Source organism: Pseudorasbora parva, chromosome 21, assembly GCF_024679245.1.
Source record: "Pseudorasbora parva isolate DD20220531a chromosome 21, ASM2467924v1, whole genome shotgun sequence".
NCBI classification, from domain to species: Eukaryota; Metazoa; Chordata; class Actinopteri; order Cypriniformes; family Gobionidae; genus Pseudorasbora; species Pseudorasbora parva.
In genome coordinates, this window is record NC_090192.1 from 38,935,828 (window position 1) to 39,007,916 (window position 72,089).

Consider the following 72,089-nt stretch of genomic DNA (forward strand, 5'->3'; position numbering starts at 1 on the left):
AATTCTTGCAAGAATGAGCTCACAGTCTACACAAACAAGTATGCCTGCACAGAGTATGAACTGAGGAAACGAAAGAAAGCCCAAGCTCTTATACCTTTCAATGTCCCCGTACCTTTCATACAGGGTGAAGGTAAGACAAATGTCTCCCCCACCCCTCTATAACTAGTTTGCAATAGAAAGCAAGGGACACAATGGTCCCCCTCCCTCTTCCCCCATCAGTGATTGTGTTAAGACCTCAAGTGTGATGGGGAGGTTTTGCGACCGTGCATGAGAATGTGAGGTGTGGTTGGCATACATTTTATGATGTAAATGTAGTAGAGAATTTGTATGTGTGAAGATCTAATCAATGTGGCTGTGGCTGTGATTTAATTAACGACACCTAAGGCCCGGTGTCTCCAAACTAGCTGTCCTGTGACTCCGTACTGAGGTGTTTCTGTATGGCAGAGACAGATGTTGACTTCTGTGTAAATTCAAACATAAATGATTAAATTTTTCTTTAACAGCCTGTTCAGTCTGCGCCATTGGTAAGACCTCTAATCGCCCTCCCGATGGGTTACTCCAACCGCTGTCGGTTCCTTCGAAACCCTGGTCCCACATCGCACTAGATTTAATCACCGCCCTCACAGGGCAAGACGGTTGTTTTAACCGTCGTGGACCGGTTCTTGAAAATGGTTCATTTTATCCCTTTAGCCAAGTTACCTTCGGCTAAGGAGACAGCGGTAGCTGTCGTTGACCACGTCTTTCGTTTACATGGCCTTCCGATGGACGTGCTTTCCGACAGGGGGCCCCAATTTATTTCTAAATTTTGGCGCGAATTCTGCAAATTACTGGGGGCGACGGTTAGTCTGTCTTCAGGGTTTCACCCCCAGAGTAATGGTCAGACTGAGCGGGCCAACCAAGATCTTGAGAGAGGGTTGCGATGTTTAGCCTCCAAGAATCCTTCGTCCTGGAGCCAGCAAATCTCTTGGATTGAGTACGCCCATAATTCGTTACCAGTGTCGGGTACGGGCCTCTCGCCATTTGAGTGTAGCTTAGGGTACCAGCCACCACTCTTTCCCAGTCTGGAGTCCGAAGTCGCGGTCCCCTCCGCCCACGCGTTCGTCCAGAGGTGTCGCCACACATGGAGTAGAGCCCGCGAGACTTTGCTCCAGGTGCGTGCGCGCACCAAGGCCCAAGCCGATCGCCACCGGTCTAAGCCTCCCGTCTACGTTGTGGGTCAAAAAGTGTGGCTTTCATCCAGAAACATTCCTCTCCACTCTGTGAGTAATAAACTGGCCCCCAAATTTATTGGCCCGTTTCCTGTCACCAAAATTCTTAGTCCGGTGACAGTACGCCTCAAACTACCTCCTGCGTACGGGAGGATACACCCCGTGTTTCATGTTTCCAAATTAAAGCCCGTGTTTTACTCCCACATTAATCCGCCAGCCCCGGTTCCTCCCCGCCGCGTCTCGTAGATGGGGAACCAACCTATACGGTAAATCGTATCCTGGACTCGAGACGGAGGGGACGCGGATTCCAGTACTTGGTGGACTGGGAAGGTTACGGTCCGGAGGAGAGGAGTTGGGTTCCTGCTAGGGACATACTGGATCACTCCCTTATTGATGATTACAATCGACAGGTAGGTCCTCCGGGGAGCTCCAGGAGGCGCTCCTAGGGGGAGGGGTACTGTCACGGTTCATCAATCCGTCGTCTCACTCACTGTGTGTTGTGTGGTGGTGTTGGGGGCGTGGTTTCTGATTATTGCCTGAGCACTATCACCTGCTGCACTCATCACCGCTGCCTTTATATACGTGGCACTGACTGCACACATTGTCAGATCGTTGCAGGCTTCTGTGGTCCCTGGTGTGTGCTGTTCTTCTCCCGGGAGATCGCCTCTGTTCCGGATTCCAGGATTCCCGCGGTACATCTGCCCACTGCTTCCCCTGCGTCATGAGCCCCTGACCAGCTCACCGCCTTCACCGTTTCCTGGACCTGCCTGACTGTCCTGTATCCTGCCTGCCCGTTCTGAGTTTCAGTGGTCTTCGGACTTTATGTACTTCGTGCAGTTCTGTCAATAAATGAGTTATCGCATTTGGATCTTTCAGTCTCTTTCTAGACCCTGACACATTATGTTCTATGATGTTCAACACACATATATCTGTTAAAATCTCAAAAAAATTAGCTGTAGGGTTTCATGACCCTTTAAAGCTGTATGCACTTGGTGGATACAGCTTGGTGGAAGGGCTTGGTGAAAGCTCTTTTTGACCAGGTAAAATAAGTGTTTTCTTACAATACTATTGACATTTTTTTATTAAAGTATATTACAAAGTTTTCATTTAGACACTAAAGAATCATATTAACTTGTGTAAAAATTGCATTATATGACCCCTTTAACGTAGTTTGGGAGGAACATATAAAAATAAGGCTACAATTAATCAACATATCTACACTGTTAAACCTTGCTGTAGACTTCTGGGTGAAAAACTGTAAAATCGCCAGTATTTAGCTTTAACATCATTGGAAGGTATTTTACTGTAATATGAGGTGAGGTTTTGCTGCACTATAATAAACTACAGTACATTACTTTCAGCGCCCATGAAGGGAAATAACTGTAACATTTACTGGTAAATTACTGGTCTACATTCCCATGATGCATTACGTCATCGTTTATTTCAAACTGTTTACATCTTCAGTCAGAAAACAAGGATTAATGCATTAACACACACATACGCATGTGAGCACACAAATACGTACACAAGGGCTGGATGTCTGAGCCTAAACGAGCAGGTGTGACCCGTTTGGAGTTTGTTTGCTACTGCTACGTGCTGTGTTGAGAACTCCAATAGTAGATTTATGTTTTGATTTATGAATCGCACAGCAATAGCTTCCTGATAAGCAAGTTTTTTTAGCCTCTCCTCACAACTCCTCACTAAGTAATGTCCCTTTGTGTAAAAAAAAAAAAATCCTGGAGTAACTGCATTTATCAGCAATTGAACTCTTGCTGATAAACAACTTGTTTTATCATTGCTTTCGTTTTTCTTAGTCAGTCAGGATTTGCCACAATGTACAGATGCAAACTTTGCAATTTGCCTTTTCACCAACTAACTTTTTTATACAAAACAACTCCAACATACCTGAATGTCAGAAAATGATCTACATTTACCAGTCACACCGAGGCTCATCATGCTTGGTAAGTATGAAATATATGGTAAATAATTAATGTGTTTTGGTAGTTTTTATGGTGAGAACAAATTTCACGAGATAGCCTTCTAAATTCATCTAAGTGGATGAAAGTGACACTCATTGCATTGATGAGCAGTTCGATTTCTCAGTGGCACTGCATGTGTTTTTCAGTGTCTTCTATGTATTTAACATTGAATACCAAGAGTCAGCCAGTGCCACATTAGAACTCATTGAAAGGTACATCTGCAATCATGTAACATGAGTTTGCCACAGTTGTGCATTTTATTTATATTTATATTGTTTCGTAGTATGTTTTTTCTGAACTGTTTGATTTGTTACTCCATTTCTGAAATAGCTGTTGTCTGATTCACTTATAGACCGTAAAAAAATATGGACGACTCGACATCATCCATTTCCGCTTGCCATATTTGAAGCTTTCAGGCAGGGGTGCACAGCGCTGACATCTTGGGACCGAGTCTGCGCAGTAGCGATTTCGGGACCGGAGTTGCGCAGTAGAGCGCAGGAAGTACAGCTGCGATATCAAAAGCCTGCCCACACTCTCGCAGATAGAGAACAATTAATTATGTTGGTTGTGAAATAAACCGTTATGGAAATGTAGAAATTAAAGATAAAGCACCAATCTGCTCCCAAAAATTCCGAAAAAAGTCCATTAGTGCCTCAGTGACAACTTCACTCAGAGAAGCCGTCAGTCTCAGCTGTCAATCATGATGTCACACCCCCCGTTTTTAAAGCGTCAGATAACTAACTAAAACTAAACTTATTTTAAAAACGAACACTTGAAATGAAATCATCGTGATGATAACTGCCTTCAATGACATAAACTAACTTTGGGGAAAAAATATTTGAAGTGTAATTTTATTGTTTAGTTTGTCTCGCGTCCATTAGAAAACGCAGAGGGGCGGCTATACTGGGACCGGTCACCGGGGGGCGATCGAGGCGCGAAAGCTTCAGTAAATGAGAGGGAGACTGCAGGCTTGGATTCACTCAACAAGATTTTAGTGACGATTAATCCTGAGGGGACAAAGTGTGCTTCTGGAACTAGCCCTAAAACTGTCATCTGTTAAGAAAGAGTCAAAACATAAATCCACATGTACATACATTATAGTAGTGGCTCACTGAATTTGAGCGAAAACATACAACTAACTGAAAGCATTTTGTGAATGTTTTCCTTGTACGGATAAAAGAAGGTCATTTAATTTGTGTTAGCATAAATAACCTGAGGGTCATTAGTGGCTGAGATGTAGATTTGGGTGTTGCATCCAAGTTAATGTTTATTTGGTTAGAGGCAGGATTTTACATGTCTTGAAAATATTTGTGTGTTTTCATATTGTTTGTTGATGTTATTGTTATGAAGGAGCAAATTAATATTATTTTAATTTGTTTTTTTTGTAATTCTGTTATGTTGGGCAATAGATAAACATCTAAAGCTGCGTTTCCACCGCACCTTTACCCAGAAATCAGGAACTTTGGGTGGTACTCGGTGTGCTTTGACCACAGGAACCAGGGTCTAAATGAAGTTCCGGGTAAATATTTCCCCCTCCAAATGGCCCTGCTCGCGAGGTAGTACTTTTTTAAAGTTCAGGAACTTTCGAGGGTGGGACTTGGGCGCTGAACATGCTGATTGGTTTAGCATTTTATTTCAACCGGCATTTTTAAAAGTCTTTTGCGAGGTTCGGTCTACGTTCAGTAAATATCAGTCTTGCTCTCTGTCTGATGGCGTGCGCCGCGTTCGTCTCAGCCATCTCACGTTCAATGTCCGTAATAGCTGATAATAATATACATTGTCATTTTAAATCTAGCTTTACAAGCTTTCTGAATATGCTGCTCTTTTCTGTCGTTGTTAATTACCTCTTTAGTAAACCTATACATAACCAGCAAAAGCAGCACAGCTTGAATATCTTCCATACTCGTTATTAATTTTTTTACAGTCTATTTTTCATCATGTAAATGACCTGACCCGATTACTTTTAAGTGTGCGTCCTTACATGACGTGACAGCACGCGGCGCGCTCATGTTGACAAGAGAGGAAAGCTTTTTTCTGAGGGGTAAACTTTTAATTTCGTAAGTTATGAAGATAATGTTGAAATAATGACACAGCGTATATATAAAGTTTAGTTTAGTTTAGTTAACGTCTCATTTAAACAGTCCACTAAATCTTTCAATCGGTACAAAAAATGTCATCTGATTACTGTTGACATCTGATGACATGATTACTGTCCGTCACTGACTTGGAGGAGCAGTCGCACACAGTCCTACATCACCGGACTAATCTGCCTAATCTTCTCGGAACTTTAGATTCTGGTGGAAACGCAGACAGCTGCAGGTCTGGGGGGAGAAAAGTTCCTGTAAAAAAAGTTCCTGGTACAAATTGTTCCGGGTAATTTTTGTGGAAACGGGGCTTAAGTAATAAAGTTAATTTGTGTAAAGATTTAAATGTTCTTTATATTTTTTATTGAAGTAACATGACATAATGATTCATAAGTTTAAGAGTACCACAATGAGTGCTGAATTATAAATTATTTAAATGTATATGCAGTACAGTAATTAACTGAAACCACTGCTGCCAGTTATCAACTGTAATAACTGATTTACGGTATAAAACTGGCAACACTGATGCCAGCTAGTCACTGTAACAGATTCTTTACAGTAACTGGCAAAAGTGTTGCCAGTATTTTACTGATAAAAAACCTGGTAAGGTTTAACAGTGTACGAATGCAATTTATCATTGCGAACTGACGCTTTATACAAGCAACATCCTCAAAGCCTCTGATCTACAACGCTTGATCATAGAGCAATCAGTCACCAATAAGTAAGTTTATTGTGAACACTATACAACAACTGAAAGCCAAAAAATGGACAGTATTCAGTCAAGTTTATCATCGATCCATGTCTGTCTTACAACTTTAGGTGAGCATGTAGCGGAGCTTGAACACAGGGTCACTGGTAAGGTTTAACAGTGTACTCTATCAGCAAGGCAAGCTATATATAATCACAGCCAAACTCATAAGGATTCTCAGATTCTGAAGACTGTATACAGTCTTCAGAATCGCTCCATCACCCCGCCTCCTCTCAATCACCAGGTGACTTTCTATACCTAAAGAGGGGATACTCTACGTTCGAGCAAAATTACCCAGCTCAGAGTCCTCTCCTCAGACAGCACGCCAAATACATTTACCAACTTAATCTATCTGACTTGATTGAAAGTGTGAACTTGTGAAATAGGCAGTAGCGTATCGTGCGGTTTTAGTCAGGGCCTTCTCTTCACTAAAGATCAACACATCCCACACTGCTGCCATAACAACACCACACACACCAATACATCCAGAATACAATCATGCACATGAACTGCACTACTGCTACGAATCCCACTTTCAAAGTGTCTGTTGGGAAGGGCAAGCAACATAAAAGGACACGCGAGACAAAAACTAGTTATTGATATACTGCACTGACGTTTTACCGTTAAGGCAACAAGTAAAATTAATCAAAATCAAGTAATTTTGGAACAAATACTCTTAAACAAACAAAAACACAGACCAACAATAATATCAAAAGAAATATAGTAAAAAAATATAGCTTGTTAGCTAACGTTACCGGCTTGACATCATGATACACACAGTTTCAAGCAGTTTCATCTCAGACCCGCCCTGAGTGAGCTTTGTCACAGTCCTCCATTTTGAATAGGCTGGAGCAGAATGGCGTTTAAGCAATTGTAGTGTTCTGATCTTGGTTGTAATAATGAACACAGCAGTCATTCTGATGAGTTTTGTTTTCGTCAATGTTTTTATGTCTGCGCGAACCATGAAGCATTTGTCACCAGTGAGTAGTTTGAAACGTGTACACGTTTCACGATGAATGCGGCTAAAGTGGGTAAGTTACATTATGGCATGCTTTCTATGTATGACGTTCTCAATATAATTCATAATCACACGTTTGTAATGAACAACGCGTTATGGTTATTACAAACTGTGTACGCCGGTTTTAAAGTTAACGTGGATGTGGTAACTAACATAAGCTTAATTATGTAGATGGTTTATAAATTACTGTCAAAAAATAAATAAATCGTGTTGTAACAGTTATTACACTGCATTGATAATGTTTAGCATCACTGACAAGCCGACATTTACAGAAAAAAAGTTTTTATTGGCATTAGCTGTAACATCAATCTGTCAATGAACTAATGTAAACATCAGTAAACACATAGCATTCATCGCTAACGTTACCCTGCCTGTTCATAAAGACAGATCAGTGCCATTACGTTAACCACCCATTCAGAAACGTCCTGTTTAGCCTTAATTGTCGCATTTCGTTGAAGCTGTTGGTGTGTGTGTGTGTGTGTGTGTGTGTGAGAGAGAGAGAGAGAGAGAGAGAGAGAGAGAGAGAGAGAGAGAGAGAGAGAGAGAGAGAGAGAGAGAGAGAGTGAAAGCGCCCCACAAAACAGAGGGGCGGGGTAAGCAAAGCTCATTAGCATTTAAAGCCGTATGCACGAGAGCGGCTTGCTGAAAACAGAGCTGTTTTTTATCAGGTAAAATTTGTGTTTTCTTACAATACTAATGAGAATTTTTTATTAATGTATATTACAAAGTTTTCATTTAGACACTAAATAATCATATTAACTTGTAAAAAAAAAATGCCATTATATGACCCCTTTAACGGGGCAAATATGCTTGTATCGGGGGTTCGTAGATGGGAAGGAAGGAGGCGGGAACCGGCGAACGTTCAACAACTTTATAATAAATAATAAACAAAACGAAAGTAACACACACATAATAAAACATAAACAAACCATTACATAAAGTCCAGGCCTGGCCCTCTCTCGTCTTCCACGCTCCTCCATTTTTACTCAATCACCAGACTGATCTCATGAAATGGCGGATGTATGACCCGCCAATTCGTATGCCATTTTGGCGTGCTATAAAGACGCATAATCACTTTTTAGCGTGTTTATCAACGTTGTTTCTTTCTACCCCCCCTACTCTGCCCCTACCCCTAAACCTACCCATCACACACACACAGCCCCTAAACCTACCCATCACACACACAAGCCACTAAACCTACCCATCACACACACACACTGCTCCTAAATTAAATTACACTTAATTATCTCAGAATTATGAGATAATTTTTCATGAATACATTTTTTTTGTTCTGTTTTTCTGAATTAATGACTTAATTATCTCAGAATTATGAGATAATTTTTCATAAATAAATTTTTTTTTGCTCTGTTTTTCTGAATTAATGAGATCCCTCAAAATCCAGCCAAGAGCTCTATTTTAGCTGGATTGCATGGAAGTAAACATGTCCCGTAAACATGTATAGATCTCTTCAAAATATTCAATAAACATTATTAAACTAAAATATAGAACACATTATAGTGCCAAATATATATAATATACAGTCTTGTTCAAAATAATAGCAGTACAATGTGACTAACCAGAATAATCAAGGTTTTTAGTATATTTTTTATTGCTACGTGGCAAACAAGTTACCAGTAGGTTCAGTAGATTCTCAGAAAACAAATGAGACCCAGCATTCATGATATGCACGCTCTTAAGGCTGTGCAATTGGGCAATTAGTTGAAAGGGGTGTGTTCAAAAAAATAGCAGTGTCTACCTTTGACTGTACAAACTCAAAACTATTTTGTACAAACATTTTTTTTTTCTGGGATTTAGCAATCCTGTGAATCACTAAACTAATATTTAGTTGTATGACCACAGTTTTTTAAAACTGCTTGACATCTGTGTGGCATGGAGTCAACCAACTTGTGGCACCTCTCAGCTGTTATTCCACTCCATGATTCTTTAACAACATTCCACAATTCATTCACATTTCTTGGTTTTGCTTCAGAAACAGCATTTTTGATATCACCCCACAAGTTCTCAATTGGATTAAGGTCTGGAGATTGGGCTGGCCACTCCATAACATTAATTTTGTTGGTTTGGAACCAAGACTTTGCCCGTTTACTAGTGTGTTTTGGGTCATTGTCTTGTTGAAACAACCGTTTCAAGGGCATGTCCTCTTCAGCATAGGGCAACATGACCTCTTCAAGTATTTTAACATATGCAAACTGATCCATGATCCCTGGTATGCGATAAATAGGCCCAACACCATAGTAGGAGAAACATGCCCATATCATGATGCTTGCACCTCCATGCTTCACTGTCTTCACTGTGTACTGTGGCTTGAATTCAGAGTTTGGGGGTCGTCTCACAAACTGCCTGTGGCCCTTGGACCCAAAAAGAACAATTTTACTCTCATCAGTCCACAAAATGTTCCTCCATTTCTCTTTAGGCCAGTTGATGTGTTCTTTGGCAAATTGTAACCTCTTCTGCACATGCCTTTTTTTTAACAGAGGGACTTTGCGGGGGATTCTTGAAAATAGATTAGCTTCACACAGACGTCTTCTAACTGTCACAGTACTTACAGGTAACTCCAGACTGTCTTTGATCATCCTGGAGGTGATCATTGGCTGAGCCTTTGCCATTCTGGTTATTCTTCTATCCATTTTGATGGTTGTCTTCCGTTTTCTTCCATGTCTCTCTGGTTTTGCTCTCCATTTTAAGGCATTGGAGATCATTTTAGCTGAACAGCCTATCATTTTTTGCACCTCTTTATAGGTTTTCCCCTCTCTAATCAACTTTTTAATCAAAGTACGCTGTTCTTCTGAACAATGTCTTGAACGACCCATTTTCCTCAGCTTTCAAATGCATGTTCAACAAGTGTTGGCTTCATCCTTAAATAGGGGCCACCTGATTCACACCTGTTTCTTCACAAAATTGATGACCTCAGTGATTGAATGCCACACTGCTATTTTTTTGAACACACCCCTTTCAACTAATTCAACTAATTGCCCAATTGCACAGCCTTAAGAGCGTGCATATCATGAATGCTGGGTCTCATTTGTTTTCTGAGAATCTACTGAACCTACTGGTAACTTGTTTGCCACGTAGCAATAAAAAAATATACGAAAAACCTTGATTATTCTGGTTAATCACATTGTACTGCTATTATTTTGAACAAGACTGTATATAATATAATGTCATTATAGTTGCTTTATCGCTTTTTAATAAATATACATGTATCTAATCTAGTTGCTCAAAAACAGTCTTCCATTTGAATAAATATTTAGATATTATCAAACACTAGGTTTCCTTATTATGTACAGTAAGCTATATACTACATATGAATTTATACTAAATTAAGTTTGATAAGTTCTTTTTTATGAACTTATGCCTCAGTGCCCCCTAAAAAAATATGTGATTAACCTTTAAAACATATGAAACTGGCCCGAGGCTTCGGCTTTGGCTACAGCTTCATCCCGTCTTTTAGTCTTTGTGTCAGTGTGTTCTTCAAACCACAGCGGCGCCGAGTGACATGGTTTTCAAGCTATTGTTAGATATGAATCTTGCCTAGGGTGCCAGAAAGGCTAGAAACGGCCCTGCATGGAGGTGTTTACCGTGCGGGAGGTGGTATGATGGTGGTGTGATGACAATCATTCCACAAAATACACGTAACGGCAGTACACATAAAAACCCAAAGGTGTCGGTTTCAGATTTATCCACTCTGGGATCCGGTTTCAGGCTCCAAAACCCCGGATAGTTCTGGATGAAACACTGATATGATACAAAGTTTTTTATGTATACAGCAAAACGCGTCTAAACGGGGCCTTGGTGAACTTTCAGTGACTGAAAGAAGATGCATATCTCTACTTTAAAATCTTCTATCCAGATAATTGCATTTTATTGCAGTGTGTTTTATCTCACGCTGTCTTTTTTATACGTCCACCTATTTTTATGCACATTTTGGGATATCTCACCAAAATGCACATCAACTCTAAAACTGTGCATAAAGAAACATATGCATTCAATAGCATTTGATTTAAAAAAAATTATAATAACTATACATATAATTATACATATGTATATATAGCAAGATACATAACTGAACTTGATTGCACTTTTTTGCATGGCGTGAGGAAGAACTAATTATATACAAAATTACTAAGTACAGTGACTTCTCCTACATTAATTAGGTGTGACAAATGTTCTTGTTTTTTAAAGGGAAAGACAGACCAACAACCCAAACTAATAAATCATAATTTCCCTTACCCTAATGTCGTGCCAAACCTCTTTACATTCTTTCTTTGGAACAGAATGTTTTTGTCATAAGCCCCGTTTCCACCAAAATTACCCGGAACAATTTGTACCAGGAACTTTTTTACAGGAACTTTTCTCCCCCCAGACCTGCAGCTGTCTGCGTTTCCACCGCGATAAAGTTACGAGAAGATTAGGCAAATTAAGCCCCGTTTCCACCACAGGAACTTTACCCAGGAACCAGGAACTTTGGGTGGTACTTCGTGTGTTTAGACCGCAGGAACTTTTGGGTGGTACTCGGTGTGTTTAGACCGCAGGAACTTTGGGTGGTACTCGGTGTGTTTAGACCGCAGGAACTTTGGGTGGTACTCGGTGTGTTTAGACCGCAGGAACTTTGGGGTGGTACTCGGTGTGTTTAGACCGCAGGAACTTTGGGTGGTACTCGGTGTGTTTAGACCGCAGGAACTTTGGGGTGGTACTCGGTGTGTTTAGACCGAAGGAACTTTTGGGTGGTACTCGGTGTGTTTAGACCGCAGGAACTTTTGGGTGGTACTCGGTGTGTTTAGACCGCAGGAACTTTGGGTGGTACTCGGTGTGTTTAGACCGCAGGAACTTTGGGTGGTACTCGGTGTGTTTAGACCGCAGGAACTATGGGTGGTACTCGGTGTGTTTAGACCGCAGGAACTTTGGGGTGGTACTCGGTGTTTTTAGACCGCAGGAACTTTGGGTGGTACTCGGTGTGTTTAGACCGCAGGAACTTTGGGTGGTACTCGGTGTGTTTAGACCGCAGGAACTTTGGGTGGTACTCGGTGTGTTTAGACCACAGGAACTTTGGGTGGTATTCGGTGTGTTTAGACCGCAGGAATTTTGGGTGGTACTCGGTGAGTTTAGACCGCAGGAACTTTGGGTGGTACTCGGTGTGTTTAGACTGCAGGAACTTTGGGGTGGTACTCGGTGTGTTTAGACCGCAGGAACTTTGGGTGGTACTCGGTGTGTTTAGACCGCAGGAACTTTGGGTGGTACTCGGTGTGTTTAGACCACAGGAACTTTGGGTGGTACTTCGTGTGTTTAGACCGCAGGAACTTTTGGGTGGTACTCGGTTTGTTTAGACCGCAGGAACTTTGGGTGGTACTCGGTGTGTTTAGACCGCAGGAACTTTGGGGTGGTACTCGGTGTGTTTAGACCGCAGGAACTTTGGGTGGTACTCGGTGTGTTTAGACCGCAGGAACTTTGGGTGGTACTCGGTGTGTTTAGACCGCAGCAACTTTGGGTGGTACTCGGTGTGTTTAGACCGCAGGAACTTAGGGTGGTACTCGGTGTGTTTAGACCGCAGGAACTTTGGGTGGTACTCTGTGTGTTTAGACCGCAGGAACTTTGGGGTGGTACTCGGTGTGTTTAGACCGCAGGAACTTAGGGTGGTACTCGGTGTGTTTAGACCGCAGGAACTTTGGGTGGTACTCGGTGTGTTTAGACCGCAGGAACTTTGGGTGGTACTCTGTGTGTTTAGACCGCAGGAACTTTGGGGTGGTACTCGGTGTGTTTAGACCGCAGGAACTTTGGGTGGTACTCGGTGTGTTTAGACCGCAGGAACTTTGGGTGGTACTCAGTGTGTTTAGACCGCAGGAACTTTGGGTGGTACTCGGTGAGTTTAGACCGCAGGAACTTTGGGTGGTACTCGGTGTGTTTAGACCGCAGGAACTTTGGGGTGGTACTCGGTGTGTTTAGACCGCAGGAACTTTGGGTGGTACTCGGTGTGTTTAGACCGCAGGAACTTTGGGTGGTACTCGGTGTGTTTAGACCGCAGGAGATTTGGGTGGTACTCGGTGTGTTTAGACCGCAGGAACTTTGGGGTGGTACTCGGTGTGTTTAGACCGCAGGAACTTTGGGTGGTACTCGGTGTGTTTAGACCGCAGGAACTTTGGGTGGTACTCGGTGTGTTTAGACCGCAGGAACTTTGGGTGGTACTTCGTGTGTTTAGACCGCAGGAACTTTTGGGTGGTACTCGGTGTGTTTAGACCGCAGGAACTTTGGGTGGTACTCGGTGTGTTTAGACCGCAGGAACTTAGGGTGGTACTCGGTGTGTTTAGACCGCAGGAACTTTGGGTGGTACTCGGTGTGTTTAGACCGCAGGAACTTAGGGTGGTACTCGGTGTGTTTAGACCGCAGGAACTTTGGGTGGTACTCTGTGTGTTTAGACCGCAGGAACTTTGGGGTGGTACTCGGTGTGTTTAGACCGCAGGAACTTTGGGTGGTACCCTGTGTGTTTAGACCGCAGGAACTTTGGGTGGTACTCGGTGTGTTTAGACCGCAGGAACTTTGGGTGGTACTCGGTGAGTTTAGACTGCAGGAACTTTGGGTGGTACTCGGTGAGTTTAGACCGCAGGAACTTTGGGTGATACTCGGTGTGTTTAGACCACAGGAACTTTGGGGTGGTACTCGGTGTGTTTAGACCGCAGGAACTTTGGGTGGTACTCGGTGTGTTTAGACCGCAGGAACTTTGGGTGGTACTTTGTGTGTTTAGACCGCAGGAACTTTTGGGTGGTACTCAGTGTGTTTAGACCGCAGGAGATTTGGGTGGTACTCGGTGTGTTTAGACCGCAGGAACTTTGGGGTGGTACTCGGTGTGTTTAGACCGCAGGAACTTTGGGTGGTACTCGGTGTGTTTAGACCGCAGGAACTTTGGGTGGTACTCGGTGTGTTTAGACTGCAGGAACTTTGGGTGGTACTCGGCGTGTTTAGACCGCAGGAACTTTGGGATGGTACTCGGTGTGTTTAGACCGCAGGAACTTTGGGTGGTACTCGGTGTGTTTAGACCGCAGGAACTTTGGGTGGTACTCGGTGTGTTTAGACCGCAGGAACTTTGGGTGGTACTTCGTGTGTTTAGACCGCAGGAACTTTTGGGTGGTACTCGGTGTGTTTAGACCGCAGGAACTTTGGGGTGGTACTCGGTGTGTTTAGACCGCAGGAACTTTGGGGTGGTACTCGGTGTGTTTAGACCGCAGGAACCAGGGTCTAAATGAAGTTCCGGGTAAATATTTCCCCCTCCAAACGGCCCTGCTCGCGAGTTAGTACTTTTTCAAAGTTCAGGAACTTTCGAGGGCGGGACTTGGGCGCTGAGCATGCTGATTGGTTTAGCTCACGCAGTATTTAAAAGTCTTTTGCGAAATTGCGAGGTTCGGTCTACGTTCAGTAAATATCAGTCTTGCTCTCTGTCTGATGGCGCGCGCCGCGTTCGTCTCAGCCATCTCACGTGCAATGTCCGTAATAGCTGATAATAGTATACATTGTCATTTTAAATCTAGCTTTACAAGCTTTCTGAATATGCTGCTCTTTTCTGTCGTTGTTAATTTCCTCTTAGTAAACCTATACATAACCAGCAAAAGCAGCACAGCTTGAATCTCTTCCATACTCGTTATTAATTTTTTTTCACCATGTAAACGACCTGACCGATTACTTTTAAGTGTGTGTCCTTACATGACGTGACAGCGCGCGCCGCGCTCATGTTGACAAGAGAGGAAATCTCATTTTTCTGAGGGGTAAACGTTTTATTTCGTAAGTTATGAAGATATGTTATGAAGTTATGAAGAATGTTGGAGTAATGGCACAGCGTATATTGCCCCAGGCAGTTTTTACTTTAACTGCGCCTGACAGAAGATTTTTTTTTCTGAGATGATTATTACACTTTACAGCAGATAAATAGCTTATATAATACTGTATTAGTCCTGGTGGCCGTTAAGAGTTGCTATGGCTACAGTTAACACATTCAGCTGCTGGAGAAAACAGCGTTGACATTTTTGATGCGGCAGACAAACTGCATGTGACAAAATGATTGCGATTGAAAGTCATCACACCAGATCGGTTTAGATAACGTCTCATGTAAATAGTCCACTAAATCTTTCAATCGGTACACAAAAAAATGATTACTGTCCATCACTGATTTGGAGGAGCAGTCTTACATCACCGGACTAATTTGCCTAATCTTCTCGGAACTTTAGATCGCGGTGGAAACGCAGACAGCTGCAGGTCTGGGGGGAGAAAAGTTCCTGTAAAAAAAGTTCCTGGTACAAATTGTTCCGGGTAATTTTGGTGGAAACGGGGCTTTAGTCTGGTGATGTAGGACTGCACGCGACTGCTCCTCCAAGCCAGTGATAGGGCTGTCACTTTTTATTCGATATTCGAATATGCATTCGAAGATGACGTGAAATATCCGTAATTGAACTATAAATAAACTATCCGGTTGTTAAAGTGCCATGTAGCGCAATTTTTTACTGTCGGTGCGTTTACATGGAGCACTGTAATCAGTCTAAAAGTCCAATCTGAAGGAAAATGCTCCATATAAACACCTCAATCGTAATAAAAATGCCCAAACTGAATGAAATTGTAATCGTTTTGAGATGGGTGGATAAACCTTTTCATGAATCGATCAAACTAAACATTTCACCATGTAAATGACCTGACCGGATTACTTTTGAGTGTGCGTCCTTATGTGATGTAGGCACAGCGGGCGCCTTCACCACTGAAGAGCACACGTCACGCTCATGCACCAAGCATGACAAGAGAGGAAAATACATTTTTCTGAGGGATAAACTTTTTATTTCATAAGAAGTTATGAAGATAATGTTGGCATAATGACACTATCCCTAAGCCTATGTAAGCAAACAATCAACTGCGCCTGACATTAGAATTTATTTTTTCTGAGATAATTATTACACAATTACAACAAATGAATAGTTTTTATAAAACCCGTATAAGTCCTGGTGGCAGTTGAGAGTTGCTATGGCATCCGTAAACACATTCCAGCTGCTGGAGATGACGGCGTTGTAGATAATTGAATATATTCGAATGCATTGCTTGATATTTTAATTCCGTTCGAATTAGATTTTTTTCAAAAATGACAGCCCTAACGGACAGTAATCTTTTTTGTGTGTACCGATTGAAAGATTTAGTGGACTGTTTACATGAGACGTTATCTAAACCGATCTGGTGTTTACATGTAATGGCTTTCAATCGCAATCATTTTGTCATATGCAGTTTGTCTGCCACATCAAAAATGTCAACGCTGTTTTCTCCAGCAGCTGGAATGTGTTAACTGTAGCCATAGCAACTCTTAACGGCCACCAGGACTAATACAATATTATATTATAAGCTATTTATTTGTTTAAATAATCATCTGAGAAAAAAAAAAATTCTTCTGTCAGGCGCAGTTAAAGTAAAAACTGCCTGGGGCAATATACGCTGTGTCATTATTTCAACATTATCTTCATAACTTACGAAATTAAAAGTTAACCCCTCAGAAAAATTAACTTTCCTCTCTTGTCAACATGAGCGCGGCGTGTAAGACTGATTATTACTGAACGTAGACCGAACCTCGCAAAAGACTTTTAAAAATGCTGAGTTGAAATAAAATGCTGCGTGAGCTCAACCAATCAGCATGTTCAGCGCCCAAGTCCCACCCTCGAAAGTTCCTGAACTTTGAAAAAGTACTACTCGCGAGCAGGGCAATATCTTGGAGGGGGAAATATTTACCCGGAACTTCATTTAGACCCTGGTTTCTGCGGTCAAAGCACACCGAGTACCACCCAAAGTTCCTGATTCCTGGGTAAAGTTCCTGTGGTGGAAACGGGGAAGACACAGCAGCCAAAACATTCTTCAAAACATCTTTTGAGTTTCACAGAAGAGAGAAAGAATAGGAATGACATGAAGGTGAGTAAATGATAGCAGTAAATTTACTTTATGGCATGATAGCTAAAAATCACTGCTTTACACTCAAGTGCATTTCTATATGACAAAGTGCATTGTTAAATTTGCTCATTGTTAAATGAATTGGGGATCATTTTCAGAGACCAATCTTCGAGTGTTTAAAAACTAGTGACTCACAGCGCCTGTGGCGACGGGGCGTACAGTGGGGAAAAAAGTATTTAGTCAGCCCCCAATTGTGCAAGTTCTCCCACTTAAAAAGATGAGCGAGGCCTGTAATTTTAATCATATTGAATAATATTTAATCACATTGATGTTAGATCAGCATTAAGAACAATCGTACACTGTTAAAAAACAGATATAAGATTCAACTAATATCAAATTTGTCTTTTTTTAAATAATCACAAAAAAACAGAGATTAAGTAAGAAAATAACTTTTCTAATTATTAAAGAATTACCAAATAGTTAATAGTTAAATAATTAAGCCTAACTACCATTAATACAGTACTAATAAAGGAAATTTGACCCTCTATTCTAAAGTGAAAGTTTTATCCTCATTAATTATGACACTTATTGAATGATATTTAAGTTTATTGACCAGAATAAGTCAATAATTAAGCCTAACTATCATTAATACAGTACTAATAAAGGAAATTTGACCCTCTATTCTAAGGGAAAAGTTTTATCCTCAATTATGGTAGTAATTTATATAAGTTAATAAGCAGCTTCTACAGACACAAAACATATTTTTTGTCTATTTGGATAAATAGTGAAAGGTACAACATGAACGTATTGGCAACATTTAAACAAAGGTGTTTTTACCTCAGAATACATAAAATATATTTTATATCATATACACATTTACAATTTTCCTTTTACCATTTTATAGATACATGTTACTTCCCTAAACACAAACATAACAATTTAACAGAGACTAAAAATGACAATACAACTTAATGGGTTAACGGGCAATCTAGCATTACAATTATATTTTGAGCCCCTAATCTCACTCAAACCTCTAAACATACACATAATGAGTTTTTTTTAAAGTGAAAATATATAAAGAAAAACATATCTAACAAAAGTGTAATCACAATCATTTCTTTATTGTGAAAATGTCAAAAGCGGTACCAATAGTAGTCCGAGTGACGATGTGTTGCAGTCGAAGTCATCTCTGGTGATATAGTTTTGTATGAGGTAACGTTACAGAGAATTTAAGTTATTTAATTTAAACTTAATCCCACTATTTGAAGGCGCGCGTGTTTCTCATTCACCCATAGACAGTAAAAGAAATGGACAGAGCGATCCCATTGACTTCTACGGCGTTATGTGATGTCAGTATACACAAATCCGGCGAAACACGGAAGTAAAGCATCGCCGCCATTACTGCGTGCCTTGCTGCTAAGGACTTAGAGCAGTGCGTACACGAAAACACTTCTCAAATGAGGTTAATAGCTTAACAATGACTGATTCTCCCCTCATGTTATAATAGCCTACCTTTTTTCCCCTTATAAACTATTTTTATTTTTGTTACGAATGCATACTATTATTATTTTCCCCCCTGTTTGTATTAAGGATATTAAGAGCTGTTCCCTCAGGCTATATCTTTTCTGTATCCTATTTCGAATTCGAAGAAGTTGATTTTATGCAGCGATATTTGTTTGTAAATCTTGATACTTTCAATAATAATAAAATTAATTAATTAATATATAAATAAATAGTGATGAACGTAAAGAAAACCACTTAGAGACAGAGAATAATTAAAACATACGTGTCCATTACAAACGGACCTAGTCACAATTAACGTTAGACATATGAAACGATCAGTTACAAAAAATATGGCCTTATTAAATCAGCACGTAAACTTGCGTGACCTACCGATGTGCTCATGCATATGTTCACAAGCTGCAATAAATAGCCACGACCAGTTGTAGCAATAGAATACATCTTCTAATAGAATACTAATCATCTGGCATGTGATGAGCGTCAGAACCTAAACTACAGGGCATGAGTTCGGGATGGATTGGCCAGATACTGCATCCTACATCACAGATCAGCCGCTGCGTATGAATCACAGTGTCGTGAGGTTTTCAGGCAGTGGACTCGTACCATAATATGTCAGTAACAATAGAGAAAACTACAAAGTTATATTTGTGTAATTGAGACTTAAAGTCCCTTTGTAACAGGCACGTATGTTTTATTTATTTTCTGTTATCATTTACAGCGTGTCGTGCATTACTGCCGCGCGCTGCTCTAAGTGCAGCATAAGTCCTCATAACTGTTCGTTATTATGATCATGTTCTTAAAACGTGTTTGTGTAAAACAATTCCGTGATCACGGAAAGCAGGGCCCTAATATTAGCAACACAGCTCACAATGACAGTGTTCAGTTTTATTGCAGTCTTAATTACATTACATTTGGCAGACGCATTTATACATTAATACATCCTGTTGTCAATAAATTACCTTTCTGTAAGTTTTGGCCACTGCCTGACATCATCTACCCAATGTTCCCTTTCACCAGACATTTTATTTAATGTGCAGGATCCGCTTTCATTGAAATGTCATTAGAGGACACCGGCAAGTGTCACACCATCACGCACTTCGCAGGCACGCAGTAATGGCGGCAGGTAAGATGGCGGCGCCCATAAAGTTCGCGGCGGATTTGTGTATAGGAGCACTCACTTCCTGATGGCTGAGCGAACTGTGCAGGCTCAGACTGAGCTTGACGACGTAGATGTGACGTGAGCCTCCTGTCTGACAGCTGTAGGTCTTCTAGTAGATGTGGAAAGTGAAAGCTGAATCACGTTGTTTAAATATTTTCTCCCGTTGCTTTTGGCTCACTACGGGCTTCTCTCCATTCATCCCCCTTGACTTTATCAGACTTTATGTCTCCACGTCCCCCCGACTGTCTCATAGACAGTAAAAGATTGCCTGCGAGCGTCTCCTCAGGTCTATATGGTAATTTCTCAACTGTGCGACAGAGTCGCATTGGTTATGACGCAATCGTTAGCCTATTTTTACAAAAACAGCTTCTGCGGGGCGATAGTGTAAGATACAAGGTAATGGAGCCTTTTATGCATTGTCGTGTTTCTTTAGAAATAAACAATGGACAAATGGAGTCTTTAAACGTCTCAGACGTAAAGTTATTCACTGTCAAAGTGACTCAAAAATGAATGGGAGTCAATGGGATGCTAACAGCAGGTGATGGCTTGGTTAGCAATGGCCGCCCCTAGGGGTGGAACGCTTTCCGAGCGCTAGATTACCCCCTTGCATTCACCACAGACTAAAAACTAAAACACGGCTTGTCGCAATCTGTGACGAAGCAGGCGAGAGCCAATGAGCGTTTGATATCACTGCCGTAAAACGCAATGTTTGAATTCCCCACCAGCGCGGGTTTTGTTTACGGTCGCTGTTGAAGAGAAAGATGGAGAACGCTGGATAAAGAAGTTCCTTGTATGGATTCTAAAAATGTGGAGCGAACGAATTAAATCAGTGTCTTTTGTGAATTTATGTTGCGTTTTGGTGTACTTTCTAGTCATTGTGGCCCATGGCAAGCAACATAAGTATTACTTGATAAATAATAGTTAAATGATTACAGAAATCTTATTCATTTTAGGGTTTTAAGGTGTAGTTTGTTTAATGTAAATCCTTTGAACTGAGTGTGCAGCAGAATGTTTATTGCTTTTAATGTTTTACGTATTTAGATTCACGTAGAACCACACATAAAAATACACATAACTGCTAAACAATAAGAACTTATCTTTAGAATAGAGGATCAAATTTCCTTTATTAGTACTGTATTAATGGTAGTTAGGTTTAATTATTGACTTATTCTGGTTAGTAAACTTAAATATCATTCAATAAGTGTCATAATTAATGAGGATAAAACTTTCACTTTAGAATAGAGGGTCAAATTTCCTTTATTAGTACTGTATTAATGGTAGTTAGGCTTAATTATTGACTTATTCTGGTCAATAAACTTAAATATCATTCAATAAGTGTCATAATTAATGAGGATAAAACTTTCACTTTAGAATAGAGGGTCAAATTTCCTTTATTAGTACTGTATTAATGGTAGTTAGGCTTAATTATTTAACTATTAACTATTTGGTAATTCTTCATTAATTATGAATGGGTTTGTTTTCACTTTAGAATACTGTTCCAGGTTCTAAGTAACTCCGTGAGAACTATTTGGTATTTCTTTTTAAAAGACTCATAGGTTCCCTGTATTCTCATTTTCCCCTCAGTCATTGCCTTAAATACAGAAATCATTTGGTTTCACATAAACATAAAATGCCTGAGCCATGTTGGCAAGGCACTTAGATTGGGGATGGGGTTCCGTCCTGAACTTCTGGTTGCAGACAATACTTACATAAAAAAACAAAAAAAACAAAAAAAAAAAACATCATCAACATCCTCATTAATGTAGTATTAATATTGTACCGCGAGAGCACATCAAGTTTACAAGCAATGAATCTCTGCTTACAAGAGGAATCTCAATCCATTCTCTCGCACAAAACTGGACTCACAGAAATTGCGTGTGCGCTCACATTTTGTGCACTCTGCATGTGCACTCATGAATCTGTGTACTCTTTCACTAGAATTGTTTTCTCTGATTTAATGCTGCAGGAACTGCAACATTATAGCGTGGGGACACACACAGACAGAAACATTAATCGGCACATTTGCGAGTGAATGTAAATGAATATTTACATATAGTACACATAACAGTAGTACATTTATCTAACAACAGTACTAAAGACGAAGAAAGGGCCTCTATCTGATACTGTGCATCACTGTTAATTAGTAGTTACTTAATAGTTATTCCTCGTGAAGCTGAATTAGTAGTTACTTAATAGTAGTTCTTAAGGAGGCATAACTGAATTGAATAGTTACTGATTAACTAATTGATACTGAACACAATGAAAAAATGCTATTACATATTGATTAGTTAACACTCATTCCTTAGTAGTTAATATTAGTGACTTGAGTGTTAATGAAGAATTATTCATTAGTACTGCAATAACTCTTTATTAGTTATGCATTAAGTAAGAAACAGTATTCAAAAGTGTTACCCATAAATCTACTATTGGAGTTCTCAACACAGCACGTAGCAGTAGCAAACAAACTCCAAACGGGTCACACCTGCTCGTTTAGGCTCAGACATCCAGCCCTTGTGTATGTATTTGTGTGCTCGCATGCGTATGTGTGTGTTAATGCATTAATCCTTGTTTTCTGACTGAAGATGTAAACAGTTTGAAATAAACGGTGACGTAATGCATCATGGGAATGTAGACCAGTAATTAACCAGTAAATGTTACAGTTATTTCCCTTCATGGGCGCTGGAAGTAATGTACTGTAGTTTATTATAGTGCAGCAAAACCTCACCTCATATTACAGTAAAATACCTTCCAATGATGTTAGAGCTAAATACTGGCGATTTTACAGTTATTCACCCAGAAATCTACAGCAAGGTTTAACAGTGCAGTATTTGACGTCAGGCAGGTAACATTAGCTAACATAAACATATTTTTGCTAGCCTACCTGCTGCAAAGTTACGCCGTTTCTGTACAAGACAAGTAGAGCTATTTTATCCAGTGTAATTTATCACTTACCACTAATTTTGTTAAGCTATTTTTTTTTTCTTTTCTGGCTTTCTGAAGCATAATTAAGCTTCATGACTGCAGAGGAGGTTTTGTATTTTGCCGGCAGCAGAGATCGTGTGGTTGGCTGGCTGCTGTCAGCCATAGACTGTAAAAAAAATATGGACGTAGTGTCCGTGACGTCACCCATAGGATTCTGATAAGCCGTTCTGAAGCTTAAAGTATGGTCGAGCTGGGCGTTGCCATCTTGTGAGCGAGTCATCGGGTGTCGCTCCCGCACAACAGAAAATGGGCAAAAAGGCGGGATGTGCGCGGAGCTGAGGTGACGCAATGACTATAGAAGGCGGATAAATGGCTACCACTTGTAACCAAGCCCTTAATTATGCAGAACTTTAAGGCTTTATATAACGTAAACGAATGAGTTATAAAAAAATTCACCCCCTCACAGTTGTCATGAAGATCAAAATTAGCCTTATAAGCCAAAACCGCAATTTGTACCAGGCTGTAAACATGTTTTTTTCTGCTTTAAAGTTGAGAATTTTAACATGGGGCTCAATGAGATTCTGCTCCCTACTGGAGCCTGTCCCTAGTGGCCAGTTGAGGAATTGCAGTTTACATTACTTCCATATTGGCTTCAAGAGAGATCGCGGGAGGTTGCCGCTTGCTGTCAGCACTACTGAGAGGGCCCCCTTGAGGGGGATCCCGATAACAGCGTCATTGCACTTTACTGCATTGACTGTCAAAAGGGCGATCACCCAGTTTGTCGTTGCATTTTATTCTTAACCTGTCATTGTCTTGGGGCCCCAGGCCAGCTTGGTTTGCTTGCCTTGTCGCGACGGGCGATATGTCTGACTTGTCTGTATTTGTGTTCTCGTGGACTTGTGAAACATCATCAGTCGCTGCCCAAGTACTGTGCCAATTAAAAGTTCACATCTAGCCAAGCAGCCAAGCACATCTAGCCAAGATGTGTTCTTGATCCGCCCCTTTTATTGAGGTTGCATCGAGAGGAGACATCCCAGAATGCATTTCGCACCGACCAGCAAGCGTCAATAGCGGATGAGAAACGCTGCGTAATTTAAAAATACTGTTAATATGGCAAAAAAAAAAATTGTTTTAAGACTTTTTCAGGCGAGAATGTGCTTGTTTAATGATTACATGTGAGATTTATTTATAAAGAGAGCACGTATTTGGCAATTTTATCTGTTGTTTTTGGAGGTGTGAGATCCATTCGATCAGCGGGTGCTCAGCGTTCGTTAACCCACCGAGAGCAGCCTTTCCTCGGCTAGACCTTCTGATGTCTGCCGCTGGCTCTGATGTGGTTAAACATCGGATATCAGAAACATGAGAAAAGAGGCAGGGTTGTGTTTTATATTTCGTTTTGTTATAAATATACATGCATAATCAAGGTATGAGTTGCCTGAAGCGCATTTGTGTGGCTATATTATGTTTAAGATTTTTTTTTTCATGGTTCAGACAAGTGTGCGTATATGATTTTCCCTCTAATGAAATGAAATATGACATAAAACACTGCCCATTCTCTTTGTGTTAAATGTCAGTTTATGTGTTATCAATGATATGAGAGTATAAGTAAAAGGTATAAAAAGCTACAAGAAATAAAGCAAACAATTCAGTCAAACAAAGTTAGCGCTATCTACAACGGTTAATTTAAATAGCCTAAAATAAAAAACTTCACTCTGTCATCAGCCAAAACGATCTGTCAAGGAACAAATTATAGATTGATGAGACCAAAGACCGGCCGTTAGATCTACACCAGACAAATTTATATATCATGTTTAACCACCACAAAAACATCAGAATCAGCGGCAAATTTCAGAAGGTCTAGCTGAGAAAAGGCTGCTCTCGGTGGGTTAACGAACGCTCTTCATTCCCTCAGACAAAACAAAAACCAGTGATTTTAGACTCGTCTTTTTTCGTCAATGATATTACATGTTTATATAACGTAACGTTAGTCACAATGTAGGCTACGCAGTGACTGTGATGTACTCTGAAATACAAGCATGCAAAAACATATTTAAGTTATCTTAAAAATATAAATATATATATTTTTACAAAATGAATAGCCTTGTCAAATGACTATCGTTTTAACTTATATGGTGGAAAAGGTGACGTTTGCTAAAAGGATTGAGTAAACAATCTGTAAGAAACATATCTACGGTTGTATTTTGTAATACAAAATAATATTACCTTTTGTCATTAGACACACTATTTAGTTTGGTATGGTACTTGGTGTTTCCTATTGTTACTGTACTAGCATCTTGTGTTATCTAGACAATGTTGTCTCTCTAAGAAAATTTAATCAGAAATTGTTTAAACAGTCAATAAGTGGATAAAATCGCTACTTAACTGCTTGCAGGAATACAGTTGTAACTGCCATTTGCGTCAGTTTAAGAAGCTGAGCAAAGCTTGCTTGAAATGGGCCGAACAAACGAACGATCTTGAATTAAATTGTTGTGGTATTGAATTATAAACATCAACCATGACTGTTGACTTTTTTATCTGTGGGAAGGGTAGAAAAGTCCTCAGGTCTCCTGCACAGCCTGGAACATGACGTGTGTGTCCATGAGAGTCCGTTTTTGCTATCCTCAAGTGCCGCTTGTTTACCTGCAGTCTCAATGATTCGGCTTCGTCAGTTCCGCCTGACAATGAACATGTTCGGACATATGCAAATGTTGGATATAAATGATCCCCAACGATTGCATCACGCTTGGCGTTATGTTAAGAATCACTTATTTTTCCGTGGTGTTTTTCATGCACGAGATTTACATATGAAGGAGGAGGCAATAGTGTTTACGACTCATAGTATGTGATATCCATGTACTGAACTCTAATTATTTCACACTGTAAAACTGTTACTTAAATTCAACTCAAAAAAATTAAGGCAACATTTTCCAACTACTTTTTGTAAGTTTAGAAAACTTCTTGCTATTTTGAGTTGGTAAAAATCAGTATTATGTATTTTACAGTATGCAAAAAAATTAAGTAGAGTCTACAAGATAAAGCAAAACATTTGAGTTTAACCATTGTGCCAAAGAGCAGCAGATTGATCAAATCATACTTAATTAAAATAAGTAACATTTAAAGTAAAACATTTACTTTTTATTTTAATTTATTTATTTACTCATTAATTTAGACAAATTATTTCTTCAATTCACTTGAAATAATTAGTTAGCATTGCCACAACTTTAATAACTAAGGAAAGAGAGGTATTTGTTTCCAACGTTTATTGCTCTATAATAGTTGCCATAAACAATTGGTTGAACTAATATTCTGTAATCAATTTTATTGTTAATGTTACACAATAATGGTAATGTAAACATTTAAAAATGAAAAATTACAGAAACTTCTGACCTCATCTTTAAGTGCAGCAGAGAACACCTTCAAAGTGCAATCTGTGTACTCCTAACACTGACATTAAAATACAGTGACTCTTGACCTGAGCAATTTACATAAAAGGACTGACATTAGAGCACAGTACAGTACCTTTTCATTAAAACATTAATACAATGACACGTTTTAAGTACAATCTGTGCCATATTCTATTAGCCAATTAGGCAATCTGCAGCCAATTAACAATTAGACATTCAGAACAATCTTCTGAAAAACACAAGATTTTATAAACATCATTTATGAGTGCTAGGCTGGCATTTGACCAACTTACTCAGAAGTTTGTTTTTTGATGTCATGAATCGAGAGGAAGGTTTTGGGCGCAGTGTGTCAAGTTCCACAAAAAGTCTTTGGAACAGCTCAAATGTTTTGCAGAGTTGTGGTGGATACTGCAGGTTCAGAGCATATGTTATCCCCATTGGCAGGCAACATGCCCTGGGATTCCCTCAATGAAGATGCCCACTGCATCTGGTTCACGGCAGACATATATCTGCATTTTGCGCAAGTCCTCGTGGACACTATGATTACTAATAAAAAGTAATAATACAGATACATAATATCAGCTAATTATGAATATTGAATACTAAATCCAGACTCAAAACACATCTGTTTAGCTGTGCATTTACTGAATGAGCACTGTGCCACTGTACGTCCGACTGATTGCACCCTATCTTATCTTATCTTATCTTATCTTATCTTATCTTATCTTATCTTATCTATGCATCATTTTTTAATTATTTTTTTTTTTATAACTGTTTTAGTTTACCTGTCCTTTTCTTTGGTTATCATCATTTTATTATTTTTAATTCTCTTTACATTGTATTCTTTTTCTTATGCATTTTTTAGCCCTATTTTAATTCCTTTCTATGTAAAGCACTTTGAATTGCCATTGTGTATGAATATAGATGCTATATAAATAAACTTGCCTTGCCTTGCCTTGCCTTGCCTTGCCTTGCCTTGCCTTGCCTATCAGTGGGGCTGTTTGGGATTCCTAAAGACAAAGAGATGTTGAGGGCCTGTAGGCCAAATGGTGCCACACCTGTAGAACAGTGGGGGAAGTCTGGTCTGACTGGTCAGTTTGAATGTCTCAGGGTTTCAGTCACATGGTCAAGGGATGTATAAAAGAAGATTGCAACTGTTGCTCGAGGTCTTTTCTCTGGGTCTTCTTCCTCTGACGGTCTCTCTTTTCTCTGGGTCTCTTTCCTCTGACGCTGTCTTTTTCTCTGGCTGTCTCTTCTAGGGCCTTCTTTGGCTCTTCTCTCTTTTCTCTCTCTTTCTATCTTTCTATCTCTCTCTATCTCTCCCTATCTCTCAGGTAACATTCTACACATGCTGGGTACGATTAATGTTATAAGTTTTCTCATCTCATTCATCTATTTTGTAACTATTTTAAGTGTAACCATAACCGGATTTTGTCATTAAATGCTTTCAATTATAAATGATTTGCTAACTAGTTTTGGTTTGGTATTGACTTTGAAGTGCTCCCTATTGCAATACAATATAGTCACATTAAAGCAACGCTCTCCCACATATTTTGCTATTGTAACTGCGCTTATTTCCGTCGTTGGTATGAGTTGCAGTGGGTTAGTTGGTATAGACAAGAAATGTACAGTTTTCTACCATCACGCTGATAACGTTTCTTTAGTCGTTCGGCAACCCTGCAGTCAGAACCACTGTAGGCGATCCACCCTTACACCATCTTTGTGTATATGTAAATATTGAAACTGTCTGTCAACTTATGTCATTGTAATATATTACACTTTTGGGTACCGCATCCTTGGGTCTGTGTCTCATTAAACAACATTTTCCTCTCTGAGCTGAATTTAGTTTTTCTGATACTGGTCCACTATTCTAGTTTACCATTGCAGTATTTATACATGTTACACAGTGTCATCAGAAAAGTTAATGATGAATGTATTCACCTGACTAGCAAAACACTCATTAGTGTATAGTGTAAATAAAATGTGTTTATTTGCAAGGTCTGCAAGGTTGCTGACTCAACCTTGCAGATCTTTATAATAATAGTTCTGCCAGAAAGACTCGGGAGAATTAATGCTGTAACAATAACATTTATTTAGGAGCTCTTTGGCATAGGCCCCATTCATAATTCACTTTCCGAGGGTACGGAATCTGCGTATCCTGCCTGATTACAGAGGCAGGGGCGCAGCTCACCCCCCGCGAAGTACGAAAGGGGGCCATCTGGTGGTGGTGGGGTGGATGGAGGGAGAGACATCCTGAAGTCTTCAGGGTAGAGGGGAGATCCCATCTGGTGGTGTTGAGGATGATATGAAAGCCTGGCTGGTTGTGTAGGGGGGGATGGAGGAAAGGTCCCATCTTGGTGGTGGTGGGGAGGATGGTGGTGCTGAAGCGGCAGTATCTGCGGACTCAAACATGAGTAAGTACAACCTTTATATGCTACGGTAAAGGATGTGATTGGATAGATGTGAAGGTAATTAGTGACGTAACGATTGAGTCTTCCTGGCAGAACTTGCGCTAGCTTCATTTTTTCACCTCAGAATAGGAGTTATTAACTTTGACCTGTTGTGTACGATTAGTTAAAAAAGGAAAATAAAACCACTTAATGCAGAATAGTTTAGACTCTATCAACTTCTTTATCAGTATCTAGGGTTGAAGTGTATTAAACGCTGAACTAAAATCTATAAATGTAAACGAGCAGATGCTTAGGAATCTTCTAAATGGCTTTTCACCAAATGAGTGACAAGTAATAGCATCCTCAGTGCAACCTCCAATGTGAACTGAAATGGGTCAAGGAATGATTTAACCTGGTCCTTTAAAACAGTTACAACAAGCCTTTTAAAGCATTTCATAATATCTGAAGTCAAAGCCACAGGCCTAAAATCATAATTCTCAACTGGGCAAGTTTTCTTAGGAACTGACATAATTATAGATTTGTTGGTAACACTTTACTTGAAGGGGTGTGCATGACATGACACCTTCATAATCATGACATGACACGTGTCATGAATATGAAGGAGTTTTTATGCATGTTTATAACAACTGTCATTAAGTGTCATTCGCTTAATTATGTCATTTTTAATGCAATGATGACATTTCAGAGTTGTCTTTGTTATGACAACTTGACATTACCAAGACAACATAACCTGTCATAAACAGACATGAAATGACATAGCAGATTAAATATCAAATTTAAGAAACTACTTAGCTTTTTGGGTTTACATTACATTAGTTGCTATGCAACGTGGGGGAGAGGACGCTGGCGTTGTCTGTTCGCCGCTTCTCCACCCACAAATCATGTTAACTTAACTATTAAATTTAGATTTTATTTTATTTTCTTATGTTTGTGACTAGTCTAACAGTCAGAGCTATAATTGGGACTGTTGCGGATTGCTGGCAGCCACTGAGAGGACGTTGTTTGCCGTTTTTTCACCGCTTCTCTTCTGTTTTTGTTTGAATTTGTGGTTGGTTTTGCTCGTTGTGGCTGCTCTCTCTTCTGGGTGTCGGCTGCTCACTGGTGGTCTCCCTCGGGCTTGAACTGCATGGTGGCTAAAGTTTGCACCAGGCTAGCGTCATCAGCGTCCGGCATGATGTTGAGATGTAATTTTTACTTGTTATTCATGTATTGTTATTTTTTCCCCTTGTTGCACTTTGAGATTCTTCGGAATGAAAAGTGCGTTATAAATAAAATCTATTATTATTATAATAATTATTATTATTATTAAACTGTCATGTGGTTGGTTTTGACGTTGGCTGTCATTAGGCTATTATAATGTCATGATTTTTTTATAAATTTAATTTGTCATTAACATGTCATTAAGTGTCAATACTCTACAGTGGTACAAGTTGAATTTGTCATTAAGTGTCAATACTGTGTCAAATTATTTCATAACATTGTCATGAATATATTTCTTGACCTAAACTACAGTGGTACAAGTTGAATTTGTCATTAACATGTCATTAAGTGTCAATACTCTGTCAAATTATTGTATAACAGTGTCATGAATATTTAGCTTGACCTGAAATATGGCATCATAGAGGAAATCGTACAGAGTCATTAAAAACTATTAATATAACTCAAAATGATAGAGTGGCATAGACATATACACCTATATCATATGATGATTTCTATGTTGGCACCACTGGTTATGTGTACGCTGTAACAGTTGTTGACAGAGCCTCAGTCAGGTTAGTTTGTTTAGGTGTTTAAGATGTTAGATGTCAATTTAGTTTGCAGTAAGTAAAAACAATTCACAACAACGTTATTTTGGGTTTAATATACTTTATTTAAACTCTCGCTCACTCTTTAACGAATAGTTTGAGTTTATTCTTACCATTTCTTTGTTTGTCTGTTTGTTATGGCGGAGTCCCGTGTGCTGGTGCACCGTCAAAAGGGGCTCGGGCGGAAACGTTGGCCCTATATATAATGTTCCGGCCTAGGCTCTAGTCGCAACCATTATTTGTTCAGCCCGGGGTGGGGCTCTAAAGATTATTCCTCTTATTTTTATACATCGGAAGATAATTTATAAAGTGAAGTCATTTGACAAAGTGTTATTTTTCTGTGTGTGTTTATTGTGTGTATATGATGTTGATATATATATGTTTATTTTGTGTAATGCCCATTATTTGTGTACGTGTTTTCCCCTTTTTGCGTTAATTGGTGCTGGTCACCTATGTATAAATTCATGCCTTGTGTTTTTAAGAGTCAGTTCTGTGAGAGGGCAGGTCTTAAAAATTAAATGATTGATTTTATTTATAAGTTGGTGGAGGAAACTTAAAAAATAAAATAAAACATTATGAACTGAAAAATATTAATGATGCTGTTATTAAAAAATAATTTGACAGCGTATTAACACCTAATTACATTTTAATGACAAATTAAACTTGCGCCACTGAAAAAAATGTATGACATTATAATGGCCTCAGTCAACATCAAAACCAACCACATGACAGTTTAAGGTTAACCCTATAAGCTAAGTAAGTTTCTTAAATTTGATAATCTGTTATGTCATGTTTATGACAGGGTATGTTGTCTTGGTAATGTCAAGTTGTCATGACAAAGACACTGACAGGTTATGATGTATTGGTTTATGTCAAGTTGTCATAACAAAGACAACTCTGAAATGTCATCATTCCATTAAAAATGACATAATTAAGCGAATGACACTTAATGACAGTTGTCATAAACATGCATAAAAACTCCTTCATATTCATGACACGTGTCATGTCATGATTATGAAGGTGTCATGTCAGTCTTATGCACACCCCTTCAAGTAAAGTGTTACCTAATCAGTCAAAGTTTCTGTGGCAACCTCAATGTCTATCTCACTAAAGAGTTCCCAGTCCGTCGAAGCAAAGCAGCCTTTTACGCTTTCAAAGCTGTCATCAGACCAAACAGAAACTGTCTTTGCCTGTGGCTTAATCCTTGTTCAAACAGTCCTATGAGTTGGAATCAAGTGAATCGTGTTATGATCACAGTTCGATAAAGGGGGTTTAAACTTGGCAACATATCATTCACACTCCCTAAAATTCACACTCCACACTCTCTAGAATATTATTACCTCGAGTATCACACTTGATATACATGCCTGGAGTTCCTGGAGTACGCTTTAATTGCTTGTTAACATGCATGATATATAGCAAATAATGCTGGGTTGATTTTTAACCCAAAAGGCTGGGTTAAGACTTTTTTTTTTTTTTTTTTTTGGTTTATTTGATCACATTTTAAACACCATTGGGTAGTTTCAAATTTCCAGTCGTTGGGTTAAACCTGCTGGGTTGCAATGCTTGGTTGATTCTACCCAGCGTTGGGTTGGTTCACATGCTTCCCACCTTAATGTTTAAATTCGCTCCCAAACTGTCATTTTAAGGTACAATGCAAAAGGCAAAGCCACTGGTTGCAGATGTTTTAAGATAGGCTCATATAATGTTTTCATTAATAATATTAATTAGGCTCATATATGTTTTCATTAATAATATTAATTAGGCTCATATAATGTTTTCATTAATAATATTAATTAGGCTCATATAATGTTTTCATTAATAATATTAATTAGGCTGCACTGCACTGCAGCACTCCTTATGAGCTTCAGGTGTGGCTCGTTAACTGAAAGGCAAGCAGAGTGAGGGAAAGAGAGAGAATAACAGACAATGCCTACTCAGAAACATTTCTTACATTATACGTCCACAGGGCGTAACAGAGGACGTGTCCACACAGGAGGAGCGCATCATGCGGAGGGCAGTGCTGAGCAGTAAGATGACTGACAGCTCAGAGAGCAAATGAACGCCTGATGACTAATATTGGATGCATTTCATTAAGAAGAGAATTATCATTAATAAACACAAATGAGCCAGTGCAGACGAGAGAGAATGAACGTTAGTCTGATAATCTGTTCAAAATATCGTTCATAATGGATCAATAATAATGCACTCCTGACATAAATTAAGAAATGAATGTCACTGCAACCCAGTTTTATCATAAACAGTGGTCAAAAATCGAAGCTGGTGTCTTTAATCTTTCTGATGATACTGAGTTTGTCCAGATAAAGTAATCGTGTGATGTTTAATGAGCAGTGAAAAATAGTAAGCCCGCCGTATACGATCTTTGAAAGGGATGGGGTTAAGTTCTTTACATCTGTTTTTTTTTTTTTACTTTCACATTTACAAACCCGATTCTAAAAAAAGTTGGGACACTGTCAAATTGTGAATAAAAAAAGAATGCAATAATTTACAAATCTCATAAACTTATATTTTATTCACAATAGAATATATGCCAAATATTGGCTCATTTTTCCAAATATTGCTCATTTTGGATTTCATGAGAGCTACACATTCCAAAGAAGTTGGGACAGATAGCAATAAGAGGCTAAAAAAGTTAAATGTACAAATAAGGAACAGCTGGCGGACCAATTTGCAACTTATTGGGTCAGTTGGCAACATGATTGGGTATAAAAAGAGCCTCTCAGAGGTCAAGATGGGCAGAGGATCACCAATTACTCAATGCTGCTGTGAAAAATAGTGGAGCAATATCAGAAAGGAGTTTCTCAGAGAAAATTTACAAATAGTTTGAAGTTATCATCATCTACAGTGCATAATAATCATTCAAAGATTCAGAGAATCTGGAACAATATCTGTGTGTAAGGGTCAAGGCCGGAAAACCATACTGGATGCCTGTGATCTTCGGGCCCTTAGACGCCATTGCATCACATACAGGAATGCTACTGTAATAGAGTTTGTCATATAGAAATGCACTTGAGTGTAAAGCACTGATTTTAAGATATAATGCCATAAAGTAAATGTACTGCTATTAAATGTTGTCATTTACTCACCTTCATGTCATTCCTAACTTGTATGGCTTTCACTCTTCTGTGAAACTCAAAAGCTGTTTTGAAGAATGTTTTGGTTGCCGTGCCTTCTATTGTATTACAAAAACATTCTGTTCCACAGAAAGAATGTAAAGAGGTTTGGCACGACATTAGGGTAATTATGAAATTGCATTATGAATTTGCATTATTAAATTGCAATAGGAAATTATGAATTATTCGTTTGGGTTGACACCATTTGTTAACGAAGAAGACGCTGTACTTTGTAATTGCATATATAAATATAACTGCAAGCAGCCATTATCGGTGCCAAGCACAAAGAAGAAAAGACATGCCTAAATGGCTGGGAGTGTCAGATCAACTGCAGCAATGAGCAATTAAACACATTTTAATTAATTTAGCCAAAAGGGCTATGGGATTTTCATGTTTTGTTCCATTATAGCGTCACCAAGAAGCACAATCGTACCATTTGTTTAATGTGTTCTTGGAGTGAGCCCATACGTGTGTCAATTTTGGTGAACATTTCTCATTTCGTTTTGGAGTTATATACATTTACAGCTCCTGTCCTGGCTGTTACGATTTAGTATATAGCTGGATTAATGTGCGCTGACCGCCACAGTGTTCTTGTCAGAGAACTCAGAGTCATTGACAGATGATAGCCTTTTAATGAATGCTTTGGCATCAACATAGATGGACATGTGCAAGGTTTTCTAAACAATGAAAGAGAAATAATAATTAACATACAGATCACCTAAGTGTTACATGCTAGATCAAATAAACTCAAAGTATCTTATTCCTCATACAATTATAACGATTGCTGTATTAAACTTCAAAGAATTGACAGCCCATGATACAGCACATAACTCACGTGAGGTAAACAGATCGCATTAATAGGCTATACATGAATAACTCTTATAAACAGTATCTGCAATGAATACACTTGCAATGTAACATTAATATTCAAATAACACTGGACTTACTTGTCCGTTACTCATGCAATGTCCTTAAAGTGTGAGCAATCCAGCGAGCGAACTTTCTTCCCCGTCGGAATGGCGGATGCAGCTCTATAACGCTACGCATATTCTCAGTGTATTAAATGAGCGCAAGCTCCGCAGCTGCGCAGGTTGCGCAATAGTCTGTGACGTGCAGCGCTGATTCAGTGCGCATCTCCGGTATTATGCTGAACATGGAGAATTCAGAACAGCCGCCCCCACATTTGAGCAGCAAATGTGTTGATTAGTAGAATTCTTCATGTTTGCAGACATAACATATTTTCTGGCAGGCCTGGAAGTGGGATAAGGCGGGCTACCGGTCGGGTGTATATTTTACCTCGCACTTGAATTTCAACAGTCCGTACACAACCATCTTTGCTTGGAATGAGTTTCACCACATGACCTATTGGCCATTGGGCTCGTGGTAGATTGGGGTCAATTATCATTACCACGGTATCCAGTGCAAGTGGCTCTGTCGGCTGCTGCCACTTGTAGCGGGATTGAAGGGTTGGCAGGTATTCACGTAGGTAATGGATCCAGAACTGATCTATTAGGTTCTGGCAATGTCGCCATCTACGGCGTCCTATGGTTTCAGGAGCATAAACGGCTTGTGGCAAAGAAGCATCCCGCCGCCCCATCAGAAGCATATTTGGTGTTATAGGATCAGGATTGGCCACATCCGATGACACGTATCCAAGTGGCTTGGAATTGAGAATACCTTCCACTTCAACTAGGATGGTGTGAAGTACATCTTCTGACAATGATTGAGCTCCTACAGCAACCTGGAGTGCACTCTTGATAGAACGAATCTCCAGCTCCCATGCCCCGCCGAAGTGTGGTGCATTAGGGGGATTGAATTTGAACTCAATCTGGTAATCGGTCAGTTGTCGTTGAAGCTGTGGTTCCAATTCTTTGAATGCCATTCGAAGTTCCCTGTCAGCACCTCTAAAATTCGTCCCTTGATCGGAAATTATTTCTGCTGGTTTACCTCGCCTGGCAATGAATCTGCGGAGGGCCAGTAGGAAGGCATCTGTATCCATTGAATTAAGGAGATCCAAATGAATGGCACGTGTCGTCAGGCACTTAAAAATCACCCCCCACCGCTTCTCGTTTCGTCTGCCTATCTTGGCGATAAATGGCCCGAAACAGTCAACACCTGTTGAGAAGAAAGGTGGGCGGAAGATGCGGAGGCGAGACATTGGCAAATCTGCCATTTGAGGAACTTTAGGCTGTGCTCTCCATCTTTGACATTCGGGGCAATGAAGTTGGTACCTTTTGATGACTTGTCGACCTCTCAAGATCCAATACTGTCTCCTGATTTCTGCAAACAACCTTTCAGAGCCAGTATGTAACAGCCGTTCATCATAGTCTTTGATTAGAAGCATGGTAGCTGGATGACGAGGGTCGAGGACAATGGGATGGATATCAAGATCACTAACCTGCTGTAACTGCCGTAGCCTCCCACCTACTCTGACGAGACCCATTGTTTGGTCCAGTTCCGGGCGCTAGATTTCTGAGTCTGCTGCTGATATGAACAGGCTGGTCAGCTCTTAGTGAAACAAGCTCTTCTGGAAAACTTTGTGCTTGGCAGGCTCGCAGGAGAATAGCTTCTGCTTCACGGTAGCTGTTAATTGAGTGAGTCTGGTTTGGCTCTGCCGCCCCGTGGCATTGCTGACGTACAGCTTCGACCAGTTCCTTCCATGATTCAAACTGGTTCACATCTGGGATATTTTGTGGCACAGATGCAAAACTGCAGAATGTCATTCCCTTTAGTTCGTTAGACTTGGGTAGCTGAGTGATGGGTGGTCTCTGAGGCCATTTATCTGGAGCTTGCAACAGGAAAGACGGCCCGTTACTCCATCTGCTAGGTCTAGTAAGCTCTAGAAGCGTTTTGCCTCGTGTCAAGTCATCAGCTGGATTATTAGGTGAGTCGACATAACGCCATGATCGCTGATCTGTCAGTTCTTGTATTTCGGATACGCGAGTGCCGACAAATACCTTGAACCGGCATGACTCTGACTGTAGCTATTCTAGGACTGTTGTCGAGTCTGTCCATAAGGTGGTCTGTTGCAAGAAGGAAGACAATTCCGTCTGGATTAATTTTGCCAGCTGTGCTCCAGCCAGCGCCGCACACAACTCTAGCCGTGGCACGGTCTGTTGGCGTTTAGGGGCCACTTTTGACCTGGCCATTATGAATGAGACATTGGTGATGCCCTCATCAGATGTACAGAGGTAGGCTACTGCTCCATACGCCCTCTCCGACGCGTCACAGAAAACATGCAGGTGGTGCACAAATCTAGAACTATCCATGGCTTCAGGAACATAGCAACGTGGGATTGAGACTGTGCTGAGGTGTGGTAACTCCTTCTCCCAGATATTCCAAGACTCGCGCAGTTCAGCAGGGAGGTCTGGGTCATCCCAGTCTCTTTTCTTCGACCATAGCTGCTGTATGAGAATCTTGGCTCTGGTGGTATAAGGCGTGATGAAACCCAATGGGTCATACTGACTCGCTAGTATCTTGTAAACTGTACGCATTGTCAGTACTGAATGTTCGATAGGTCGATATCTGTAACCCAGTGTGTCAGTTCTACAATTCCAGCAGAGTCCTAATGCGGGTTCTTGAGGGTCACAGCGTTTGTACTCCAGCCACCGTTCCATGTCCTGGGATCTGGCATCAGATGGTAAGTGAGCTACTACTGATGATTGGTTGCTCGTCCACTGCCTAATTTCAAATCCGCCATCCGCCAATAGTGCACGCAAGTCATCCACTCTACTCTTGGCTGCCTCCGCAGTAGGTAGACTCTCCAGACAATTATCAACATAGAAACTGGATTCGACATTCTGAATGAGGTCAGAAGTGCTGCGTGGGTGTTCTTTGACGTGCTTTTGTAGCGCATAGATGGCACAGCAGGGACTACTGCTGGTCCCGAACGGCAGCACCTGCCATTCATATACTTGCGGTGGAATCTCTCGTTGCAAGTCTCGCCAAAGGAATCTTAGTAAGGGTCTGTCCTCAGGCAACAGGCGAACCTGGTGAAACATACCCTTAACCCAGTGAGCAAAAAGTCGTCTAGAACACGTCTAAAAGACATAATTGTTGGACCTCCAGAAGACGTCCTCACAGGAGCCAGAATGAAAGTTTTTTTTACGTCTTTTCAGGACATTGTTTAGACGTCAATTAAAGACATGCTACAGACGTTATTGTTGGACCTCCAGAGGACGTCCTCACAGGAGCCAGAATGAACGTTTTTTTAACGTCTTTTCAGGACATTGTTTAGACGTCAATTAAAGACGTGCTACAGACGTTATTGTTGGACCTCCAGAGGACGTCCTCACAGGAGCCAGAATGAAAGTTTTTTTTTTACGTCTTTTCAGGACATCGTTCAGACGTCAATTAAAGACGTGATACAGACGTTGTTGTTGGACCTCCAGAAGACGTCCTCACAGGAGCCAGAATGAAAGTTTTTTATACGTCTTTTCAGGACATTGTTTAGACGTCAATTAAAGACGTGCTACAGACGTTGTTGTTGGACCTCCAGAAGACGTCCTCACAAGAGCCAGAATTACATTTTAGACGTCTTTTCATTACATTGTTTAGACGTGCTACCAACGTTATTGTTGGACCTCCAGAAGACGTCCTCACAGGAGCCAGAATTACATTTTATGCGTCTTTTTAGGACATTGTATAGACGTGAATTGAAGACGTTAGACATCTAAAGGCAGCCAGACTAAAAGTTGTTTTAGACACGATTTCTGTAGTAGAAAAGTCAACGACTTTTAAAGACCCATACTGACATTGAACTCCCAACTGTGCATAGTTGCAACTGTAATTTTTTTTAAAACAATGGCAGACCATAGCTCTAAATAAGATTTTAAAGAATATTGATAATATTTAATATTTTATTGAATAACTGTATATACTGAATTGTTATATCTTATAATGGCAATAAACTGCTTACCATTTTCATGTCAACTAAACTGACCACTCCAAGAAATAAACTACTAAATTCTCAATGTATATTTTTTATTACTATTTTTTTCTGCTGGACCAAAACTTAACAGCCCGAACAGTAAACGTATAAATTAACACTATACATTTTAAAATCCAAAACAGTAAAGTTATACATTAACACAATTATCCTTTAAAGAATATATAAAATGCTGTTAAAACAGTATAACATAACATAATTAACAAAATGTGGCTCTTAAAGTCAACAGGATTCATTTATAGCCTCCACCCCCGACTCTCCCGGGGGCATGTTTCAGGTGATCGGCTGCCGCAGACTTTATTTGGGCCTCTGTTGCAGCTGTGTCCCATTTCATGACAGCAGCTACAAACAAAGCAAAAAACAAAAACAACATGTTAAATAAATACAAACGCCACTGTTGTGGTTTAGCTTGAAGCAGATACATAGTATACTTTTGAAAATCGAGTATGCAAATCAACTAAATTAAATGGTTATTGAATAAAAAAAACTACATCAGGGCTGATATTAAGCATTCCACACACACATACATTTTTTTTTTTAAATGACCATATAATTAAGCTAACCTTTTATTGCTGAAAACAATTTCTTGTCTTCAAATGGGATTTTGTCTTTTTTGCCCTTCCCCTTCATGTTGAATAGGGTCATCAGTTGATTGGTGAAGAGCCTAATCCAATCCAAGAAAAAAAAAAAAAAATGCTATTATAACATCCTTCTGTTATTGTTGTTAGAATACAAGAGATAGGGCTTTTTTATTCAACATAGGGAATGAAACACAGGGAGGTAAACATCTGCATTCCATTTTAAATGACAATCGGTTTAAATAAGTGCGTATGACATCTCACATGTGGCTTTGACTTACATCAACATATTTATCAATTTTCATTAAAAAAAATACAATATACAGTATTATCTTTTATCACCATTTAGCCCAAAAACACCAAGATATTTTTTATCCAAATCGCCAAAAACAAATGAAAACCACCAAATGAAAACAAATTGGGTACACAAGAAAACCAAAGCAGAGCAGAACTAACAGGATCAATTGTTTTGGTCAAATGTCTAAAGACCTATGTCTGTTGAGTAAATGTGTAAATACCTGTCCATCACTTTGTGCGTGCAGTCCTTGACATCTTTCCCCCCCACTCTTGCTAGCTGACAAACCTATGAATAAAAAATACACATGTAAAAATATTAAAGGTAAAAAGCTGAAAACATGGTATGGAAAGAAAAAAAAACTAAGTTCACCCAGTGTGGTCCAGTTTTTTGCTGCCCTGAAAAACTGTGATTTTTAACATTTATATGCATCCATCTGGCCTAGTCTTGAGAAAATTGAAAGCTTTGTTCAAATATTTTCCAACAAATTGTATCAGTAGGTAAAATATAAAAATGCAAATAGAATTTGACCAAAATATCACCTTATCTCTTTATGACAAATCAAAAGGGGGAAAAATGTTGGAAATTCAGTTATATTAGTTTGTCACTATTAATACAGTATTAATAAAATACATGATTATTCCAATTGCGAAAGGGAGTTGGTTAAAAACCTATAAGTGAACTGTGTACACAAAAAATGCTCTCAATGCTGGAGTTCATGTGTAGAGTCCCTGGTGATAATTGGAGCAAAGTTTCATGTTGTGTCGAGCCTTCTTAGTGTTATAAAAATACTCACAGCGCGGCACACAACAAAAACTTCTTGCTCGGATGTTGCCGTTCCTGATATTTTAACATTCCAACATTTTAATTAAAATAAATACACTAAAGTTTGATCAGAAATAGAAATTTTATTGTAATAAGCGAATCTTAACAGTTACCCAAGAGATCACCTACCACTGCAGATGTGTACTGAAGTGAAAAGCGACCTGTTTTCCGGTTCGAACACTCAGCGTTAGGGCTGGACAATAATTCAATATCAATATATATCGCGATATAATTTTTTTCAATAACGGTGATATGATTTTTAAACACATTTCCGATATTTCGATAAATATATTACAGCATTCCTCACTGACTGACGTTCAGGCAGGGCGCAGCCGTCAGAAAGAGCAGAACATGATTGGCTACTTGCGCGATGACGTACACCACAGAAACGCAGTCAGTGCTCAGCAGTAGTAGGCTGATAGATCCAACGCGGCAAGTTTTAGCTACAAAAAGAGTTTCCCTGACCGCAACACAAATGTGACTGAACGAACTTCCACAAGTAAGGAGAAAGAAATACCGTATTTTCCGGACTATAAGTCGCACTTTTTTTCATAGTTTGGCTGGTCCTGCGACTTATAGTCAGGTGCGACTTATATATCAAATTTAATTCATACTGACTGACAAGAATAAACATATAGCCGCGAGAATGCGCTCTATGCTGCTCCTGTAGCCTAATATTTACTTATAGACAACAACTTAGAAAGACTGAACACAAACAAAATGCCCCCATAAAGAAAATCTTATTCTGCAAAATACAAACAGCATGTAGTAAAACATGCAGCCGAGAACGAGTCTCACAGCGTTCGTCTCGCGCGGCAGAGCCTCTCCCGGCAGAGAGTTCAAGCCTCTGTGGACTCGTTCCTTCAGCTCTGGCCATCTTGCTTACAGTCCGCAAGTAGATTTATTTTTCTTCTTCATCACAATTAAAGTAACCTCTGCTTTTCGCCAGTCCCTTACAAGTTTCTCACTCACTTCAAACTTTCTTTCTTCTGCTCGGGTTATGCAGTGAAGCGGGCACGAGCGAGTGCACGCGGATGCTCGCGTGCTCGCATGCGCGCGTCTCCAGCTCTGCCCTAATGCGACTTATAGTCCAGTGCGACTTATATATCTGTTTTTCTGCGTCATGACGCATTTTTTGACTGATGCGACTTATACTCCGGAGCGACTTATAGTCCGGAAAATACGGTAGTTGATAAGAGAAGAAAGACTAACGTTAATTCAGTGGGGTGGAAGTGGTTCGGCGTGTCCCCCGCACTTTTACTGGGTCTCCCCGGTCCTAGTCGACCCGCTCCGAGCGGGATTCCAAACGGCGTTACCTGGAGCGAGGGCGGCCAAGTTAACAGGGACGCTAAAGACCGCTTTCTCTAACCTCGGTTGATTGCGCGCTTCTTGAGGTCACGGGCAAGTGTATACATAGAAACCAACGTGAATACATCAAGATTTAATTTCAGAGACCAAAAATAATCTATGCGTGACCTGTCATTTTATTCGTATCTAAATATGAGGAGGACGCTCTCTCACAGAAAGTCCAAAAGCGGATTCGCAGAACTAACGTTACTGTCGCGCTGGAGCTGCAGCTGAAGGACGTTACATATACATACAAATCGTTATGAGCTGAAAGGTGACGATCGACAGTCAGACGATTGCGACAATATATGAAAGCAGTGAAGGAGCATCATGAGCAACAAAACTGTTTTCAACACTGATAATAATCATAAATGTTTGTTGAGCATCAAATCCTAATATGAGAATGATGAGTGACACTGAAGACTGGAGTAATGATGATAAATTCAGCTTTGATCACAGAAATAAAGGACACTTTACTATATATTCACGTAGTGAACAGATGATGTAGATCAGAATAATATTTCACTGTATTACGTTGTTTACTGCATTTTTAATTAAATAAATGCAGCATTAAATATATGCTATAATTTTGCATAAATGAAAAATAGAGCGCTATGAATTGTTCTTCACTGAAATTTAAAACTTAAAAGAAAATGCTCAATAAACTGCGTCTGCGGCATAGGAGCACTGTAGCCTACGCTGTGAAGCAGATCCACCATCTGAAGAAGATCCATCCGCTAGAATATTCTGAGTCAGGCTGAATCCTGGCTGAATCACTTTTGTTTAATCTATATTAAGAATAATATAATCAGCCTATGTTATAGTTTAAACTTAAAGATATTAATATTAATAAAGTGAGAGTCTTATGTTTATTTGATGTTGATTTCACATTTCTTTTTCATATAAAGGCTAAATACAAATAAAAGGTGAACATTAATTTATTTGTACTGGTTTTATTTCTAAAATATTATATTTTATAGGAGGACTATTCATAGACTTGGCCAATACATTTTTCAGAAGTTTGTAGGTACAGACATCCTATGTGGCAGTTCTTAGTAGTTTTTTCTAAAGCTTTTATATAGTTCATATCGATATCGGAATTATATCGTATCGACCAAAATTAAAAAAAATATCGTGATATGAATTTTGGCCATATCGTCCAGCCCTACTCAGCGTTCCGCATAACCCCATTTGGTATTAGAGGTCGAAAACATCTTACCAAGGTTTCAAATTTGTGCGTTTCCAGAAGAGAAGCCTCCTCCCTCTGGAACTCTTCCAAGGTGTCCATCTTTGTTATTTCAATTCCAGAGTGCGGTACGCTCCTCTGCAATTTTTTGACTTCATCAGTGAGAGTAACCAGCTTTGTCAGTACGATTTTCTGGAACTCTAGCAATAATGAGAAATTACGGAAAAAAAATTATTACTCAATATAATCATGGTTCTCTAATAACAACAACCATTTCAGCCTTTCAGTAAAAGAGTGTTGTGGCTATCTCAGTTGGAGGTACTTAAATTTCATACTGATCTGCCTGCATTGACAATTAAATATGACAATTAAAATGAGCTGATGACGTCACTGTTTTCTCCACAGTGACTGTCCAGCTGATTAAAATTCTGTTACATTGTTTTCCTGTTTAACACTCTAAAGCTGGTTTGTAACAATCTACATTTTAAAAAGCGCTATATAAATAAAGGTGACTTGACTTGCTCTATCAATCCAAAAAAAATGTATAACTATTCAATTAGTTACTTAACACTTTATTCAACAGGGAAACCGTAACCGTTTTTCATTAAAAAATAAAATAAATTGATTAAGGGATGGTTCTAGACTAAATGTCATAAATTCCCAAGCAACAAGATGTAAACCGGAAGTCTGATTTACCAAAAAAAAAAAAGTTAGATAATGCAATGCTATAAAACATAAGTAATTAGTCTGGGTTTTACATGAATACAACAATATAATATTTTTGTACTTACTCGCTTCTGACAGAGGGAATGTGGTTGGCACAGCCGTATTGTAATGGTACCTTGAATGTAAAAGACCTAAGCAGGAAAAAAAAAGTGTGAAGCGATCAATAAATTTAGAACATGTGTACTATGTGCCTTGAGTGATACAACCAATGACATTCACCATCTATGGACCTGCTCTCCCCAGCCTGGGACCTGGGTACACCTGATAAACCCAAACCACCAACATTAGTCAGTCCAATAGCAATAGTATTCTTAATGCTAATTTTGTCACATGCCTGTCCTGTCTTGTGTGCACATGTGGGTTTTATGTTGAGCATGTGCTCGTGTCATTGTCTGATCCCTCCCCCTTGTTATCTGATTAGTGTTTATTAGCCCCACCTGTGTTCCCTGATTCCCTTTTGATTTCTTCCCTTTATAAGCTCCTTATGTTTGTCAGTCTTGGTTGGATCGGTGCATGTCTCGTCTATGCCTCCCGGGTCCCTGTGTGGTATGTCTTCAGTTCATGTATTTGATTATGTATTTTGCCCCCTCGTGGGTTTTGTTTTATGTTTATTTTTGTAAATAAATCTTTTATTTCTGCACTTTAGTCCTCACGCCATTTTCCTTTGTGTGTGTAACGTGACAAATTTGACATTCAATAAGAGAAGCTAAATATAACTGGCAATACTCACGACTCCTTGAACTGCCTCGGCTCACAGACCTAAATGAACCTGTGCAATCCAGATTTAGCCATTATTAATAGTACTAATGACCTATGTGGATTTGATATGCAATAAGACAAGCCAACTGTGACTGGCTATACTTACAACTACTTGAACTTTCCCGGCCCATGGACCTGGACCTGGACCTGGACCTGGACCTGGACGAACCTGTGCAACCAAAAACTAACATTAGTTTTTCATGATCAATAGTGCTACTGATCTGCATGCTGATTTGATTATCCAAAAATGAAAAGTTATACTCACGACTAGTTGACCTGTCGCGGTCCACAGACTTGGATGTACCTAAGCAAAGGAGAGCAGAAACATCAGTAAGTCATGATCAGTAGTTCTAGTGACCTGCCTGCAATATTCAGGAATGAAAGGCGGTACTCACAACTAGTTGCCCTGTTCTGGTCCACAGACCTGGATTTACCTAAGCAACAGAGAGCAGAAACATCAGTCAAGCGTGATCAATTGTGCAATTTGATCTGCATGCTGATTTGATCATCCAAAAATACAAAGTTATACTCACGACTAGTTGACCTGTCGCGGTCCACAGACCTGGGTGTATCTAAGCAAACAGAGAGCAGAAACATCAGTCAGTCATGAACAATTGTACTACTGATCTGCATACTGATTTGATCATCCAAAAATACAAAGTTATACTCACGACTAGTTGACCTGTCGCGGTCCACAGACCTGGGTGTATCTAAGCAACAGAGAGCAGAAACATCAGTCAGTCATGAACAATTGTGCAATTTGATCTGCATGCTGATTTTATCATCCAAAAATGAAAAGTTATACTCACGACTAGTTGACCTGTCGTGGTCCACAGACCTGGGTGTATCTAAGCAACAGAGAGCAGAAACATCAGTCAGTCATGAACAATTGTGCAATTTGATCTGCATGCTGATTTTATCATCCAAAAATAAAAAATGTTATACTCACGACTAGTTGACCTGTCGTGGTCCACAGACTTGGATTTACCTAAGCAATGGAGAGCAGACACATCAGTCAGTCATGATCAATAGTGCTACTGATCTGCATGCTGATTTGATCATCTAAAAATACAAAGTTATACTCACGACTAGTTGACCTGTCGCGGTCCACAGACTTGGATGTACCTAAGCAATGGAAGGCAGAAACATCAGTCACAAACATCAGTCAGTCATGAACAATAGTCCTAGTGACCTGCCTGCAATATTCAGGAATGAAGGGCTGTACTCACGACTAGTTGACCTGTCCCGGTCCACAGACCTGGGTGTACCTAAACAAACCAAATCAGAAATTACAGTCAGTTATGATCAGTAGTAGGTAGGGCTGCGCAATTAATGACAATTTTATCAAAATCGCAATATGAACTAGTGCAATATCCAAATTACAGCAGGGGCACAATATTTGTTTAACGCAAAATATGTCATACCAATCTAAAATAAAGTATTGTGGTGCTGCAGACATCCCAGCCTAAATCGTATCTTACAGACTAAAGGAAAAATATTTAGTTTGGTACAGATCCTCACATTTAAAAAAAATTCACACTTCAATCTTTTAAAAAAAAATATATTTTACAATGAGAAAAATGATACAAAAATTATCATTCCCTCCAATATCATGATTCATATCACAATCGCAATAACAGTCCCAAGTAATTGCAATTTGATATTTTCCTAATATTGTGTGATCACAGTAGTATAAAAACCAAAGGATTGTTATGTTTTGACTGATGACTCTTTTCTTGGAAGAAAATAAATCTTTATAAAGACAATTGCAAAAGGTTTATTTAGTGATCATTGAATTTTTTTGGCACAGCAGAAATTAGCATCGTGGCTAACGCTATTGTTAGTTTATTAAATAGTCTCGACTGTGCTTTCAAACATGCTGTAATTGTGCTAACCGACCCCCATTCGCCTTTACAAGAGAGGTGCTTCAATACACTTGTTAGATAATGTTTCATTACAAGGTTGACAATGCATAATAGTGAATTTCAGGCTGCATTTGAGCATTAAATATTTGAAAAGTAAAAGAAAAATTTAATTTGAACGTAATTAAATTGAAAGATTGACAGCTCTACTCACCACTATTTTATCTGTCACGACCAAATGACAACAAAGACAAAATGTAATACAATTACAAATACTTACCTTAATATTTGAATCTGATTCAAATGTGCATGGTCATCTTAGCAACAACTCACCATTCTTTGACATTTTGATTGGTGGGATGGGAAAGACTGGAATTTTAGGACTGGCATCTGATCAGTAAATAAGGGGTATACAAAATTATTTACAGTGTACTTGATTTTGTACTGAGCACAGGCAATGTTTCAATACACATTTAATTAATGCCACAAGAAAAATTTCTGTACCTCCTTTCCTCTCTACACCCTCTCCCTCAGCAGTCGCATCAGACAGGTCAGATCCTTTGAATAAAACAAATTACAATTGTAACGCGAGGATGCATGATTTCACTATTAAGGCAATGTTAGGGACATACCTTCAACAAAATCTGCAAATGCTTTAGCTTTTTTCATCCTCTTTTGGATTACAACCTCTTCATCTTCTTCTTCATATTGTTCAGCTTGGCTGGTTTCATTATATTCCTCGCACTCATGGAGACTTTCTGTAAAGACAGCATTTATGTCATCAAAGCACATTTTGTTTTACTGTTTCAAAATATAAGAGGTTACCTGCTGTAAATTTCACTTTTATCAATGGGAACGTTTCCCAGTCATCCTTAGGGGCCACATGGTTTTCAAAACAATATTTTGCCCTCGTTTTTGGCCACCGAAGGGTTTTATCATCTACATTAACCCAGACATCAGGGATGGTCCCCTCCATTTCCTTCCCATTTTCAGTCCAAACAGCTTTGACAAAAAGCATAACCTGCGACAAAAATTAATATAATAAAAAAATTATGTTTTATTCACACATGCACACACACACACATGCACACACACACATGCACACACACACACACACACACACACACACACACACACACACACACACACACACACACACACACACACACACACACAGTATATTTAATAATAATAATACATTTTATTTATAATGCACTTTATATTAAACAAAATCTCAAAGTGCTAAATTATATTTCCAACATACTTTTTGACTTGCCAGTCTTCAACATGAATGTTCAATGCCATGCCGCAGAGGAATCATGACGGTGCCATTGTTGTAAGGTAGACAGGCTACTTTTCGACTAAGGTCTTTTTCCTTGAGCTCTTTTCTTTGGAATCTACGGCCATTCCCTATGTAAGCAATGTTCAAGAGCTTTGACAGACATGGTTTGTCAAACAGGTCGACAGTGTGTCTCTGTTTTATCACATCGCAAACAACCGTCCCATCTCCCCTCCTCTCTTGAACAAAAGCAAACCTCTCATCTTCCAAAAGGAAGCAGCTGTCTCTCCTTTTTGTTGAAATGTACATTTGGGGCTTTACCTCAGACTGTGCACTGGAAGTCCCCTGGGCATGTTCAATTTCGACCAGGCGTTTGGACACCTGCGCTAATGGATTTTGGCCAGTCCTGACCAATCTTTTGATCTGCTGCAAATAATTCTCATATGGAAAGCAACATATGTCATTTAAAGAGCACCTGAAATGCGAGACATCTTCATGGATGTGTAACAGGGCATGCACATTGTACACAGCAAATGTTTTTCCATACAGTGCAGGGCAGCTAGACACAAAGTGCCTCATCAGTTCAGAAGAAAAATCCAAATAGGCAGCTCTTGTCCTGTCATCTGAGTCCAGCATGATGGATACTGCCACGCTCAGTGTCACAAAATGTGCATAGAGCTGTGAGGAGACAGTATTTTTGAGTACTATGGGTCCCGTGTAAAGGAGAAACTGACGGAACTCTGTGGCTTTCCACCTGTCTAACTCCTGAAGGCCACGGGGCTGTCGTGCAAACTCGCTGGGCATATGGCCTCGTAGCATTTTCAGTTTTTGTGAGATTTCACTCTTCTGTCTCACAGAGAGCCTGCACAGTTTTGGGCCTCTAGTCAGATACACCAACAACCGCCTAACAACACCCAAGCAAATTGTGTGCATATAATCTAAAACAAAGGCCCTGACACAGGGAATTCCAGCAGCTATTAAAGGGCTGGACCCATTTTGATGGCGAGAATACTCTAACTGACTAAATGCTTCATCTGTGCGCAAGGTGGATGTCAGCTGATTGAAGACGACTCTTCTTTCGACATACTGGCCTTTCACTTGGCACCTCTCACAACTGTCATATGCAGTATGACCTTTAATGCATTTTAAATATGCTCTTGCCGGTGCGTCACAAACAAAGGTATGAATATTTACTGCATACTTTTTGTCACGAACCACCAGGCCATTCTGTTGGAGATTATTGAACTCCTCCAAAAAGTCATGGAGATAATCATCAAGGGGCTCAGGCTTGCTTTCCCCACAGTATAATGCCACAATGAATGGATTGAAATTGCTAAATTTCACCAGTATTGGCCAGAACTGGATTTTGCTACTTTTAAAGATTGGTAGTCCATCAATGTTGACATCCAAACTGACCGTACTGTGTTGTCGTCTGAAAGCATCATTTTGACACAGTACACGGGAAATGCCCCCCTCCAAGCCATAGTAAATATACTGTCCATTGCATTTTGAATGGCTGTCAATGAATTGAGGAGTGGCTAGTAATGTGCGTGAATCTTTGGGGAGTACATGTCCATGATCCCTTAGAATCTGCAGTAATTCATTTAGGGACCTATTAGTGATTTGGTGTTTTGTACTCCACTCTCGCAAGTCATCACCTAGGTTTCTAACTTGGGCCTCTGGCTCGGGATTCAAAATCTCCACATCTGAGTCACACATTCCGATGTCGGTGTCAAAGTCTGAACCATCAGTGGTCACAATGGTGCTGTGGTCATCAGTACTGCTACCACCCTCATCATTGGTTGTTTCCTCTCTGTCATGCGTCGTCAATGTGTTATCAATTGTCTCTGTGTCGTCGTCAGACTGGAGAAGTGCATTGATGTCTGCTTTACGTTTTCTCCACATTCTTAAATAAGCCATCTAACAAAGTTTCAAGTGTCAAAACAAAATCCAGTAATATTATTATCCTTATATAATAAATATTTTGTGCGCGCACACACACACACACACTAGAGATGCTTTGTCCTGTTTTTATATGCAGATTGTTGATCATCAATGTGCAATATCTGCCGATAAAGGGCAGATATTGTTGGTTTTGTGTTGTTTTGTTATAGCAGCTATTTACACGTATGTGTGTCTACCATTTACATAAATTCACACACACACACACACACACATATATATATATATATATATATATATATATATATATACACACACACTATGGGTCAAAATCGATTACACACAAAATCGATTCGTACTCAAATAACGTCAAGCTCTTCAGATTCAAAATCGAATCCTAGAATTCACAAAATTTATTTAATTTTTATACATTGTATGTCTATTGCAATCACATGATAGATTAATGATGAATATGATTATGAATATCGACACTGCCCATTATCAGCAACCATTCATCCAATGTTCCAAAGGCACATTCTAACTGAGAAAACATTGGAGAACCCTTTTGCAATTATGTAAGCACATTATGTAATCTGAAAATGATATATATATATATATATATATATATATATATATTATATATATATATATATATATATATATATATATATATATATATATATATATATATATATATATATATATATATATATACTTATTGTGTTGAAATTACATTGAGAGAGGACGAATACTCACTTCTCTTGGTTAACTGTTAGCTGCTCTGATGAGGGATTCTGATAAAAGAGAGAAGATAGAAGGAGGGGAGGTATTAATTAACATGGGTAACATTTTAGTGACTTCATTTAATTTCATATGACAATATAGCCTGATCGTCCAACCCATTCCTCATTTTTTTTGTCTATGTTAGCGTGGACACATACGTTAACATTTTACCTGGTTAGCAAGCATGTCCATTTCGAGGGAAATTTTTTTTGAATGACCGAACGTTAGATGGACCAACCGAAAAACTTTATGATAACATTGCGAGAATCATTCGCTATTAGTACCAATATTACAAAATACTTACAAACTTCTTGATAGTGATGGCAAGTGCAACACGAGGCGGGAAAGTGTGAAACAGCCTTCCAGGTGCGGACTGCGGAGCTTGCTGCGGCCTGCGGACTGCAGTCATATCCGTCCGCCACAGAACTGGAGAAATATTCTTCCGACCATGTTTTATCAATAAAAAAAATCTCAATACTATGTTATAAAAGGTTTAAAATGTATTCAAAACAATGTCTACTTGACACAGTCCCGATTATTAATTATTAATTATAATTATCACCATAAAGGTATCACTTTTTTTCACAGGGGAGGGATATCACAATATCTTTGTTGTAACCGGAACACACACACACAAACACTCCGATTGAAAAACATCTGCTTCACTATATTATATATATATATATATATATATATATATATATATATATATATATATATATATATATATATATATATATATATATATATATATATATATATATATATATGTGTGTGTGTATGTTATTATATATTTTAAAATTTATTATATTATTTATATAAATTAAAAAATTGGAGAATCGACATCACCCTTTCAAATATTATTCAAAGATTTTGTAAGCATATTGCGTAATTGTTTTTTATTTGTTATGAAACATGCCACATTGTGCTATTTTAATGAATTATTACAACATTTTTTAAAAATGTATGTGGTTCAGATACAATAATATTTTGAGTTTCTTTTTACTAAATCAATTTTCTTCATTGTATTAACTAAAATGTTTAATAAAAATAAAATAAAAACTTTTTTACAGTGCAGGGGTGTCGGGGTAGAAATCGGACTGGGCCTGCAATTAATAGCAGTGGCTGTGGGGAGGGGCTTTTCTACAGGGCCCAGAATTTTGTGCTATGTCTTTGTCTATTCCTGACAGCTTGAAACAGATGCTCTTTTGGAACCCCAGGCCTTCAGAGAGAACTTAAGGCCCAATATATGAGTGGATATAGTTACTCATCACCCTCAAACAATGACGAATTTAAAAAAGACAATAAATGAATCACTTTTTCTAGAATAGGGTCCAGAATGACATCGTCATACATATACTTTCAAATTTTAAATGTCTGTGGAGAAGCTATGATGTCATATGTGGTACCATTTGAAAGCTTAGTGCCTCTATACTTTCTGAAGATATGCATTACTTTGGCATTTGTTTTACACAAAGTAATGTATTTACACTAAATTACACTGGTGCCATTTCCGTCTGTATTTGGCCTACCCAAATTAAAAATCTTCCCACGGTGGTCTAAGTTCAGAAAACCCTTTTAAGTTACATAAAACACTGCTAAAAGTCATAAACATGTAAGTATATGTTTTCTGAGCTGTAATAATCCCCAAAAAGAGACACTTTTTTGATGTTTGTTGGTTATAAATTCATTTTTGAAAGTGTGTAACTCTAGCACCCTGCAGACACGGGTAGCGGCGGGTCATCCCTTCAGATCCATTTGAGTCAATAACATGACACAGACAAATTTTTTGTGGGATTATTACAGTTTAGGCAACATATACTTACATGTTTATAACTTTAACCAGTGTTTTATGTAACTTCAAAGGGTTTACTGTACAATTACACCCAATTTTGAACTTAGACCACTGTATGTGTGTATGGGAAGCTTTTCAATTTGGGTAGGACAAATCCAGGCGGAAATCCCAAAAATGTTACCAGATGTTAAGGGGTTAAAACTTTAGAATAAATGTAGTCCGTTGGACTGACCGTCTGCCTTTGTCCCCCATATTCCTAGTTCCCAAAAATCACATCAGATTCACATAGCCAAAATCTATTTATTGACATTGATATTGTTTTTTATTCCTGACCTTGAGTTTGAGGAACTATTTCATCTGTCTATTTGTGCTAACCTGCCTGCATCCTCTATACCTCTCAGAGATCATAAAATCAGTAAGTCATCCTGCCACTGCTTTCCCCAGCTGACTGCCTTAAGTGAAAGTTTAAAAGAGCTATGTGACCAAAAGTAATTTAATTATGGAGAGAATGTTGAATGCAATACACAACTGTGATACTAACAGGGGTACAAAAAACATTTATATATACAAGATGCATACATGGACACACTTAGCTGGCACCAACTCCATGCAGCGTCGCTCCAGGAGTTGTAACAGTTATAAGTCGTTATATGCAAGGTGTCTGCCAGCCAGTTTATGTTAGCAACTGACCACATTCTGGACAGATACAGCCTGTAATTTATGTCTGTTCTGAACTAGTTATGGCTGTCAGTGGACGTTTAGATTGTGACCCGATTGGACATCTTTATTCACGTCATTCATCGACTAATTATGGATGTCAATGGACGTCCAGATTATAGCCACTATAAACGTCTGTTGTCGACTAGTTATGGCTGTCAGTGGACGTTTAGATTGTGACCCGATTGGACATCTTTATTCACGTCATTCATCGACTAATTATGGATGTCAATGGACGTCCAGATTATAGCCACTATAAACGTCTGTTCTCGACTAGTTATGGCTGTCAGTGGACGTTTAGATTGTGGCCAGATTGGACAGCTTTATTCACGTCATTCATCGACTATTTATGGATGTGAATGGACGTCCAGATTATAGCCAGTATGAACGTCTGTTCTCGACTAGTTATGGCTGTCAGTGGACGTTTAGATTGTGGCCAGATTGGACATCTTTATTCACGTCATTCATCGACTAATTATGGAAGTCAATGGACGTCCAGATTATAGCCAGTATAAACGTCTGTTCTCGACTAGTTATGGCTGTCAGTGGACGTTTAGATTGTGGCCAGATTGGACAGCTTTATTCACGTCATTCATCGACTATTTATGGATGTGAATGGACGTCCAGATTATAGCCAGTAGGAACGTCTGTTGTCGACTAGTTATGGTTGTCAGTGGACGTTTAGATTGTGGCCAGATTGGACATCTTTTTTCACGTCATTTATCGACTAATTATGGATGTCAATGGACGTCCAGATTATAGCCAGTACGAACGTCTGTTCTTGACGTATTCTGGCGGTCAGTGGACGTTTAGATTGTGGCCGGATTGGACAGAATTTCTTAGTGTCATTATTCGACTAGTTCTGGCTGTCAATGGACGTTTAGATCATGGCCTGGACGGACGGACGGGATATCAACCTGTTTTGTATGTCCACAGACGTCGCATGCTCAGTGGGAATGTCTCCACTGATCGCAACACGGTGCAGTCGAAATCGCAGTAGGACTCCAAGGAGGGATGGTCCCAGGTTTGGTCCTGGCAGGAGTTGCTCATTGAGAGAAGTACCCTTGTATACAAATGAACAATTGAACACCAGACGTGCCTTTCCATTGTGGTAGACGAGGTGATGTGGCAGATACCAGGATTCTTCAGATTCATTAGCTTCTTTAGCCGTGATCTCCTTGACATAACCTGCATGAATTAGTCTATTCATCTCACCTTGATAGGCAGCTGCCTTCTCTGGTTGATCTTGAAGTCTCCTTTCAGTACTGCGGAGATTGGCAAGCACAGCTTCTTGAGGAACACGCAGTTATGGGGAATCGTCAGTTCTTAACAAGGGAGTGGCATAGCGTTGAATTCCATCAATTAACACCCTACAGGTCTTGCTGTCTAAGATCTTGATAGAATCTTGGTCCTGTTTCGAACAAGTTAACAGTTTTTCACTGCGGTAAGGTAGAGAATCTAGCTGCCACAATCTCTCAACATCTCTGTAGAGGGTATCATAGGCTGCTGAAGCGGTAATGAAATAACTCTGATGAGTGGAGGTTGCTCGATTTGGAAGACCTTCGGGACCTTGAAGAGCCCAGCCTAGTTTTGTATGGACAGCGACTGGCCCAACCTCCGTGCCTCCATAAACGGTTTCTACCGCTGTGATCAGAGTGCTATTATCTGAGCCAATCAGCAACAGGGGCAGAACATTCTTGAATGACTGCAAAGGAATATCTCTCAAGTGCGCATATCGTCGTTGTAGAGCTTTGACTGGGTAGCTCTGTTCCACTAGATCTAATCCATCTGCAGTGAAGGCATTGTGGATTCTGTATCTGACTCCTGGTTTGGTTCTGGAGGACACATCGAAGGTAACAATTGAGCCAGCCAGGAATGTGACATCGGGACGGATAGTACGTAAGGCTAAAGTTTCCTCCTTCCCTTCCAGCTGAAGCTGTTGAGCAGCAGCAGGTATCAGCATGGTACGTTCAGCTCCATCATCTAATATTGCAAAGGTCTCGATTGCTCTGTCCTTATTATGTAGAAGCACAGGCACAACTTTCAGTAGTACTCGGCCTGAGGGACTTGAAGGTGTGAGGTAGATCCTACTGTTTAGTGCACTGGTAGGCTTAACCTTGGCTCGCTCTTCAGCAATCCCATGGAGGACCTGGAGATGTATCTCCCCACAGATTCCACAAGGTTTCTTTAGGTTACAGTCCTCCGGGCAGTGAGAACGGCCACATTTCCAGCACCGTTTCCCTTCTGCTATCCATTGCATGAGGTTGTCTGTAGATTGCTCCTTTACTTCTGAGCACTGTGTTATATAATGCTCTTTGCTGTGGCAGAATAGACAATGGACTTTGGACTTCTTCCATTGAGTGGGTGGAGGTACCGGTTTAGGTGCTTTGACGCTTTGTGGCTCTGTGCCATGGTAGACTGAATTGCTCTGTCCCTTTGATCGAGTTGAAGCCCTTCCCTGAAGTGAATAAGAGTATTTCTCTTTCTGATAGCGTTCAACTAGTCTACTGGACAGACGCTGTTGTTGAGCTTTACCCTGCAGCCAACCAGAAAAGTCCTGGAGATTATATGGATTAAGGCTGGTGACATTCAGCTTGCCTTGCATCTGTAGAAACTCAATGAAATTGTCCCTGAGATATTTGGGCAGTTTGCTGAGAAGCCTGTCTACATGGGAACAACAGCTGAGTTCAATGCCTCTCGGGCCCTCCAGAGACAGCAACATACTCACAAGAAGATGAACCCTTAAGGCGAATGACTGGAAACTAAAAGCTTCACCGACCTTCACATCTGGAGCGTTGAGTATGGCTGCTATTTCGCTCTGTGCTAATTGATGTGGCTGTCCATAGTGCAACTGTAGAGCCTGCATCGCTGCTGTATATGGCTGAGCTTCGTGTCGACAAGACTGTCCAATCATTTGAGCCTCTGGGAGCTTAAGATGTTCAAGCAACACATGATATTTGTATTTCTCTGACAGCTCAGGATGTGGGTCTAGTAGATTATCCAGAGCTAGTTTCAGATTGGCAAATTCCCTTTCACTGTCTACAGCAAAGTCTGGTATGGAAGGTTTTGGGGCTCCATATAAGTTAATGGGAGGTGGAGGAGCTGCTTGACAATTGGCATACTGGGGCCAAGTTACTTGTGCTGGGTAGTGAACACTATGTGCACCAGCATATCTAGGCTGTGCTGAGTCAGCACCAGGATAATTAGGATGGCAATCAGCATAAACAGAAGGTACAGATTGTTGCGTCGTATGCATTGCAGATGGAGGATTAGTGGCCCATTGCTGCTGAGACCAAAAGGGGGCGCCCTCAACCTTTATATACCTTTTAATTCCAGGAGGTGATTTATCTTCATATTGCCGGTGTGGGAGTAACTGTCCTTGTAGAGCTGTATAAGGAGCTGTAGGAGGTTGTGGAGACACAAAGCATGACGATGGAATTGAGTGGACTCAACTCACATCATTCAGTGGAAGTGTTTGCTGGGTGGAATGAGCTCTTATTGAACTATGTGCAACGTTCTGTATAACTGGAACTTGTGCAATCGGAGAGAATTCGTCTCTCCTTTGTTCAGGGCTCATTATATCAGGCTGAGAGTCTGGAAAGTCAGCTGGTGTCTTTGTGGTGTGTGGAGCAGTCGAGGTAATGTTATGAACTGGCTCAGGGGAAAGTGCTCCCTTCTGAGATGCTATAGCTGCTTCTTGGAGTGAAAGGTTGTCTGCTTCCTCCTCCAGTAGGAAGGCATTAATACGTCTTAACATATCCTGTCGATGCTGCTGCCTTTTCTCATAAAGTGACAGTCGGCTTGTAAGCTGTGAAATCTCAGCTGACTCCTCCCTCTCAGCTGCATTGATGTTCTCCATTAATTCCCTCAGGGACATTTTATCCATTATTCGGTCTTGCTCGACTTTACGTACTGGTGTAGACATACTCGGCGAAGATAACGCTCTGACACCAGCTGGGGGACTAGTTGCTCTTGGAAAATTATAGTCCATAACATAGTCTTCCAGATGCTGAGGAAGCTTACTCTGTCTCACTGGTCTCCCTTCTGGCGGATCTGGACTGGACGGGTTATCATTGGGCAATGACATTTCTGTAGTAGTCAGATCCGGCTCGAAGGACCATGTTACGATTTAGTATATAGCTGGATTAATGTGCGCTGACCGCCACAGTGTTCTTGTCAGAGAACTCAGAGTCATTGACAGATGATAGCCTTTTAATGAATGCTTTGACATCAACATAGATGGACATGTGCAAGGTTTTCTAAACAATGAAAGAGAAATAATAATTAACATACAGATCACCTAAGTGTTACATGCTAGATCAAATAAACTCAAAGTATCTTATTCCTCATACAATTATAACGATTGCTGTATTAAACTTCAAAGAATTGACAGCCCATGATACAGCACATAACTCACTTGAGGTAAACAGATCGCATTAATAGGCTATACATGAATAACTCTTATAAACAGTTTCTGCAATGAATACACTTGCAATGTAACATTAATATTCAAATAACACTGGACTTACTTGTCCGTTACTCATGCAATGTCCTTAAAGTGTGAGCAATCCAGCGAGCGAACTTTCTTCCCCGTCGGAATGGCGGATGCAGCTCTATAACGCTACGCATATTCTCAGTGTATTAAATGAGCGCAAGCTCCGCAGCTGCGCAGGTTGCGCAATAGTCTGTGACGTGCAGCGCTGATTCAGTGCGCATCTCCGGTATTATGCTGAACATGGAGAATTCAGAACACTGGCCCTAATATAAAAATTGTATATCCATACAGACGGGGCATACTTTAAATGTATTGAAAATCGAGTATCATTTGAGTATTTAATTGCTGGGCCGATTGTCCTGGTTTTCAGTAGTTAAAATATAATTGTCACCTTAACATAAAAAGTATATTAGCATAATGTTGTCACAGTACAACTTTAAACACACTTTAAGATAATAGTTTTTTTAACTTTATTTTCTACAAATATATATTTTAGAAAAATATACTTGATGAAAGTTCTCTGTACTTTTTGTAAAGTGTACGCATTTGAACATTACTTTAAAATATATTTTTTTGTATATGTTTAACTGTTTGCTCAAGAAAAGTGTCTTCAATCTGCCGTTGTCTGCAGAATTGTCCATCTCCAACATTAGGCCTGCACAGACCTGGTACACACACAAACACACACACACACACACACACACACACACACACACACACACACACACACACACACACACACACACACACACACAGTGATTTGTCAAGTTTCTCAAACAGATCAAATGTAGTTTGACATGAACGGGTATAATCCTTTTTTTTTGCATCATAGCTTATATTTTTGGACCCCAGTTTTTTTTTAATAAACGTAATACTTTACTGTACATATTTTCATAACAGAGACATATGCTGAAGCCAAGCGAAAAGTTCAGCATGCCATGTTTTCATCAAATTTGGAGAGTAAAGACAAGCCTGCTCGAAGACTTATCTGTAAACGTACACGATACAGAGATGTTGATGATGGTGAGTTTAATAAATTGACGAGACAAGAGTGTTGTCATTATGAAAAGCCTGCTGTTGTTTCTTGTAGTAGTAATGTTTTCTCAAATGTTATTGTTTGAATTGATATTTTTTTATAAAAAATGTTCCCATGGCAGGCATTTTCAAGATGACAGAATTGAATGTTCCTTTAACGTTCACATAAACCTAGGAAAAACACATCTAGACATTTTGAATATTAAAAAAAACATCCAGAAATAACGTTTTCATAATGTTTTCAAGATGATAGAATGGAATATTTATATAACATTCACATGAACCAAGAAAAAACTGTATTAATACATGGAAAAACGCACATTTTAAACATTTAAAGAACATTAGCTATTAACATTTTCATAACGTTTTCAAGATGATTGAATTAAATGTTTCTGTAACGTTCACATAAACCAAGAAAAAACGTTCTTAATACATGGAAAAAAACCTACATTTGAAACATTTAAATAACATTAACTAATTACATTTTCATAACGTTTTCAAGATGATAGAATGGAATTTTTCTATAAAGTTCACATAAACCAACAAAAAACTTTCTTAATACATGGAAAAAACTGGGCATTTTAAACATTTAGAGAACTTTCCATAATAACGTTTTTGTAATGTTTTCAAAATGCTTGAATGGAATGTTTCTATAACATTCGCAGAGACCCTACAAAAAACGTTCTTAATACATTCAAAAAACTGGACGTTTTCAATGTGTACAAGTTCATAACTTAAAGGTAGTTTTAACAAAACATTCTGATAACAACTTTTTGTTAGCTGGGCTGTTTGCAACTTAGTTGGCTGGCAATGGGAAATTGCATTGCAACCAACAAAGTTGCAAACTTAGTTAGCAACTATGGTTTTGGGAAACGCACTCCTGTATGACTATCTCTTCTGTAAAACTCAAAATATGTTTTTAAGAAAATGTTTTGGTTGCCGTGTCTTCTATTGTATGACAAAAACATTCTGTTCCACAGAAAGATGGTAAAAAGGTTTGGCATGACATTAAAGGTTAAGGAAATTATGAATTTATGAATTATTACTTAGTCTGGGTCGTTGGGTTGGCCTATCCCTTTAAATAACAAGAACATTTGTCAACACCTAATAATTGTAGGAGAAGACACTGTACTTAGTAATTGCGTATATAAATATAACTGCAAGCAACCGTAATCGGTGCCAAGCACAAAGGAGATGAGACATGCCAAAATGGCTGGGAGTGTCAGATCAACTGCAGCAATGAGCAATTAAACACACCTTAATATGATTTTAGGCAAAAGGGCTGAAAAATGCATTGTAGTCTACGGGAATTTCATGTTTTGTTCCATTATAGCACCACCAAGAAGCACAAATTTGTTTAATGTGTCCTTGGAGTGAGTCAATTTTGGTGAAAATTTCTCATTTCGTTTTATAGTTATAGACATTTACAGTGGGGCAAAAAGTATTTAGTCAGCCACCAATTGTGCAAGTTCTCCCATTTAAAAAGATGAAAGAGGCCTGTAATTTTCAACACAGATACACTTCTGCTATGAGAGACAGAATGAGAGAAAAAAATCCAGAAACTCACATTTTTGTCTGATTTTTTAAAGATTGTTTTTGCACATTATGGTGGAAAATAAGTATTTGGTCACCTACAAAAAAAGCGAAATTTCTGGCTCTCACAGACCTGTAACTACTTTAAGAGGCTCGTCTGTCCTCCACTCGTTACCTGTATTAATGGCACCTGTTTGAACTTGTTATCAGTATAAAACCAACCAACCACTCTCTCTGTCCACATCCTCAAACAGTCAGACTCCAAACTCTACTATGGCCAAGACCAAAGAGCTGTCAAAGGACACCAGAAACAAAATGGTAAACCTGCTACAGACCTGTAGACCTGTAGGTAAGCAGCTTGGTCTGAAGAAATCAACTGCTGGAGCAATTATTAGAAACAGAAGACATACAAGACCACTGATAATCTCATTTGATCTGGGGCTCCATGCAAGATTTCACTCAGTGGGGTCAAAATGATCACAAGAATGGTAAGCAAAAATCCCAGAACCACATGAGGGGATCTAGTGAATGACCTGCAATGAGCTGGGACCAAAGTAACAAAGGCTACCATCAGTAATGCACTACACCACCAGGGACTCAACTCCTGCAGTGCCAGATGTGTGCCCCTACTTACGCCAGTACATGTCCAGGCCCATCTGAAGTCTGCTAGAGAGCATTTGGGTATTCCAGAAGAGGATTGGAAGAATGTCATATGGTCAGATGAAACCAAAATAGAACTTTTTGGTAAAAACTTGTCGTGTTTGTAGGAGAAAGAATGCAGAGTTGCATCATCTCTACTGTGAAGCATGGGGGTGGAAACATGCTTTAGGGCTGTTTTCTGCAAAGAGAACAGGACAACTAATCTGTGTAAAGGAAAGAATGAATGGGGGCGATCTTGGCTCACTCCGAGCAGATGGCGGTTCAGCATCGAGATGCTGTTCTCGCGCACATGTCGAGATTGGGGTTGAGATTAAACGCAAAGAAAAGTGTGCTTTCTCCGGCTCAGAGGACCACTTTTCTAGGCGTGAAATAGGATTTGGTAATTATGCAGGCGCAATTATCGCCGACACGCATAGCGTCCATCCTAGTAGCAGTGAAAGAACTGAAGCTAGACCGGGCTGTCACTGTAAAGCAGTTCCAGAAACTGTTAGGCCTCATGGCGGCTGCGTCCAACGTGATACCTTTTGGCCTGCTGAACATGAGGCCGTTGCAGTGGTGGCTCAGAACCAAAGGGTTCTCCCCGAGGGGGAATCCACTCCGCACGATCAAAGTCACGCGGCGATGCCTTCGTGCTCTGGTCGTTGGCTGGACGCCATGGTACAGGAGTGGCCGAGGCTGCCTCTGTACGCATTTCCCCCGATTGCTCTGCTTCCACCTCCTTCCAAGCCTGGTCTCTCCGGTTTGTGTCCCGCTAAGTAAATAGAGATTTGTCGTAAAGGACCGGGTGATTACCCACCACAATAATACGTTTTTCCTCCTTCCTTTTCGTTCTTCATTCACCGGCCTTTTAAATGAACGCTATTGGCTAGAGTCTGCTCTGGGATATTTGCATACGGCGATCTGATTGGATGATGCCTGTGCTGGCGCTTGAAAAGTTGAGAAATCTTCAATTTCAACAATTTAGTTCAGCAACGGATGATGTCACCCATTCAAAGTAAATGGGTAGCGTTAACACCTACGCCCCGTGTGAATGCGGCGTTAATAATTGCTCACAAATATCATCTGGCCCTGGACTTGTTGATCTGGTGAGCCACAGTACTACTGTCAACTGTAATGGATGGAGCTGCCTGTGTGATAGCCCTAATACCTTCTATTTCATCATCAAAATCTGAATTGTTAAATCGAGAATAAAATACATTAAATTCATCAGCCAAATGTTTATCAGATGAAAAACCATCCAGGACAACTCTGTTGGCTTTCTCATTAGACACAATCAATGTTTTCGTACCATTCCAGGTTTTCTTTAAATTATTACTTCTCAAATATGCCTACATTTTTTCCTTATACCTTTACTTTATACCTCTTTTCTCACAGTCCTCTCTGCATTCACATCACCTTCATTAAAAACAGTTTTTCGTTTGATTAGCAAATCTTTAATGTCCTTAGAGATCGATTGTTTGTTGTTTGGATACACCTTAACTTCCTTACTCGGGAGAATAGAGTCTTTGCAAAAAAGAGACGTAACTGCTGACAACGTCAGTAAGTTCATCAATATCACAACAGGAGTCCTGAAACACTGTCCAGTCTGTGCACTCGAAGCAGGCTTGTAGAGCCGAAGAGCTTGTATTGACTGCACTATTCTATGAAGGTATTTTTGGTGCAAAACACCTGAACACCTGTGAGAGTGAAATTTGTATCTGTAGAGCATATCCGCACATGTGTATCAATAAATCTGAAGTCACAGAGAAAAATATTTTAGGAGTTGTAAACTTGTAGATTTTTTTTCTCTCTTACTAACACAACACAGCAGTTACACCTTCACACATTCTTCATTGCAGGTGCACAAATCCTATTCTACGAATCACACATGCAGAAACTCATACACTCACATTTTTGCTACTATTGCTGCAGTGCAAATGGTGCAAAAGGCAGTCACACACTCGTATCAAAAATGTGAAGTCACGGACAAATTTTGCACATCCGCGAATTAACACTTGAATCCATGCAATGAGAGTTGAACACTTGTAGAATATTTGGTCAAAAATGCATTAATTTTCTTGGATATTTTTCTAACACAATCACAAGTCCAATCACTACAACTGCTTGAATCTGCTGCTACGAGTCTCACGCGCCGTTTTTACGCCTTCAAATGACAAGTTCCGCGCGCTCTCACTTTTGCACCAAATACACCGAGAAATGTGGAGCAAAAGTGATTTGTGTATCTGTGGGGCAGAGAGCAGAGACTCTCGGCCAATCAGAAGAGCTCGTTTGTACGGAGCCCCGCCCCCAACGGGACATGGTGGTGGAAGATAGATAGATAGATAGATAGATAGATAGATAGATAGATAGATAGATAGATAGATAGATAGATAGATAGATAGATAGATAGATAGATAGATAGATAGATAGATAGATAGATAGATAGACGTTTCAAACAGCTCAGTATGTTAACAATGGAGCGGTTAGTGTTTTATTTTGAACTTGGACTTAATAGATAGAAATACAGTCAGCTTAGTTCAACGAGTTCGGTAAAATTGCCAATATATTCAGATTCAAACTTCCCGAAACAATAACTCATGTTCTAAACGTTGTTAAAACACTATTGACACCTCTTGAACGTAGAAAACGAGCTACAGCCCAATTTTCCTCAAAACGAGCCGAGAGACGGCAATAAGGGACCGTCAGCAAAGTGCAAACCCCCAAAAAGCGTTAGGGGAGAGGGGGCATAACCTAACGCTTTTTGACTGTCTTAGTTTGTGTAATCTAGTTTGATATAATCACAAAAGAAAAAAAAAATCAAACTAAAATATTTTTTTTTCTCAATAAAATACAATTAATAACTTTTTGAAATAAAATAATGGCATTTTTTATCATTAAAAAACATTTTTGATTTTGACAACAAACACATCTCTAATAGCCTACAGCTATACAGCATAGTTTTTTTTAAAAAGAATAATTTCTGAACATTGACTCTCAGTCCATATTTACCCTTTTCTCATGGTTTCTCAAAGGAATTCATAAAAGTATAAAATATAATAGCGTAGTTCTAATAGGGGCTCACCCCACCTGCTCAACTGGGATTTAAACCATGGCTTGCGTCTTCTGCTGTTAGATCAGCATTAAAGAACGATCTTAACTGTTGAATAACAGAAATAAGATTCAAATAATATCAGATTTGTCTTATATTAAATAAACACAAAAAACAGAGATGAAAAATTTGCTCAAGTATGAAATTTACTTTTGCTATGGTAAAATAAATGTTCAATGATATCTTCCAAAGATTTTTTTATTTTTTTTCTCTATAGTGTTGATATGGCAACTAGTAAATACACAAAGTTTCGTCATCCTGGCATGTGTGGAAAGTGTTAAACCATGCGTGTTACAACTAACCCCGTGTTAGGTTGTGCCCCGCGCTCCCCTATACTACTAAAACAGTCATTAACTTCAATGTTACACAATATAGTGTCTCCAAATTCAGTTTGCATAAACTTGTCTACTTGTTATAATTAGTTTGATAACATTTTTGCATAATTGATAGGATTATTTTATTAGGAAAAAATATTTAGCTAACTTCATTGAAAAATTCAGTTCACATCACAGAATCTATCTATCTATCTATCTATCTTCCACCACCATGTCCCGTTGGGGGCGGGGCTCCGTACAAACGAGCTCTTCTGATTGGCCGAGAGTCTCTGCTCTCTGCCCCACAGATACACAAATCACTTTTGCTCCACATTTCTCGGTGTATTTGGTGCAAAAGTGAGAGCGCGCGGAACTTGTCATTTGAAGGCGTAAAAACGGCGCGTGAGACTCGTAGCAGCAGATTCAAGCAGTTGTAGTGATTGGACTTGTGATTGTGTTAGAAAAATATCCAAGAAAATTAATGCATTTGTGACCAAATATTCTACAAGTGTTCAACTGCCTTTTGCACCATTTGCACTGCAGCAATAGTAGCAATAATGTGAGTGTATGAGTTTCTGCATGTGTGATTCATAGAATAGGATTTGTGCACCTGCAATGAAGAATGTGTGAAGGTGTAACTGCTGTGTTGTGTTTGTAAGAGAGAAAAAAAAGCTACAAGTTTACAACTCCTAAAATATTTTTCTCTGTGACTTCAGATTTATTGATACACATGTGCGGATATGCTCTACAGATACAAATTTCACTCTCACAGGGGTTCAGGTGTTTTGCACCAAAAATACCTTCATACTATTCACACAGACTGCCATTCCTCAGAGTGCTTTATTGTTCTTCATCCGTTTACAAGCAATATAATGAAAACACTGCTAAACGGCGCCCTCTGGTGGTTAACTGTTACAATAGTCAGTATCTCCCTTTTTTTTACTATAACTTAAATTAGGTCTGTCAACTTTAACAGCACTTACTCATAATAACATAAAAAACAAGTATGTTCAACACAATCTTGCAGCGTATTTCTAGCATTAGCTGCACAAAACTTTGTTGCATATAACTATGCAAGAAAATACATTTATTGCAAACCAAACTTAGCACTCTTCTATCAGTCTTTTAGGTTTCATTGCGTGACGATGTGGTCTTCCCCGACCCATCTCAGTGGAAGGTGAGTTTTCTGTGATATTTTCAATGACAACTGTAGAGATTGATGACTTTTTTTCTACTCGTGTTTGCTCAGTTAGTCCATCATAGATAACTACATCTGTACTCTCAATACAGGTGTCTGGCACTTTCAGATGACAGCGATTTCTTCGCAGCGTGTTACCATACTCAGTAAGTACCTCGTAGGATCTTGGTGTTGTCTCTTTGATGACCTTCGCTACAGGTCCCCATTTTCCTTCACGTCTGACACGTACCGTATCCTTTTGTTCCAGTGGACATAAATGCTTGGCATTCCTGTCATAAGTTCTGATTTGGATATTTTTCTTTGAATAATCTCCGAGTCTCTTTTGAAGCAAGTGCTCTGCTGACGGTAGCCGTGTTCTCAGCTTCCTGTTCATGAGAATTTCAGACCGTCCACATTTAAGAGGGGATGCTCTGTAGTTTAGCAGTGCTAAATAAGGATCCTCTCCAGTTTCAGCAGCTTTCTTCAGCAGCCACTTCACTCTCTGCACTCCTTTTTCAGCCAAGCCGTTTGACTGGGGGTACAGTGGACTTGGTTACATGTTTGAACCCATAAGTGTCTGCAAAGTCTCTGTAGTCCTGACTGCTGAACTGTGGTCCGTTGTCACTCACCACAGTCACCGGAATTCCATGTCTAGCAAAGATGACTTTAGTATGTTTTATCACCTGCTGTGCTGTTGTATTAGTCAGCATCGCCAGCTCTGGATAGTTTGACTTATAGTCCATGATGACAAGGTAGTCCCTCCCTGCCAGATGAAATAAGTCTGTTTCTACTTTTCTCCATGGTTCCTCAGGTTTACTGTGGGCCATTAGGGGTTCCTTAGGTTGCTGGTACCTGTGCCGCTGACATGTCTTGCAGCGCTGCACCAGTGCTTCAATGTCCCTATTCATGTGTGGCCAATACATCAAAACTCTTGCACGTCTCTTGCATTTTTCTATGCCTAAGTGTCCCTCATGCATGAGTTTTGCCATTTGTGAGTGCATGGAGGTAGGTATGACAATCCGTTCCCCTCTCAGGAGCACACCATGCACAACTGACAGCTCGTCTTTAAAGCTCTGATATGGATTTGTCAACCTCTGATCTCCTGGCAGGTGGATTTTGTCTATTACAGCTTTTAGTTCACGGTCGTCTACCGTTGCTTCAGCCATCTCTCTCCATTTATCCTCAGACACTGGTAGGTGTTTTTGTATGCAGTCTACATGAACCTGTACATCATGTTCCGTGTTACTTGATCCTGTATGGCTCAAAGATGCTTGGCTGAGTGCATCTGCCATCACCAGGTGCTTCCCTGGAGTGAACTCAAATGTCAAACTGTATTTCTGGAGACGGAGCATTAATCGTTGGATGCGAGGGGGAGCATCTCCTAGTGCCTTTGTTGAGATCTCAATCAGTGGTTTATGATCCGTTTCTAGTACCACTTCTCTTCCATAAATATATTCATGGAACTTTTCACATCCCAAAACTGCTCCTAACGTCTCTTTCTCTATTTGGACATCGTTTCTTTCCACCTCTGTCATCGTTCGTGATGCATATGCCATTGGAAACCATGCCAAGTCCAGTTTATGAAGCAGAACTGCTCCAAGTCCATCCTTTGAAGCATCTGTAGATACTTTCACTGGAAGCTCAGGATCAAAGAATTTCAGCACTGGTTCTTTAACTAGGCTGTTCTTGAGCATGTCCCATTCAGTCACATGTTTATGCTCCCATCGCCACTCAGTTCCACTTTCCAGCAAACTGCGCAATGCCTTTATGTTAGCCGACAGATTTGAAATAAATCTTCCTACATAGCTGACTAAGCCTAATGCATGTTGCAGCTCAGTCTTTTCTTTGGGTTGCAGCATTTCTTTTATAGCTCTTATTTTTTTCAGGGTCTAGCTGTATTCCTTTAGCAGACAGTCTGTCACCCAGGTAAGTAATGTCTCTCACCCCAAACTGACACTTTTGTTTATTCAGTTTCAGTCCTGTTTGTCGTGCTCGTGCCATCACCTTTCTCAGTCGCTCATCATGTTCTGCCCTTGTAGCACCCCATATGACTACATCATCCAGGAAGACTCCCACACCTTCCATGCCATCGAACATTTGTTGTATAGTCCTGTGGAAAACCTCTGGAGCTGAGGCTATTCCAAAAGGCATTCGTAGGAAGCAATGTGCACAATGCTGCACTTTCCTCATCCAATTTAACTTGGTAGAACCCTGATGATGCATCAAGCTTGGAAAATAATTGTGCTCCAGTCATTGCGCTTGTGATGTCTGATTTAGTTGGCAACTTATATTGCTCTCTTTTTATCCATTTATTCAGATCTCTTGGATCAATACATAGTCTCAGATCACCATTCTTTTTTTCCACAATGACGAGAGAATTCACCCAGTCTGCAGGTTCTTCTACTGTTTTCACTATCCCTTTGTCTATCAAGGATTTCAATTCTTTTCTCAGTCTTTCTTTCAGTGCTAATGGCACTTTTCTTGCTGCATGGATAACTGGTTCTGCATTTTCTTTCAGCCGTATTTTGTACTGATTAGGTAGGCAACCGATACCCTGGAATACATCCTTGTACTCTCCCACTATCTCAGAAGCGTGACACATCTGAGGGTCAGCCATTATTTGTGTAACAAATCACAGTTTGCAGAATGTTATCATTGCTTGTGGCCTCTCTTATCATGTTTAATCTGTCTAGTGATTGGCCTTGTCTCAAGCACTGCCTGTACATAAGCTTTTACCTCATCCTCAGTGTTGGACACAATACAGTCCTGCAAAGGGTTACGAGACAGAGTGTCCGCCACAATAAGCTGCTTCCCTGGAACATGAATAGCTTCTGGATTGAATTTCATTAAGCACATCAAAAGTCTCTGACACCTAACCGGTGCTTTGTCCAGGTCATATGTGTTTATCAGCGGAACAAGGGGCTTATGATCAGTCTGCAAAACAAATCTGTCCATACCCTGTAGATATCTCCCGAAACACTCAGATGCCCACACGCTGGCGAGGCATTTTTTTTCTATCTGGGAGTACCTGCGCTCCGTCTCTGTCAGTGTCCTTGAACAAAAGGCGACAGGGCAGAGTCCTTGATTGTGCTCCTGCAGAAGTGCACCCCCCAGGCCATAACTGCTTGCATCCGCACTTACAACGGTCGGTCTTGTTGCATCATAGTATGCCAAAACAGGTGCTGAAATCAACATTCCTTTTACCTTATTGAAGGTGTTCTCTTGTGCCTCTCCCCATGTCCACATGGTGTCGCTCTTCAGTAGAGAGTTGATGGGGTGCATTGTTGTAGAAAGATCTGGGAGAAATTTCCCCAAATAATTAATCATTCCAATCCTCTGCCAACAGTTCTGATATGTTTGTCGGGCTGGGAAGCTCTGCGATGGATCTGACTTTTTTAGTATCCAGTTTGATGCCATCCTTCCCAATGATGTGTCCAAAGTAGTGGATCTTAGATTTGTGGAACTGACATTTATCTTTGTTTAGCTTCAGTCCTAAAGCTCTGATCATTTGCATCACCGCTTGAAGCTTCCGGTCATGGTCCTTCATGTCTTTGCCATAGACCAGAATGTCATCCATTACTACTACTGTGCCAGCCAGGTCTTTGAGGAGAGAACTCATTTTCTGCTGAAATATTTCTGGAGCAGATGTAATGCCGAAGGGTAGGCGGCAGAAACAGAAACGACCCACAGGTGCAATGAAGGTTGTGAGCTTCCTACTGCTCTCGTCAAGCGGGATTTGCCAAAACCCATGAAGCATCCACAGTGGAGAAGACTGTTGCACCTGACAGCTTTGGAGCAATGTCCTCTAGATTCGACAGAATGAATCTCTCTCGTTTAACAGCTTTGTTATGTTTAGTCAGATCCACGCAGATCCGTGGTTTCTTGTTCTTTTTTATCACAGGCACCATGGGTGCACACCAGTCTGTGGCATCCTTTATTTCTTCTACAATGCCCAGGGACTGCATCCGTTTCAGTTCCTCCTCCACTTGAGGTAAGATTGGGAATGGTATGCGCCGTGGGATAGCAATGCTGTAGGGCTGAGCATCTGGCCTGAGCTCTATTTTCACTGGTTCACATTTCAATAGTCCAATGTCCCCAAAAATGTCATCATATGACCCATTAACGCTGCGCAATAGTCCCATTTTGATTGCTGTTTTACGACCCAGCAGGTTTGTTGTGAAGGGGCCTGGCATAACATAAATCCAAAAGGGAAAAGTTTCTCCATACCTTTCACAGTGAGTTGTGAATTTGCCTTTGCAAATCAGTGTTCCACCTGGGCTGGTGAATGTCGACTTCGTTTTAATCAGAAGAGGGCGCTGTTGCAGTTTCAAAAATGTCTCCTCGGGAATCACCGTGACATCTGCGCCCGTATCAATCCGGAACGTGACAGTTGTGCCATTTATTTCTAAATCCTCGTACCATTTGTCCTCTTCATTGTCAACCACCTCAGCAACAGCCCCTAAAAACCAGGTACTGCCCTAATCATTATCGCAGTCAGTAGATTTAAGTGCATTCACATTTTTAGTTTTACACATTGCTTCAAAATGGCCCGTTTTATTGCATTTACGGCAGCGTTTCCCTGTAGCTGGACATGCACCATGCTCGTGTTGTCTCCCACACCTTGTACAGCCCTTTCTGTTTGATGCCTGTTGTGCACATTTATAATGTTCATTGCCTTTGTTTTTAGCATACCTTTGGTCGTATTGCTTTGGCTTTTTGAACTTACATGCATTTACGGCACCCACTTCAACATTCGTTGCTCTGGCGCTAGTATTTTGTGTTTTAACCAGCTCAGAGTGTCGTGCGATACTGATAGCTTTTTCCAAAGTCAAGTCTGGTTCAAGTTGTCATTTTTGTGACACTTCTCCATCTGCAATCCCAATCACGATGCAATCTCTTATCTGTTCATCTTTTGTCTGTCCAAAATCACAGTGCTCTGCTAATTTATACAGTTGTCTGACAAACGCCTCCACGCTCTCCCCTTGAAGCTGTGAGCGGCGGTGGAAACACCTTCATGTATCGTATTCCGCCTTGGCACAAAATGTTCATTGAACTTTCTCAAAACTTCGTCATAGTAGTCATCAACATCGAATGGGAAGGTGAAAGTGCTAAAGATAGGTTCCGACTCTTTGCCCATTGCATATAACAACGTATTCACTTGTACATCACCGTCTTCTTGGTCTAGCTTAGTAGCTATCCAATAGCGGCTAGAACGTTGTCTCCAGGTCGGCCACGCCGTAGGCCGGGTGAAGTCAAACAATTCCGGAGGCTGAAACTTAGCCATTCCGCTGCCTCAGTCTTGTCCGATGGGTGAAAGAGTCACTTCATGTCATGAATTCACTTTATTACTGGAATTACTCAACAGAACAGTCACAGAAACTAGATCACTTTCGTGACGACAACGAACAGTCTCTCTTGTTCATTTTCCTTAAGAACGGCAGCTACAAGCCGCCACGCTAATCAGCAGCGCCCCCTAGTGGAGCGTAGTATCTACCATTTTAGGTCACCTCACACAGGGTAGTGGGAGGTTCAGGAGTAATAGAGCAGAATATCAGTATTTTAATAGATATATTTACAATTCTATCAAACAGAAACAAAGCCCAAACATTTGCACATCCAGCCGCAGCAGCAGCAGCACATTACAAAATTATTTATTTACCTCAAACTGTCTTTGCAGAACACAATCCTGGCTCCCTCTGTCTCTCCAACAATTTCTTCCGCCATAATCTTTTTTTCTTTTTCTCCACAAATCAGCGCACATACAGTTTGAAGCAAACATTGTGCAGTTTATCATTTTTAATAACAATTCCAAGTCTCACGAGAGAACTCCGGTCTGACGCACGTGTGATCTCACGTTTTTTACTTGTCACATCCCACGAGCAGTTGGGAAACTTGTGCACCGGAGAGAGAGAGAGTTGTCTGCGATTCTTCCTCTTGTCCAGTCATGCAGTGTGAACTCCTCTGTCGTCAAACCATCGGTCAGTGTGAACACAGCAGTGACTGAATGATACCCCAGATAGTCATGCAGTGTGAAAAGAGCAGTGACCCGACGAGTTTAAAAATCGTGCAGTCTTTCTAGGGAACTATAGGCTTAACCCATTTATTAACGATTACTGCATCAGCAACTAATGAAGATTCTACATGATTAATAGATTAAGTAATCATTAAATAGTTATTAGTTAAATATTTAATAGCCTAATGTATTAATTCCTTAATAACATATTAACTAATCATTTAAATTTTAATTACCACAATGGGTCAAAGCCATGCATTTCAACTTCCAGTTGTCTGCTTTAATTAATCATTAGCTGATGATTTACAAAGGTGTCATTATGTTATAACTTTACTTGTTTGGGCACATGACTATTAACTAATTGATTAACTCATATGTAATTGTGGTTATAGGTTTTGAATTCATTTTGAATTAGTTAGTAGTCATGTGCCCCAACAAGTAAAGTCATAACATAATGATACCTTTATAAATCATTAGCTAATGATTAATTAAAGCAGACTGGAAGTTGAAATACATGACGTTGACCCGTTTTGGTAATTAACACGTTCATTTACATTATTAGTTCATATAATATGTTATTAAGGAATTAATACATTATGATACATTTATCTTATAACAATTTACTGTAATTATTACTTAATCTGTTAATCATGTAGAATCTTCATTAGTTGATGCAGTAATCGTTAATAAATAGGTTAGTTCACCATTAGTAATACATTACCTCATCATGATTATCTGTGCATTAGTTAAGCATGAATTAATACGTATTAGTGCACCGTATTGTAGTGTTACCAAAATGCCTTTTATTTATAAATTTTAAAAACTTTTGATGTAAAAAGCATTCTAACATTATACGTGTGCCTTAGGAAACATCATGAAACAACCAAACAATGAACTTCATGACCCCTCTAAATAGCAGACTCTGCAAGTTCGATTACAGAGCAGAGGCTTAACGTCCAAAATGCTCTGACTGCTGTGAAACTCCTGCAGTCATCTAAACATTAACACAGGATCACGAAAGCATGTCTTTGTAAAACAAAATTATTCCTGATCTTAAGAGGTTAAAACCATCTGTATTACCTAAGTCCATTAACCCCTTATCCCTACACACCCCATTTTGGCCTACACAAGCACATAAATAAAAGTTATAGATGGGGAAAATAAACCAGGAATAACCAAATTAATGTTCTTCAATAATATGAACAAACATTCAACATCAGATTCTCTTTATTATTATCGTACCCAGAGCCGGATTAACGCAAAGGCAAACTAGGCACGTGCCTAGGGCCCGATTGGCGGGATGGGGCCCAGACAGAGGGACAAAAAAATTGTAATAATAGCCTAATAAAAAAATTAAAAAAATAAAATTATAAAATATACAAATTTCCTATCTAAAATTGATTTCAGTATTTATTAATTAACTAAAAATAGTGACGATGTTTATCTTAACCATATAGACTG

The 72,089-nt window shown here is 39.7% G+C and overlaps 1 protein-coding gene and 1 long non-coding RNA gene across 13 annotated transcripts; both read right to left on the reverse strand.

Annotated features, from left to right (window-relative positions):
* Positions 1-33,923: 33,923 nt before the first annotated feature.
* On the reverse strand, positions 33,924-34,341 carry LOC137055870 (uncharacterized). The gene is made up of 2 exons (XR_010900105.1): positions 34,259-34,341; positions 33,924-33,988 (listed from the first exon to the last, which is right to left on the reverse strand). It is a non-coding gene; the product is annotated as an uncharacterized lncRNA (long non-coding RNA).
* Positions 34,342-38,277: 3,936 nt separating this feature from the next.
* LOC137055856 (uncharacterized) lies at positions 38,278-53,268 on the reverse strand. Of its 12 annotated transcripts, none has more exons than XM_067429766.1 (22): positions 53,231-53,268; positions 50,106-50,240; positions 49,775-49,812; positions 46,663-46,858; positions 46,470-46,595; positions 46,342-46,395; positions 46,171-46,227; positions 45,205-45,243; positions 45,062-45,100; positions 44,785-44,823; positions 44,647-44,685; positions 44,509-44,547; positions 44,371-44,409; positions 44,241-44,279; positions 44,082-44,144; positions 43,947-43,985; positions 43,436-43,477; positions 43,282-43,347; positions 42,524-42,690; positions 39,356-39,420; positions 38,823-38,923; positions 38,278-38,601 (listed from the first exon to the last, which is right to left on the reverse strand). In XM_067429766.1, the coding sequence occupies exons 4-22, from the start codon at positions 46,853-46,855 to the stop codon at positions 38,492-38,494; spliced, it is 1,356 nt and encodes a 451-aa protein (XP_067285867.1). In that variant the 5' UTR covers positions 46,856-46,858; positions 49,775-49,812; positions 50,106-50,240; positions 53,231-53,268; the 3' UTR covers positions 38,278-38,491. The 12 variants fall into 12 exon arrangements, with proteins under 12 accessions (XP_067285867.1, XP_067285866.1, XP_067285870.1 ...); XM_067429765.1 differs by lacking the exon at positions 44,785-44,823 and adding an exon at positions 44,925-44,963; XM_067429769.1 differs by lacking the exon at positions 45,062-45,100.
* Positions 53,269-72,089: the final 18,821 nt, after the last annotated feature.

Coding starts and splice junctions, on each gene's coding strand:
- LOC137055856 (XM_067429764.1), bottom strand. CDS start 49,036: ATGGCTTATTTAAGAATGTGGAGAAAACGTAAAGCAGACATCAATGCA.